Raw genomic sequence first — 72,089 nt, 5'->3', positions numbered from 1 at the left:
GTGAGAACAGGTAGTATTTAGTTTTCTGTTCCTGTGTTAATGTGCTTAGAATAATGTCCTGTAGCTGCATCCATGTTCCTACAAAGGACATGCTTGTTTTTCTTTTTTATATTCATGTAGTATTCCATGGTTTATATGTACCACGTTTTTTATGAAGTACACTGTTGATGGACCTCTAGGTGGATTTCTTGTCTTTGCTACTGTGAATGGTTCTTCCTTGTTTCTCTGTTTGCAGATTCCTTCTTTGAAAGCTTGTCCAAGACCCTATCTCCTATAAGACTAGAGATATGTGTTGCTCTCCAAAAAGTATTTATATCCTGGCTCTGAACTCAAACCTAGTAGCTGAGGTATTACTATCTGCATCAAGATATTTCCAGATATAACCTGCACTGGGACCTCTGCCTGTTGGTTCTCTTAAACTCTATGTTCTGGCTTGGATCATTTGTTAACCCTTTATGTTTTTCCACATGCTGAAAACTCACACTACCACTGGATCTGTGCGCTGCCTCTCCTCTTCCTTGATCTATGGATTTCTTGTTCTCAATCCCTGAGGATTGGTCCACTAATGGCCAGTGCCATCCTGGGTTATTAATTAATTTATTTCAGTTATTCAGTATAGTGAAACATCATGGACTTTGGAACAAACAGATGTGAGTTTGAATGGTAGGATGCTTTATGAATTAAGTGAACTTGGAATGTTTTTCCTCTATTTTGTCATCTGTCATTGATTATGTCCATATGTATTATTAAGTACATTGCTGGGTTCTACAGGTTCAATGTTGAAATATAAATAAACTTTCTGTTGAGTTCATGATCTTCTGTATGATACAGAGAGTGAACTTAAAAATATGAAGAAGGCTGTGATAGTAGAAGCATGGGACATCTGCAGATAGAGGTGGGCCACTGAACCCAGATTTGGGGTTGTCAGGAAAGAGTGAAGCCCAAGCTGAGACATAAAGGTAGAGAAGAAATTAGCTACCAAGGGGAGGACAGGAGCAGGGTGGGGACAGGATAGTTTAGGCAGATGAAGTAGCTTGGGCAAAGGTCTGGAGACAAAAGAAACATGGCATTTTTCTAAAACTTAGGGCTTGTGGAACCTATGTATAAAGGGAATGGTGATAAGCTATATCACCCAGAGCCTGATCATCAGCTTGAGGGGTTTAGGATTTATATTACAGAAAAATAAACCAAAAAAAAAAAAAAAAAACACAAAAAAACATAAAACCCAGGAAGCATTTGAAGGAATTTAAGGAAGCCATATTAGTCTGTTCCAGCACTGCCATAAAGAACTTCTGAGATTGGGTAATTTATAAAGAAAAGAGGTTTAATTGGCCCATGGTCCCACAGGCTGTATAGGAAGCATGATACAGGCATCTGCTCAGCTTCTGGGGACACCTCAGGAAACTTACAATCATGGCAGAAGGCAAAAGGGGAGCTGGTGCTTCACATGAATGGAGCAGGAGGAAAGTGAGGGAGGTGCTATACTTTTCTTTTTTTTTCTTTTTTTGAGTTGGAGCTTCCCTTGTCACTCAGGCTGGAGTGAAATAGTGCAATCTCTGCTCGCTGCAACCTTTGCCTCCTGGGTTCAAGCGATTCTGCAGCCTCAGCCTCCCGAGTAGCTGGGATTACAGGCACCCAGCTAATTTTTGTATTTCTAGTAGAGATGGGGTTTCACCATCTCTTGCTGGCCAGGCTGCTCTTGAATTCCTGACCTTAGGTGATCCACCCGCCTTGGCCTCCCAAAGTTCGGGATTACAGGCATGAGCCACTGTGTCTGGCTGGTGCTATACACTTTTAAGCAACCAGATCTCACGAGAACTCACTATCATGACAACAGCCCCAAGAGGAGTTGTGTTAAACCATGAGAAACAACCCCCACTAATATGGACATGAGATAGGGAAATGCTAGGTAGATGTAAGTGATTGAGATGTAAGCCTTTGCTTCCCAGCAAAGGCTCCACCCTCAAGCCTGGAGACCCATAAACTTGAGACTGGCATTTCTGTTTTTGTGCCCAAAAGTTGCCTTTTGGCCTGCTATGCCCCTCATCCTTTACCCACATAAACTCTGAGCCCCAGGCTTCAGAAGCAGGTGAGGAGACAAAAGACAAGCAGATGAACAGTGGAATGGCATGGCAGATAAATGGAGAAGAGAAGGAACGTCTGAACACTAAGAGGAGTTCAGCTGGGGTTGGGAAAGAGGAGTTTGGCCACTGGATGGCCAAAATTCCAGGGGAAGATCATCTTCCCAAGGCATACTCCTTCCAGCTCCCCATCCATCTCACTGAGAACCACCTCCACCATGCAATAAAACCCCGCATTTGCATGATGAACAATGAGAACACATGGACATAGGGAGGGGAGCACTACACACTGGCGTCTATTGGGGGGAATAGGGGAGGGACAGCAGTCGGGGGAGTTGCGGAGGGATAGCATGGGGAGAAATGCCAGATGTGGGTGAAGGGGAGGAAGGCAGCAAATCACACTGCCACGTGTGTACCTATGCAACTATCTTGCATGTTCTGCACTTGTACCCCCAAACCTAAAATGCAATAAAAAAAAGAAAAACAAAACAAAACAAAACAAGCCCCCGCCCCCGCATTCATCATTCAAGCTCATGTGTAACCCAATTCTTTTGGGATGCTAGGCAAAAGGTTGGGATAAAGAAAGCTGTCACACTGGCCTTCTTCCCTTGTGAAAAGGCAGAGGGTCCATTGAGCTGGTTAGGTTAACACTTAAGCTGTCTGCAGATGTCAAGGCTAAAGGGACATTGTAACATTGAGGTTGTAGGCACCCACCCCTAGACACTATTGCAGAGTCAGAGCCCCAAGCACTCGCCCCGGCTCCTGCACCTGCCATCTGCAAGCTCCCTCTCCCATCAGGGGTTTAAGCATTGGTGGCCAAACATATGAGCCACACCCCTGTTGCACATCCTGTGAGGGGGATCCGGGAAATCTCCTGTTTTACCACGATCCATCCATCTCCCACCAGTCCCCACCTCCAACATTGGGGATTACGATTTGACATGAGATTTGGGTGGGGACACAGAGCCAAATCATATCAGGAGCAAAGGGTAAGGTTTTCATCTCAGAAATATTTTTTTGAGTGCCATATAGAGCATGTTTTAGAGGGTAGAGGACTAGAAGTTGTGAGAAAATTTGGAGGTAGCTGTACTATGCTAGGATGGAAGCAGAATCTATAAGATGTAAGCAGAGAAAATAATATTTTCAATTGCAGAGATTTCATAGGTATATCTGGAAATATCGATCTAATAAGCCACACTTGTTGCCTATTGATTATTTACAGGCACTTCTGGAGGCATATATGCTTCAAGCCTAAATATAACTAGACAAAATAAACTGGAATTGTTAGAAGACTTTTATTTAGGTTGTTCAGTTCAGACTCAGCATAGATTTCAGAACTTTTATTGTAATTAGGTTGCTGTCAATAACTGCATGCACTACTGAGCATAAAATCAGAAATTGTGGCACATTTAAAAAATAAAGCTATATAAATCAATAACAAGCCTGCCCGAAAATGATCAGTGTAGAGCCGCTTTCAACGGAGATCATTTAGGATCAGCACATTGTGTAAGAAAATGGTTCTCACAATGTTCATCCCTTCTAATTAATTAACGTCCTTTAAATTAATTTGCATAAGAATCTCCCTTTGTTAAGTAGCAAACAGAATGAAGTTGCAGCCTTTATGTGCCCAACATGTGTGGGAATTACTTATCCAAAAATAATTACTATTATCTTTTAAAGGAAGATAATGGCCAACTACCCTGCCTTTAAAGGGGAAAGAAGATGAGAGATTTGCTCAAAACAATGTTGTGAAATACTTAGCTTAGACAATGAAGGACTTTTTGGAGGTTTTGGGAGTGGTTTTAGGGTTGTTGTCACATGACTGATATCACATGATCATGTAGATGAAGAAAGTAGATTATATTCTGCAGAAAATAGGACTGGTAACAATTTACGGAAGTTGAAGGGTCTGTGGTTTTCTATAGAGCACATGACAATCTCAGCAGCCTAAGGAGGATGTGACTTAGGAGTTTCCTTTTTTAATTGTTTAAACCAGGAGTGTCCAAGGGAGAAAAACAATCCGTTTTCTTAGTTTCTGTTTCCAGTTAGGTCAGTAAATTCCATTCTTCATCCCTCTTTTCCACTTATCACTAGAGACAGATACTAAAAACCATGGCTTCAAGCTGCTAAAAGCCTAAAACCAAACCAAACAGAACAACAACAAAACAAGGCGGGTTGGACAAGTTTGGTTTAAACAGTAAGTTATTCAACACATATGATTATTGTTTTTCAATTGTGTGGATTGTACTCTTTACAAGGGAGCTTGACCAAGAGGGGTTGCTCTATTGGCCAAACCTGGTATCCTGGCTGAGAACCACGGTTGCCGGTTACTGTTGTGAGTGCTTAGAATATATCAATGAGCAAAAGAGTCAAAAACCCTTGCTGTAGTATGAGATGATCCCCAAACACAACAGGTAAATTATATAGTATATTAGAAGATGATTGGTGCTATGAAATAAATTGAAGCATCAGTACAATATATTGTAATTGTGGGACCTTACAATTTTAAATACGATTGGTCTCACTGAGAAAGTGAATTCTGATGAGAAATTGTAAGGCAGCATGTGAATGAGCCTTAAAAGAATGTGAATACGACACCTGAGTCACTTGACAGACAGCTACAAGCTGCAGCGGTAACCTAGAAAGCTGTGACCTTTGTTCTTTGTTAGATTAGCCTTTTATTTACTTACAGTGTTTTTAAAATGCTGTAAAAGACTACAGGGTACAAAGGAAGACCCTTCCCTCTTCACTGTTAATATATTTATTATAGTTGAGCTTCCTTTTTACTTTTCTTACACAAAGGCTTTATCACATTGTTACAGAAAAAGGGTCTGATCCAGACCCCAAGAGAGTGTTCTTGGATCTCATACAGGAAAGAATTCAGGGTAAGTCCATAGATTAAAGTGAAAGCAAGTTTATTAAGAAAGTGAAGGAATAAAATAATGGCCACTCCCTAGGCAAAGCAGCCTGGAGGGCTGCTGGTTGCCCATTTTTATGGTTATTTCTTGATGATATTTTAAACAATGGGTGGATTATTCATGCCTCCCCTTTTTAGACCATATGGGGTAACTTCCTGACATTTGCATGGCATTTGTAAACTGACATGATGCTGATGGGAATGTAGCGGGCTGAGGACAACTGGAGGTCACTCCCCTTACCATCTTGGGTTTGGTGGGTTTTGGCCAGCTTCATTACTGCAACCTGGTTTATCAGCAAGGTCTTTATAACCCATATCTTGTGTTGACCTCTTATCTTATCCTGTGACTTAGAATGACTTAACCATCTGGGAGAGCAGCACAGTAGGTCTGTCTCACTTTACCCAGCACCTATTTAAGATAGAGTTGTTCTGGTTCTGTAACCTGAGCAGCTGCAGCCGGATTCCCTGGTTCCCACACAAGGAGTCGAACCAGGGCCATCTGAACTAGGAGTCCTAACTGCTAGACCACCACAGAAACAGAGTAGCTATAGCCAGAACTTAGGCTCTTGGCCTTCCTAACCCCAAAGAATGGGGAAGGTGGCCTTGGTTGCTGCGAGTTTTACAGCTCAAATAGAACTTGTGGACCCAAAGAGTGGGCAATAGTGCAATTTACTGGCAATGTGAAAGGACAGCTTCCATGCCTGTGGATGGGGACCCAGAGAGAGGGTGCTGTCCCCCACTGGGGCTAGAGTTTTTGCTGGAGTTATTACCTCCCATTCATGGTCTTGTCCAATGAGTGGGGTTCTTTCAAACTTCCTCTGGATTGATCCTTGAATCCTTTACCAGATGGGCTACGTTTTATGACCCTGAGTCCCAGAGCCCCCACCTCCAAGAGCCGGAGACGGGGAAAATGGAAACAAAGGCTCTACCTGGCCTGCCAGAGGGGAGAAAGTGGACACAAAGGGCCCTAGCAGGCCAGAGGCGGGAAAACTGGGGAAGGCCTGCACTCCAAACACAGGCCCTAGCGGACTCCAGGAAGTCCCTCTAACAGTTGGTCAGTTCCACGTCTCTGACAACATTGTTTAAAGTGGAATGTTAAATATACTTCTAAATTGTGAAAGGAGAAGGAAAACAGCTGTAACTAATCAAATTGTGGTAACTCGTAAACTAGCCTTGTATAAAAATATATTGTCATCCTGTTAAATTTGTTTTCCACCTATATAAACAAGACCTAACTTTTCAGTTGCAGAGCACTGTCCCCATTCTTTTGGAGTCTGTGTTATCTGAATGGTCACTCCCAACTTGGAGCTTGAATCAAACTCTTTAAAACTGGATTCTGGTACTTTTGATTATTTCAGCTTAATAACAGACTCCCAGCTCACTCCAGGAAGAATGGTCTAGGCAAAGAAATTAGCCAGTGCAAAGTCCCCAAGGCAGGAGAGAGCCTAGAATGTTCACAACAAGAAACATGAATGTCAGGGATGATAATCAATCAGAGGCTTTGGATTTATATCACCTGATTCAAAGCCTTACTGCACCTGTTACTAACTTTGAGTCTTGTTTAGCTAAGTCTATTCGTCTGTTTTCATGATGCTAATGAAGACATACCTAAGACTGGATAATTTATAAAGGAAAAAAGTTTAATTTTTTAAAAATTAAAAAATTGACTCACAGTTCCGTATGGCTGGGGAGGCCTCACAATCATGGCAGAAAGTGAATGAGGAGCAAAGTCACGTCTTAGATTGCGGCAGGCAAGAGAGCTTGTGCAGGGGAACTCTCATTTATAAAGCCCTCAGATATTTCGAGACTTATTCACCAACACGAGAACAGTATGGGGGAAATCACCTCAATGATTCAATTATCTCCACCTGTCCTCACCCTTGACTCCTGGGGATGATTACAATTCAAGGTGAGATTAGGGCGGGGACACAGCCAAACCATATCACTAAGTTACTTCACCTTTCTGTGCTTTAGCTGCTGCTTCTGTAAAACTGAGAAGAGAGGATGTTTTGTAGCACTGGCCTAGCAAGCATAGGTTCTTTCACATAATGGAATTATTATCATGTAGTGGATTGATTTTCTATGACAGCTAGAAATAGAACTTAAAACCAGTATGGGAGTTAAGAAGAGCTAGGGTTCCATTGGGAGGTAGTTTGACCCAAGGATCCTAGCAGTGTGGGGGTAATGGGGTGGTATAATGAGGAGTAACTGGGAAGCTGATAATATAACATTTAATTCTATATTATTTATTGAGTACCTACCACGTGCAAGACTGTCACTTATTTTACATAGTTACTCAGCTTCTTATTAATTCAGACACAAAAAAGTCAATTTAGTCTTTTCACCCTGCCTCTTTCTCCCCATATTGAGAAAATTTCCTACAGTAATTCAGTTCTCATCCTTCCTTTTGTAGATGGAGCACATCATTGCTGCTGCTTTACCTGGAGAGTGTCTTTGTAGCTGCTTAGTTAATTAAAGCAAAAAAATCCTCTTTATATTTGTCCTTAATTTTGTAAACTCCTCAGGGAAAACTGAACATTCATTTTTAATTTTAAGTCTCTATAATTCTTGGTACAGTAAATGTTTGAAAAGCTGTTTACTAACTGAAACTGAGTGGAGATCAAAAGAGAAGGGAACAGAGAAGTTTTTTTCTTCTCACCTGTGTGTACTATTTTAAATTAATGTGCTTGATTGAGGACCTGGGTACCAGAATAATTGGCAACATGGCCATAAATAGATATTTTCTGGGTTAGTGAAATGTCAGAGACATCATTTCACTGCATGTAAAATTCAGCTATTATGAAAATATATTTGTGCTCCACTTTGGGTGCATAGAAATGTGTTTGCTTCATTTCTTTCTATGGGGCAATATAATGGCCTGGGGTCTCCATATTCTGTTTAGAGCATTGGTCCATTAACTTGATGCCTTCGGAGACTTTAAAATTAAATCACACAAACTTATTGAAAAGCTGCATTATATATACTTAAGCCTGTTCATAGATATTCTATTTACTGTTTTTTGATTTGATTTTTCACTGTGATATGATCATAGAGATAACCCACATATCACCAAAAATTTATTTTAGCTTTAACATTTTCTGATATAGTGGGTGGAATAAAAATTCCTAATGAGTGAACATTCTTTCTTAGGGTTCAGAGAACAGTAAAATATACATAGCCAAAGGCCAGAAAAGCAGACACTCTGAGAAAGGCAGAGCATGTCTTACCTGGTTTCTCCCTTTTGTGCCACCATCTCATGGGACTGCTCTGTCCTCCCTCATTCCGCATACTTTCTGCAGGCTGTGTTCTCGGGTTGATTCGAGAAAGGGATAGAGATGCTTTATTACCAATGGCCTCTAGAAGTTGCTGGCTTCAAGTTAGTTCTTCATTCATTTATTTGTTTTCCAAGAAAGATATAGTTCTGCTTTCAGGAGAGGAAAGGACACTGCCCTGAAAAGAGGACTTTTTTTCTGCTCTCTGGAGTTCTCCTTGTTTTCATCCTTTTTAACTCCAAGTGACGATTATTCTCTTTTAAACATAATAAACATGAATCCTAAAAATTCCCATCCAACAGATTGCTTAGGGCATTCTACTCTAATTGAAAAAGTCCCTTGTGTTGTTCTATTTTATTGATCCAAATTGGAGAACAAAGAATCTAAGCTTCCTATGACATTTCTGCCAGTAGGTCCTAGACTGTCCTTGTGCTGATGAGCCAGAAAGTTACTGTGAAGTTCTTTCCAAGCTATTTTCAGTTAATTTAAGGAGAAAAAAGGCCAACATCTAAAGCAATAAACTTATGCTCACTGGGCTTCATAGCATAAGACCTTAAGTTGCTGAGCTATTTTCTCCTCACTGTATGTATACTGGATATGTCAGCTTTGCAAAACCCCATAGAGAGCTCTAATATACCGATTAATCAAACAAAACAGAAATTTTAATTGTCAATAAACAACAGAACCATTTGTTTATTCTCCACCGTCCATTTGATGTATTATTATTCTTAATAAATCTCTGGATGAAACAATTAGACTGTGTCATGAGAAATAAATCAAGTGTATAAGCAAACTCAAAGTAATTGTTCAAGTGTTGTTTAAAATGTGTAGTCAACAAAATGGATCTGTTAGAAAAATTACAAAAGAGAGGTATTTTGGCTTAGACTAAACAACAACTGACTGATGAATTTGAAAATAAATGTCACCATCATATCTTTCTTTTTTTTTTTCTTTGAGACGGAGTCTTACTCTGTTGCCAGGCTGGAGTGCAGTGGCACAATCTCATCTCACTGCAACCTCCGCCTGGGTTCAAGCGATTCTTCTGCCTCAGCCTCCGAGTAGCTGGGACTACAGGCACGTGCCACCATGCCCGGATAATTTTTGTATTTTTAGTAGAGATGGGGTTTCACCATGGCCAGGATGGTCTCGATCTCTTGACCTCATGATCCGCCTGCCTTGGCCTCCCAAAGTGCTGGGATTACAGGCGTGAGCCACCGTGCCCGGCTATGTCACCATCATTTCAAGGCATCTGATTCTGCACATCCACCATCATCACTTGTTCATATAAATGACTCCTTTGAAGAAGATCAATAGCTTCTTAAAAATATCAGATTGATATTTTCTTTGATACAATTCAGTTTTTCAAAGGACTTCCAAGTAGAGTAAAGCAGAAACAGGAAACTAAAGCATTCTTTGCCACTGTTGGGAAATAATTGTATTGATCTTCACTTGAATTTTACATCTAGCTCTTCAGAAGCACTGTTCATCCGTTCATCGTCAGTGAATATGTAGGTATTAGCCTGCTCAGGCTGCTATAACAAAATATCATAAGCTGGGTGGCTTAAATAACAAACATTTATTTGTCATAGTTCTAGAGGCTGGGAAGTCCAAGATCTTGGCATCTTGATGATGCCAGCCAGTTGGGTTCTGAGTGAGGGACTGCTTCCTGGCTTGTAGATGGCTGTCTTTGTTGTATCCCATATGGTGGGAGTGGGGGTAGTGGGGAGAAGGTGATAGCCCTGGTTCTTCTCATAAGGACATTAATTCCATCATGTAGACCCCACCTTCATGACCTCATCTAAACCTAATTACCTCCCAAAGTCCCTGCCTCCTAATACCATCACACTGGGGGTTAGGGCTTCAACATAAAATTTTGGAAGGATGTAAACATTCAGGCCATAACAATATACCTACTAAGCACTCGCTAGTGTTCTAGTGGGGCGCTGTTCTAGGACTGAGAGTGCTCAGGGATGACCAAGGCTCCCAAAGAGTTTAGTGCAAAAGACAAGAAATAACCAAAGGCATAGGACAGGTGAAGTGTAGGGAGTCACAAAAACATGCAGGAATGGGGTAGTACCTAATCTACTTCACAAGCTGTCTGTCATTTCAATCCTATTTTAGTTGTCAAAATAAATAATGATAGTGTCTAAATACTTTCTTCCATCTGTGTCTTTAGCCTTTTAAATTTATTTCCTGATCCCATCATGGCAGGTGGCTTCCTGTTCAAAAACTGTCACACTATATCCATATTTTGTGCCATGAATAATTGTAAACTTTGGGTTTTGAGATCCCTGAGGCATAGCCATGTAGGACTTCCTTTCTATATGGAAATATAATGTATCATTTTCCCAAACACCATAACTACCTTCTCTCTCTCTGTCTGCCTGTTCCTTCAGGGTTGCTAATAATCCTTGGATTATAATATGATAGTACTTTTTCTATGACTGTTCCAGGATTTCATGTGGGATCAAGTTTTGCATTCCATCTAAATGGAACATCCAGTCTTCCCTGCCTCTCTCACAAAATCTTGTCATTAATCTCACTAAGAATGAGAGTGACAGAATGTAGATGCTTGAAGTCTTCTTCACCCACCATTCCTGAAAGACAGCCTTTTGTTTATGATGGGAAAAGCCAAGAGGGACTCTGAGGATGGGCCTTGAGGGAAAGCAACATTCCTTGACTGTCTTGGGGAGGTTCTTGAGGGATGATCCTGCCCAGGGCTGATTCTGTTGGCACGTTGGCACAAGTGAGAAGATACATAGCTCCCCACACCCATCCCCAACCTGGTAATCTTATTCCTGATGAGTAATGTAGAAATATTTTTAACTTGAAGGATTGAAAATATTTACTATAGGGATTATGATGTTTGGCTATTGCTAGAGTAAAGTGAAAGAGACTATATACATGCTTGTCATGTTAAGAGACCAGCAATTGTGAATGTATCGGGCAATAAACACTGATAGAGCTTGCAAATTTTTGCTAAAATAAAACTGCAGTTATTGGTTCTTCCTCTTTATTTCAGGATCCATGGTATTCACTGATTGACTCTGGATGCAATCCAGATTCTCCAACATTATGTCTGTTTCTGAATACTGTGAGTTACCTTTGTCCTAAAGGCAGAAAAACCTTTGCTGTTTAGTGTCTCGACTGTTAGCAAAAGGACAGATGTGAAAGTTGATATAATGAGCAGAGGTATGGTTTCCAGAAGTGGGCTGGCTCTGTGTCCAGCCTGCCTGTCATTCAGATTCTAATTCCACATTTGGTGGCTGTGTAAATTGGCCCTTTACTTACAAGTAAAGCAATGATAGTACTTTCACAGGATCAGAATTGTTTCTCACCTTAAGAGGTTTTCAGGAGGACTAAATCATGTATGTGAAATATGTAGCACAGTGTCTAGCACATAATAAACATTCAATTAACATTAGCTGTTGTGTAAGAAGTTCTAGAGTCTCTATGAACCTTTACCAGGAAATTCAGCTGAGTCAGGTTTATTAGGGAGCCTTTGTCATCTTCATTTATTAATTTTAGAACATTAAAGACTTTTTCACACTACATTAAGCAACCTAGAATATTAATCTGAGGCTCCATCTAAATTCACAGGTCCTGTCCTAAGCCAGTATTCTGTATTAACCCATCCTTGCACTGCTATAAAGAATACCTAAGACTAGGTAATTTATAAAGAAAAGATGTTTAATTGGCTCACAGTTCTACAGGAAGAACTGTACAGGAAGCATAGTGACTTTTGCTTCTGGGGAAGCCTCAGGAAATTTACAATCATAGTGGAAGGCGAAGAGGAACCAGGCACATCTTACATGGCCAGAGCAGGAGTAAGAGAGGAGGGTGGGGGAAGTGCCATACATATTTAAATGACTAGATCTCACAAGAACTCAGTCACTCTCTATCAAGAGATCAGCACCAAGCAAGAAACCCACCCCCATGACCCAATCAGCTACCACTAGGCCTCACTGTCAACATTGGGGATTACAACGGGACATGAGATTTGGGCGGAGATTCAGTGCCAAACCATATAATATACTAAGCAGCAAATGTATCCAGAATGTCTTTAAGATTTTTTTTTTCCCCAGAAAAAGGCTTTGTTCATACAGTAACATTTGAGCAGACTTTAATCTGTGGGAGGATTATGCACTGTCAGTTTGGAACTATATAAACCATTGAGGTATATGTTTGGTGTTCCAGCAGCTTAGTGTTTTCAATCCCTATGTTTGAACATTTGGAACATCAGACCATGAGTGAATTTGGGAGCGATCATATTCAATCTTTGAAAGCATAGAGAAGTTACTATTCTGCCACCAGCAACACTTACAACAGTGAACCTAAGACTGGGCCGTGAGAAAGGAAAGATAAAAGATTAAAAGTTTATGATGAGAGATAGTATTGTTTGAAACTGTAGGTTGCTGCATAAATTGCAGTAAAAGGTATTATTTATGCCATTAAAATAGGGGAATTCACCTTCCTAAACAGGAGGGCTTTGAATTTCTAGGCACTCACTATCACTTGTAAGCCTAGTGGTTGAGGGACTTGCACTGCCCTCTGCTTCCCCTAGATTTATCAGCACAGAGTCTATGTTGGCAAGACACATAGTTGTTTTACTGCTGAGGCTGAAATGCTGGATGTTCTCAGGAGGACAATATTTGTGAAAAATAAGCTAGCAGCAAGTTCATATCTAGCTCCCTGGGGTCATTCCTCAAAGCCTACTGATGAGGCAAGTTTACAGGATCCACTCTCCCCAAGCCAGCATTTGACACCAACACCTTTGGCAGTGAGAAGTATGGCTGTAATTCCTAAGTGTGGGCCAAAAGGGTGGGTCAAGAAAGGCTCCATGTGATTTATCTCATAAGGGAAACAGAAGATAGTTAATGATCTCATCCTTAGCTTGAAGGCTTTGCGGTGCCTTGGCAGATAAGACACTGGCCTTGGGGCTTAGCTTGAAGAAAGCTCATGTCAACAGAGAGAAACACTGTGACCACCTGTGTACTTTGGCTGGAAGAATGTGTACATAACAAGTGCATACAGAGGGCTGGGAAAAACACAGGGAAACAGAAGTCAGGTAGGGAAGGCAGAATAGTCTGGCTCTTCTCCTAGAACCCAAGAGCACAGCTTAGCAACACAACTCATATGGCCTGGCTTACTTGCCCAGGTTCACTCTAAGATCTATGGTGAATCTAGAAGGAAGATGGCTGCCCATGAGCTCACACTACAGAGGGATCCTGAAGCCAGCATTGAGCTTGATGGGTGGTCTAGGGTAAGAAGTGAGAAAATAATCTGAAGTACAATGAAGGATAGGTTCCCAAGAGGGCTGAAGGTCAAGTTGGAGGTGAGACTGTAAATGGAAGATAAGCATTGAGCTTGGAAGCAAGGTCTCAGAGGCACTGATGGTTTCAGACCAATGCCGTAAAGGTAGAAGTTGCTTCTACTACCAGTCCCTTCTAATGCTGGGGATGCTTGTGTGACAAAGTGGGGATAGAGGACAGGAACAGAGACTTAAAGAATGTGTGCAGGCAACATCTACTCAGAAACCAAACTCTCTTACCGATCGCACTCAAAGTATTATTACAAATGACTTCACTTAAGGCAGAAACTTAAAAAATAATGCATGGACTTTAAACATAATTATTCCATTACCATTTAATTTGGCTATTTTTTGAAGAAGTGGGAAGGGAACCCTTCTCACTGATGTAAAAAAACAAACTTGTACAGCCATGATCACTCTAATCTTGTCTAGTTCTTTGTTTTGTACCTCTTGGCTTTAGACAGGTATATGGATTACATTACCTTTGGATAAACCAATATTAATAACACCATTCATTTGTAGAGTGCTTTACAAAGGATAAAGTGTTCTCACTTCCATGACCTCATTTCCTCCTAATAAATCTGTGAGCTATTATTATCACTCCAATTTGATAGCTAAGGCTTATTTTATGGATGAGGTCACAGGACTAATAAGGAAAAGATCCAGGACTAGAAACTATTATTACTTCATTTCTAGCACAACAAAGAAAATGTATTGTTTCTGAATTTTAGGTTGAAACAATCTCCATTACTAGATTTCAGCTTCTTCTATATTTTTACTTTAGTTTAATCATCCTTTTCCCCTTTTCTTATTGCACTTCAATAAAAAATGTTTATGTGAATACATGTGAAAGGAACCCAAATGATATGATTTTATACTGAGGACACACTATTAACACCCTCAGCCTGCACTTACCCAGGCCTGTTTCCTGTGGAATCGAAATCTTCTTAGGGTCAAGTGGCCATTTAGAGTTCATTCCTTTTGAAAACATTTTACTAATACTTAGTTCACTGGGAAAGGTATTGTCATGTACCGAGTGATTATCTGAGACTTTGAAAGAATGCTCACACTGGTTTACTTCCACAATTTGCTGATCGTGGTTTCTGTGCATTTAATATTATTTTTTACTCATGATGGTTTTACTTGATTATGTTTCTTGGAGTGGAACTCAGTTAAGGTGTGTGGCCAACCCTGACTCCTGAACGCTCAGTGAGCCTCTGGGCTCAGCTAAGATGTATATTCTGTATTCTTGGCAGTATAGGTAAGTGTGTGAGGTGCAGTGGTTGTAGGCCAGCAGAAAAGGCAATGACCCTACTGCACTTATCACAGTGGCATATCTGAGTGCTGAGAAAATAATTTGAACCATATCTCAAGCAATTTCATTTAAAAAATTAGACATACTAGAGAGGAGAGAACAGAGATGTTTCTGGGACTATAAGTGAAAAAAGTTGTTTTGAAATTTTATTACTTGGTGGCAATAGAGATGTGTCTTGGATTTAACTCATCTCATTAGGCATTCTTCATGCTGGAGGCAACAAGATTCAGAAGACTGATTTTGATCTGTATTTGTACTGAGGACATTTTGCAGATGGAAACATGGTCATGGGGAGCTGGGCCTATCTGAAGCATAATCCCAAAATGTAAAGTGCTCAGGCTTGCTGAACTGGCCTATAAGGCAAGGTGTAAATAAATCACTGAAGTTAGATTTGAGGAATAAACTCTAAAGATTCCTTGCCTTGGAAAAACACTTCTCTGCTTTCTTAAATCTTTGCATTTTTTTTTCTTCAGGATTTTGATAGAAAGGTCTGGATTTTTTATTTGTTTAAGGTGGAGCTTATTTGGAGAATGGTAGCCAGTTGACATTTTTTAAGATGTCAATTTACATTATTGTTTAACAGGCACCTAGTAGAAACTAAGGACCAAAAAGATTAAGGTATATCTTGGGAAATTTATTTTGTGCAAGTTTTGAAGTGGGTCACTATTTGGGATTAAGAGCAGAATGGGTTCTGAGAAAAAAGAAAATATCATAACACCAGACAATTATTGGGTTCGAGATGAGGGAGACTGGAGAATGGTGGAAGAAGGAATGCTGCAGATGAGAGTGAAAGTTGAGATAGATGACAGGGTTCTCTTGGGTATCTTGCTTGTGCTTTAGTTGAGGTGGGCTGCCAAGTTGTTTTTTATTTTTCATTTTATTTTTTTTCGTTTACTTAACTCCCAGTGATCTACAAAAGGATGTCAGATTGTGTTTGTTTCACTGGCAGCTAGAAACATGAGTCCTGAATTTTGGAGAGAGGGTTATGCTCACTGGGAGTCACAGGCACATAGGCAACAGCTCCAGTAAGGAAAGAAGCCCAGGCCGTTAAGGGAATTGATGTGCCATGAGAAGACCAAGGACAACTGTGAGTCACTGCAACACTTACAGGCTGAGCAAGGGAAGATATGTCAAAGCACTTCCATGGGTAGGAAGACCATCAGAAAGGTACAGAGGTTTAAAGAAGAGAAAGCAGTACACAATGATAACTGCTGTAGAGAACTTAATGTCTGAGGAGTATTACATATTTGAGTTTGGAAATTAGTGAGATCCTGATGTTTCTAGCAGAGAAGTTTCAGTAGAGTTTTGAGGGCAGAGTCACAATCTGATGGTGGAGGAGTAAGTGATAACTGGAGAAGTGGGGTAGACTGGGATGGTTTAGAGTGTAGATTCAACAACCAGGATGCCTAGGCTTGAATTCCTGCTTTGCCAGTTTAGTAGCTATGACTTTAGGCAAGTTAGTAACCACTTTGTACTTTAGGCTTTACAACTAGAAAATGGCAGTAATGACTGTGAGGATTAAATATGTTATTTTGTATGTAAAACACTTAGAATTGTAGGTGTCCTATGGTAAGTGATATCTATAAAATTGTTAGGAGTTATTATTATGCTTTAGAGACGCTACTCTGAGAAAAACAGTTGAGAGGCATGTGCATGAGTTTTCTATTGCTACATAAATATTACCATCCACTTTGAGGCTGAAATCAACAGCCATTTGTTGTGTCACTCTCCTGAAGGGCAGCAGCCTGGGCAGAGTTCATTTCTCACAAGTGTGAATCAAGATGTTGGCTGGGCTGTCTTCCTTTCTGGAGACTCTGGGACGGATTTGCTTCTGAATATACTCAGGTTGTTGTCAGAATTTGGTTCTTTGTGGCTGGAGGACTGAGGTCCTTCTTTGCTAGCTGGGCTCAGAGCAAGGCCACTCTCAGCTCCTGGAGGTTGCCCATATTCCTTGCCATGTGGTCCCCTCCATCTTCAGAGCCAGCAATAGGGACTGTTTCATGCATTAACTCTCTCTCACTTTGAACATATTTTTTCATCAAGGAAAAGCCCCATCCCTTTTAAGGGATTAGCTGTCTAGGTCAGGCCCACCAAGGACAATCTTCCTTTGTTATGGTCAACTGTAGCATATAGCATAAACTAACCACAGTAGTGGTATTCATTATATTCACAGGTTCCTCCCACACTCAGATGGGAGAAGATTATACAAAGCATGAGTCATTGGGGTTATCTCAAAATTCTGCCTATCACAGTGCAGAAGGTTAGGTTTTGTGTGTAATAAGAAGAGAAGGGGAGATTAAATGTATTAGAATTTTTTTTTCCTGGAGTAATATCTTGAAGTGGTTATACATGGGGCTAAAGACAGAACTGGGTGGGTAACATTGAGGAGGAGTAGCAACGTCTCTCAGACTGCAGGAAATGAGGTAAGAATATATAATATTGTAGTACTTGATGTTGAACAAGCAATCTCAAAACCTGTGGTATATAGAAATGACCGATTATTTCTCATGCATCTGCAGGGCTCAGCTGATTTTGGCTGTACTCCTAAATATACCTGTGGTTCAGCCAGCCCAATCACATGGCTACACTTTGGATCTGCTTCTTGGTTCTCCCATTCACCTCCCGGGATCATCAGGCAAAGCTCAGGCAAATAATTCTCATGGTGATGACAGAGGCACAGGATTTCTCGTAATCTATACACTGGTACATTGCCATCTCTGCCTTATTCCATCGCCCCAATTAGTCATATGTCTAGCTCAAAATCAGAATGCAAGGGTACCACAAAGATGTGATGAGCAGTGAAGAATTGAAGTTATTAATGCAATCTAATAGAATGATAGGCAAGTTTGGAAACAGAGATGTTAGATAGGATACAAATCATAAAAATGCCTAGTGGCATTTAAGTTTTTGATAATATGAGAAGACTATGGAATTTAAAATTTTAATTTGAAAATATGGAAAAAAGGCAAAAAGAAAAAATGTTTGAATATCCAGAGAGAATTCTAGTTTGGCTTGATTAAAGAAAGTGTAAAGGGGATTTGTGGTAAAGCAGAAAGGTCCTTTGAGCATAGATCAGGGAGTGATTTAATGTTAAGGAGATATGCTGGATGTCTTTCTTCCAGATCTATGTTCTACTCTTTTCTTTGTTATGCCCCAGGACACTGATCTGGAAGAAACATAGATCTGGAAGAAACCCTGTGTGGACTGTTCTTCCTTGGTCACTGGGTTTCAGTTGAGTTCAGCCATCAAGGAGCACTGGAAGTGATGGCATGTAGCTGGGGAGTGAGGTCTCAGTTTAATCTCTGGCCTTTTCCCTGCAGGTTGGTTGAGTCCCTCTACAATGCACCATAACTTCTGTCAAACAGCCCTCTGTTATCCCTTCTAGGTTCTGGCAAGTTCTGCTTTCTCTTGCCTCTTCAGAATCAGGAGTAGAAAGGTTCTCCACTATCATTAGCCTCCAGAACCTATATTACACTTGGTTTCCTTCCGCTCTGCCTATACTTAGTATGCTTTCACTAAACTCTCCTTAGTCATCCTGTTTGAGTCATCTGTTTCCTGCTGAGACTGACTCATGCATTAAGGACTTGGGACTTCAATTAGTAGGCAATGAGAAACAAAAGGTTAGGAGAAGGCTAGGAACTGGACAGAGAAGCCACATATAGAGTGCATTAGAGGAGATAGGAAACCATGTAGGAGTCTCACAACTGTCTGGGAGGAAGAGTGTGAGGGCCTAAATGGTAGATGGGGTTGTGCAAATGGAAAGGAGGAGTGGGGGCAATAGCTATTGTGGGTGCAAAAAGGATTCATACTGCGACATTTGGTAAGCATTTAGATGGTTGGAATGAAAAAGCATGATATTTCCAGAATTTTCAGGCTTGGGAACTAGGAAATTAGTAATGCCATTACTAATTTCTAGAAGAACTAATAATCACAAAAGAATAAGATGTTCTAGTTTTGACATTTGAAATTTTCCATGTAATGTTCAGTGTCCTGTATATGATTGGAAATGTTGAGCTTGGAAGAGAGATCAGGGCTGGGAGTAATTTGGACATCATCCACACATGCTCAACAATTAAAGTCATTGAAGTAGATAACATTGCTTAGAACTAGAATACAGAGAGAAGAGAGTAACAGAGAAAACAAACAAATAAGAAACCCAGAAAATAATGACATGGAGAAATAAGAAGACCAAGAGAAGCCAGAGATCAAAATTTAGATTCAGAGACAACAGTTTAGTGTGTGAGAAACTTTTAACAAGGAAGGTATTAATAATTTTTAAACACGGTGTCACTTTAGAAGGGTTGCGGTGGAAGTCTGAGCATGGTGGCTTGAAGGGCGAGGAGAGGGGAGGAAATAACAGTAAGTGTAGTCTCTTCTTTCAGGACATTTGATTCCATATGACCTGTAAGCATTTTGTGTAAAATATTTAGGCATTGCAGGCCATTATATCTTTGTTGTGATGATACAACTCTGTGACTGTTGTATGAACCCAGAGACAACATGTAAGCAGATGACCCTGGCTGTGTTCTGCAAAAACTTTATTTACAAAAACAGGTGGAGGAGGGATTTAGACTGCTGGTCATGGTTTGCTAAATGGAAGTAGGAAGACAGTTCAGAACACGTGAAAGGAAGTGCTGAAGTCATGAAGACAAGTCAGGGTTTAGGGAAGGGTTTTGTTATTATTGTTTTGTATATGAGAGACAGTAACCATGTGAAGAGCAGGGAAGAAGCTGATGGGAAGATGAGGTTGAGGAGATGGGGAATAATTAACACAGCTAGTCACACAAAGGCGGGGAAGAACAGGAACTGAGGGCATGAAATGCCTGGTCTAGGCTTGGTTTGGAAATAACAGTTTTTGAGACCGGAGGGAAGAAGTGAGGAAGAAAATAGGCACAGACGATTATTTCTTCAGCTTAATGTTTATTTCAGCCCTCCTTTTGTAAAATTGTTTTAAAATAAACTAAATCTTTAGGGATTAGGAGGGTGTTTATTTGTTATTTTTCCTTTGTTTTTGTTTTATTTTCAGGGCTAAGCATCCTGCCTTGGGTTTTGGATTGTCTCATGAAGACCATGGATCTGGTGTGCTACTTAAGAAAATTCTTATGTGCAATCTATTTTCTTATTTTGTTCTTAGGCTCTTTATCATTTCATTTATTTTCAACTGAAAGGTTTTTTTGGCCAAGATTGTGTGTGTGTGTGTGTGTGATGACACTTGGAGGCAAAAAACCCTGTAAATACACAAGAAAGCACCAGCCACCTGTGTCCTTGTGATTCATATTATCTCCTGGGTGTTGTTGCTGTTTATCTTGCTTTTTGGTCCATATTCTCCATGGATTTATATTATCTGCTCAATGACCTATATAAAAAGAACCTTGGTCAATGGAACTTTGTGTTTAAATCTCCTAGGAGGAATAGTTATTTGAAGATAAAGTCTTTAGAGAATCCATTTGTGAAGCAAATCAAGCCCTTTACTTTACCTGTTTTGGAAGTTTTTTCATCTATAGGCTTTTCTTAAGTGAAAGCATGCCTGTCGGTATGTTTTGTTTGTTCTACTTCTCTCTCTCACTGTCAGTTGCCTAGCCTGGGGTGGAGTCTAAGCGGAGAGGAAGAGAGAAATGATAAAATAAGGAATGAGCTCACACATAGTAAACCTTTTAGTTTTTCTTTAAGAATAATTTTTTCACCCTACCTTTCAGATAACTAAATACTTTTGGTGATCTTGGGATATTAGTTTGGAACTTTTATTCATCAAAGGTCACTAAGATCATCACCAAGTGCACTAGTTAGATTATCAAATCCAAGATTTGTTTTTTAACTCCAGTTCATCCTCATGGGACAAATATCCCAGCTTCCAAGGAAAGAAGAGTCCTGGAGAACTGTTGCTAATAGTTCCCTCACTTCCATGTCCAGCACACTGCCCACTTAGGGTCTCTGGGGCAGACAATTAACTTGACATAAAACAGATTAGTGAAAAAAGTGTATAGAATTACTCCTGTAATCCCAGTACTTTGGGAAGTCAAGGTAGAAGGAGGACTTGACACCAGGGTTTCAAGACCAGCCTAGGCAACAGTGAGACCCCCATCTCTAAAAATAAAAAATAAAAAAAATTAACTATGGTGGCCCATACTTATAGTCCTAGCTACTTTGGAGGCTGAGATGAAAAAGTCGTTTGAGCCCAGGAGTTTGAGGCTGCAATGAGCTATGATTGTGCCACTGCATTCCAGTCTGACCAACAGGGCAAGACCCTGTCTCTAAAAAGAAAAAAACATGCAGATTTTTACATGAATATGGGAGTAATCTTCATAGAAAAATAAAGACCCAAGGCAGCAGTTAGAGTCTAATAGAGTGCCTATGTATCAAGTTGGACAAAGCAATACATTGTGAAAATGTGACAAGCCAAAGGGGAATGGGCTAGGCGAGTTAGTCATGAAGAAATGACTAAGAAGATAGGGGTTAATTTAGCAAGATTTATACAGATTTTCCTCGGCCTGAGCTTCTCGTTTTTCTTGTCTTTGGTGATAAAAATTATACTTCCCTTCTGGTACAGGGAGGGCATCTTTCACATGGGTGTTTCATCTAGTGCTTTCAGGAAGGAAAAGGAAAGTCAGAGTGTCCTTTTTGCATCTGCTGTTTTTCAAGTGCTTTTAACTCAAAATAGTCAATATACCAAGTGGCATCCTTTGGGATGGCATGCTCTGAATTCCTTCAGCCACTAACAACACAAGTTTGAAATCCAGTTTTCCTTCCCCCTCTATAATGAAACGGCTTTCTTTTGTGGAGCACGTTCTCTTCAGAGTATCACTTAAGATACTTTGGTCAAAGTTTAAGCTCTGATTTATGATCATGATTCCCTTTGTCGGTTTGTGTTGTGTCTGTCAGTAGACTTGGCCTCCGCCTCCCGGATCACCTTCTCCTTACATGGAACGTGGAATTCAACTTAGGGTGGAAGCAAGAAGCATTAAACCATCTGTTGAAAATCTGAAACAATCTGGAAGTTAAAACAAACTAGGTAAGGCATTTTGGGCTGGAGTGCACATCCATTCCACATGTGAAATAATAGAGTGTGCTAGGTTGAGATTAATTCAGGCTTATGAGACTAGTTGGATTTGGCAAAGCCGGCTTTAAATATGGAATTAAAACTATATATTTCCAGATTTGAATATGTGTAGTAGATAATATATGGCTGGCTGGGTCAAAACTATTCTCAAATTTTAAAAATACAATTTCAAAAATGTAATTAGCTCTCTAATGAGAGGTGATTTAGAACAATGAGGAGCACTTTATTGTGAAATCTGCTTCATACTGGCTCTGGGATCTTGGGCAGGAGACACTTTGAGCCTTTATTTAACTGTCAATGGGATAAATAATATCTTCCCCGTAACTGTGATGTAGAAAGGACAAAATGTGATAAAGCATTAGATAAACTATAAAGTTTATATAGTCATTCACCCTTTAACATGTACAGAGAGTCTATTAAACACTGTGCTGTATTAGTAGGCTGAATATAAATAAAGATCAATGATATACTATTTTTCCTTTAAGAATTTATTATCTTATATAGGCAGTGTGTAGGAAAGTTATACATGTAAACAGTCAAATACAATCCATTACAAATGTATGGGAAAAGGATACAGTAGAGATTTTAAGTGGTCAGTTCAGTTGAAGAGTCAGGAAAGCAAATTCAGGGCCTTTTTTGGTGGGATGAGGAGCTGTCTGGAAAGCTGATTGTTAAACCTTTACTGGCATACCACTGGACCCATCTGATAGAGACCCCTGAATGCTAGATACTCAATGTAATTAAGTTCATAATATTGAGTTTCGATACATGTTTCACTCTTTTGAAGGAGACACTTTTAGAAAATAAATTGATAATTAATTAAATATAAGCAAAGGGTAAAGACACCAAAGTTGCTTGGAAACAGAAGCATTTTATTAGGTGAGATAAAAGTCATAAAAAGTATCTCCTATTGAATTAAACAGTTCTAAGATGGAAAGGAGGATACAATTAGGTTAAGACAGTAGAAGAATCTAATGAAATTTCTACTGAAGGTGATCTGAGTAGGTGTTTCAAGATGGGGAAATAAGGTAAGGTAAAGAGGGATTCTTTCAGGCAGAGGCCATTGATATCAAAGATGCATGTGCATGAAATAGCATGGCTCTTTAGAGCTGAGAAAATAAACATATAGGTTTTCTGTTCTCAACCAATTTGTATCAGATGCACTAACAGATATAGTGATGATATTAAGGCAAATACCAATAAAACCAAGGGGAGATGAATTATTTATGAGAGCCCAAAGAATATATGTCTTTTTATAGCTTTCTCTGAGTGTATTCTAAATGGAAACCAATAGCACAAAGATTGAAATTTGATATAGGTTTCATGATGTGATAAGACGTTATGAGTGGAGGGGAAGAGTCTTTTAAGATGAGTTCATGTGCTTTGTAGGGACATGGATGAATCTGGAAACCATCATTCTCAGCAAACTGACAAAAGAACAGAAAATCAACCACCACATGTTCTCACTCATAGGCGGGTGTTGAACAATGAGAACACATGGATGCAGGGAGGGAGGCATCACACACTGGAGTCTGTGGGGGTGGGGGACAGCTAGGAGAGGGACAGCAGAGTGGGTGGGGAGGTTGGGGAGGAATAAGATGGGGAGAAATGCCAGATACAGGTGACTGGGGGTGGAGGCAGCAAACCACCTTGTCATGTATGTACCTATGCAACAATCCTGCATGATCTGCACATGTATCCCAGAACCTAAAGTACAACAATAAAAAAAAAGAATGCTTAGTATATAAAAATCATCATTTATTATGTTTGTATAGGACAGAAAATGTATTCAGAAAGAATTTAAAGTGATTATTTGGACATGTATTTGTTACAAGTAGATATGTGAGAAAAAAATAAGAATTTTGAGTTTTTCTGAAAGAATACTCAAATCACTAAAAAGAAATTTGAACTTCAATGGTGAAGATTTTGCCTGGCTTGTGCTCATGGTGACGCCCATGAAATAGTTCAAATAGAATGTCTTTACTTGGTCTGTGAGAAATGGCCTAGGGAGTCTTGTTTGATTGCATCACATATTGAACAGGTGGCAGACATTTTTACTTAAAATCCCTTCCTGTGTTGACTATTGCATTTCCCATTCTAGCATATTTTTTTAAAGTCTTGAGGGATTCTATATATTAAGCCACAGTTTACTTCTCAAAGATGTAGAACCATATTGTCTACCATCTGTGTTTCTGATCGTTTTTTTTTCCAGAAAAAATATTCATTTAATCTGTCCCCTGAGTTTTGAAAATTCTCCAAGAAATCTCTATCCTCTCCTTATGACTGTATATCCGCCTTCATATTCTTTCATTCCATTACTGCTAGTCCTCTACCCTCAACCTTTCTTACTGTTTCCCATGGTTCTGTACTTGCTTGGGTCACTTTGCCATATGCCCAGTTTTTGTCTAACTTGGTCACTTGCAACTGAGTCACTGAGTTATTTCCTTTCCTTAAATATCAGACCGAAAAGAACAATCGCTAGAAAGATTAATTGAAACACTGAAACTTGGTCACTTGCAACTGAGTCACTGAGTTATTTCCTTTCCTTAAATATCATACCGAAAAGAACAATCGCTAGAAAGATTAATTGAAACAAGTGTGTTATTTTCTAAACCAGTAAGGTCAAGCTCTATCTTAGGATTTAAAGTCTTTTAAATTCAATTTTCATATTTTGTTAACCTTTTGGGAACAAAAATGGGGGGAGGTAAAACCTCAAAAATGAGTACTTTGTTACAATTACAATATTTTTATAAAGTTTAATTTCTACTCTATTTTATTAATGTTTCAAAATTAATTTTAAAACATAGTTTTGATACTATTTTTTTCTCAACATTTTATATTTTTAGAATGATTTGTCTAGGCTATATACTTCTCTAGCTAGTCACTGAACAACACAGTTTTAGTTTTATAAATTAGCAAAATGCTTATTATATTATTCAGAAATTATTTGGCTTAGATTACAGTTCTATTAATTCATGTAGTCATTTTCAAACTTTTAACTTATATTTGAAGGTTAAAATCAAATTTTATTTTTTTCATACTTCAGGCAGCTAAAGTTTTTTGCATGCTTTATTAAGATTAATTAATAAACAAATTGGAAAATATCTGCATTGTGTGTATTATGAACAAGACACATTTGTAAGTATTTTAAGACTTATGAAGATGAATTAGATGCAGATCCTACCCTTGAAGTGTACACAGGTCTCAGGTAAAATAAGACCTGCATAAATGAATTATTGTAAAGCAGATGTTGAAATGTGACATAAAAATGTTAGGTGATATCAGAGCAGAGAGGATTTCAGTTCACTTGGGAGCATTAAAAAAATGCCCATGAAAGATATCTCCTATAAACTCGTGTTCAAAGGGTGTTTAGGAGTTTGATGTGTGGCAATGAGGCAAGTGCTTTTCAGAGAGTAAGAAAATGAACAAAGGGGTGGGATTCCATGTTGAAAAATGAATAAATGGTTCTTTACACACAAAATGCATTAAAGAAAACATGCAACAATAAAGTGGGAAGTTTGATTCAGCCAATATATTGGTGTGCTAGAGTTGACTGGTATTGCCTTGTGAGTGCTAACTGTTAAATTTTCAGGAACCTTGTTAGAGAGTTGATATCATTTTGATTGCTTGAAATTAGCTATGGTAATGTATACCAGGAAAATAAGCAAATTGAGGGCCTTTTTGGATAGGGTGGAGAAGCTGTCTTGAAAGCTGGTTATTAAACATTTACCCAAACACTGTTAGATCCATCTGATGTAGAGCCTTAAATGCTAGATTTGAGTATTGATTTGTGGCCTACTGTTATTGTTATAAAAATGATTATTTTTTATTTACTTATTTTTTTTTTTTGATATGGAGTCTTGCTCTGCTACCCAGGCTGGAGTACGGTGGCACGATCTCCTGGGTTCAAGCGATTCTTCTGCCTCAACCTTCCCAATAGTGAGATTACAGGCATGTGCTGCTATGCTCAGCTGATTTTTTTTTTTTTTTTTTTTGGAGTCTTGCTCTGTCACCCAGGCTGGAGTGCAGTGGTGCAATTTCAGCTCACTGCAACCTCTGCCTCCCAGGTTCAAGCAATTCTCCTGCCTCAGCCTCCTGAGTAGCTGGGATTACAGGCACCTGCCATCATGCCCGGCTAATTTTTGTATTTTTGGTAGACCCTGAGTTGCACCATGTTGCTCAGGCTGGTCTTGAACTCCTGATCTCAGGTGATCCACCTGTCACAGCCTCAAAAAATGCTGGGTTTACAGACATGAGCCACGGCGCCTAGCTTGGTCTACAATTTTTGAGGAGATACTTTTAGAAAAGAAAATGATAATTAATTAGATATAAACAAGGGTTAAAGATGTCAAAGTTGCCTGAAAACAGAAGCGTTTTATTAGGTGAGATAAAAGCCATAAAAGTATCTTCTATTGAATTAAACAGTTCCAAGATGGAAAAGAGGATAAGATTCATTAACACAACAGAAGAATCTATTAAATAGCTAAACAACATCTATGCATATGATAAATTCCAACCATCTGCAAAGAGCCATAGGTATCGCAGTGAGTAAACAGCTGCCACAAAAGTATGTAAGACTGCCAACGTGTTTCCCATCACTGCTAGTCTGTGGAGAGACTAAGTGAGCTACTGTTCATTGTTTCTTTCTAGCAATGGCTGGAAGAACTACCTGCATGAAGGTATTAATCCCTGATGACTGGAGAAGGGGGGAGGGTAAGCTTCTGGATGATGAACTGCTCTCTCTGCTCACTGATTAGTGCTTTACTTACAGCAGAGCTCCGTTCACATCACAGAGCCTTGAAGGAATCCCTGAAAGCAAAGTGCCAAGTTCCATAGATCATTCCCTGTTCTTCCTATCTGATGAGAAGGAATGCTTTATTAATTGTTTTTATCAGGAATGACCTTGTTTACCAGAGAAGGAAGAATTCTATGAATAGCTTGGTTTGATTGACATTCTAATAATCATAAAATAAGCATGAAAAAATTCTTTTTTTAAACCTTAACAAATGGCTTCAGGCTTTCAGTTCTTTAGAAAACAAAGAGAACAGAACAAGAAATGCTACTGTCATTTTGGAATCCAGGGTAGACATTCTTAACCTGCATTCACAGCTGGACTTCATGGCATGTGTGGAAACAAAGACCAAGGTTTGTTGTGAGTGCTCGTGTATTTTTCTTAAAGGAGGATCGATAGGTTTTATTGGATTCTCAATGGGGTCTCTATGAATCCTTCTGCCCACCCAATCTGCCAATCTGCCATTCTTCCTACTACCACCTGAAAGATAAGAATTACTTGCTTGAAGCCCATTAAAAAGTGGGCAAAGGACATAACAGGCACTTCTCAAAAGAAGACATACATGCGGCCAAAAAACATGAAAAAAAGGTCAAAATCACTGATCATAATACCATCTCACGCCAGTCAGAATGGCTACTAATAAAAAGTCAAAAAACAACAGATGCTGGAAAGGCTGTGGAGAAATAGGAATGCTTTTACACCGATGGTGGGAATGTAAATTTGTTCAGCCACTGAAGACTGTGGTGATTACTTAACGACCTAGAGGCAGAAATACCATTTGACCCAGCAATCCCATTACTAGGTATATATACAAAGAAATTTAAGTCATCCTATTATAAAGATACATGCTTGCATATACAGCACTATTCACAATAGCAAAGACATAGAATCAACCTAAATACCCATCAATGATAGACTGGATAAAGAAAATATGGTACATATATGCCATGGAACACTAGGCAGCCATGAAAAGGAATGAGATCATGTCCTTTGCAGGGACATGGATAGAGTTGGAAGTCATTATCCTCCATAGACCAATGCAGAAAGAGAAAAACAAACACCACTTATTCTCACTTATAAGTGGGAGCTGAATGATAAGAACATGTGGACGCATGGCAGAAAATACACACTAAGGCCTGTTGGGAGCAGTCTGTGGAGGGAGAGCATCAGCAAAAACAGCTAATGGATGCTGAGCTTAATACCTAGGTGTTGGGATGATCTGTGCAGCAAACCACCATGGCACACGTTTAGCTGTGTAACAAACAAGTGCATCCTAAACATGTACCCCTAAACTTAAAATAAAAGTTGAAGGGAAAAAATATCATTGGTTTGGTTGTACTTAAATGTTTCTAGGCAATAGGAGGAATATTTATAAATATTATACATATAAAATAATATTGATATTCCTTTATCAAAAAGAGGATTTCCAGAAGTCTTTAAGCTTTTTCTAAAAAATTTTTGTCATGGGAACATAATTGTATATATTTATAGGGTAAATATGATATTTTGGTACAAGCATACAACATGTAATGATCAAATCAGGCTAATAGGAATATCCATCACTTTAAGTATTTATTATTTCTTTGTGTTAGGAACATTAGAATTCCATCCTTTTAGCTACTTTAGAATATACCATAAATTATTGTTAACTATAATTACCCTATTGTGCTACTAAGGATGAGTTCTTATTCATTCTATCTAACTGTACTTTCGTAACCAATAACCATCTTCACTTTATCTCCACCCTCCTTTTCCCCTTTCCAGCCTCTGGTTACCATCATTCTATTCTTTCTCCATGAGTTACAAGTTTTTTTTCAGCTCCCTCATACGAGTGAGGAAATATGATATTCGTCTTTCTGTGCCTGGCTTATTTCACTTAACATGTTTTTTTTTTTTTTAATGAGGACTAGACATGAGAAAATCTTTTAAATGTTTTGAGTTATATATATTGTCATATATTTTCTCTTTTGGTGATTAGAACAACCCTATGAGATAATTAAGTAAAGTATTATCATTCTTACTAACCTGCATTGAGAACTAGAGAAGTTAGGGCTCAGTGATTCTTAACCTGACTGTACATCACTTTGGAACTTTAAAAGAACTCTGATAGGCCCCATCTCTTGATTCTGATTCAATTCATTTGGAATGGAACCTGGTTATCTGCATGTTGTATAAAGTTCCAAAAATGATTCTAATGTGCAGCTTAGAGTTTGGAAACTCTAGTTGGGTTAATTGCCCTGAGAATGGAACTTGTGTTTGACACAGCTGGAATTTGAACCCCTGTCCTTAGTCATGAGATTATTACATCTTTATATCACTCTGCCAGTTAGACAACAAAGTAATGACAAGTTGTCCTACGAGGTTAGTAAGAAAGGCCATGTAATAAACAGAAGCAATTTTTTTTAAAAAGCTTCATTTAACTTGAGAGGTAAAGGGATATTCCAAACAAGAATTTCTGAACAAAAGTACTAGAGCAATGAATAATGTCATAGAGAAAAGAAGGGATGACAATTACTAATTAAGAACCATTACCAATTCCAGAAAAAATCAAGACATTAGACCAATTGTTTAAAAAGCCAGTATGAAACAAAATTTAATAGGGATAGTAATTGTCAAAAGAGCAACTTTATTCAAAACTTCAAAAATATGTGGTTTTTCTGTGATTTGAAAATCTGTTACTTCATTGCATCGGCTGTGGGAAATGCCTTACTGTTAAATCTGTATGACATGGTGCACTGCCTTGTTAAAACAAAGAAATAAAAAAACCTAGAAAATGAAAAGTAACTAACTGTGTTATGGTCTTTGTCTACTAATTCTAGCATTTGTGTTGGTTCTGGATTGGTTTAGATTGATTGATTTTTCTCATTACGGGTCATATTTTCTTTCTTCTTTGCATGCCTGACAATTTTTGGCTTTACTCTAGACATTGTGAATATTAGACTTTGGATGGTTGGATATTTGTTGTATTCTTATAAATATCTTGAGTTTGTTCTGAGATCTAGTTAAGCTACTGGAAACAACTTTGGCCCTTTTGAGTCTTGCTTTTAAGATTTGTTAACAAGGGCCAGAGCAGCATTTAACCTTGGGCTAACTTATCTACCAGGGAGGTGAGAATCTTTTGAATACTCTAGACAATGTTCCATGCAGTATGAATATTTTCCCCCATCCATCTAGAGGGACCAGAAACTATTCCCAGCCCTGCATCAACATCTCTGGGGCTCCCTCTAACCCTTTCAGGTAATTCCCTAGCCTTGGATACCTTCATCTCATGCATGTGTTCTTCAGTTCTCTGCTAAATACTCCAAGAGAACTCTGAGATGTCCAGGTTTTTTTCTCTGTGCAACTCTTTCCTCTCCAGTGATCAATTCTGTGAACTCTAGCCAGTTGGATTTCCCCAGAGGCTCAGCTCTGTGTTCTCAGCTCAGAGAGTCTGCTGGCTTTGCCTGGCTTCCCCTATGCTACATCTCAACCTGAAAACATCCTGAAGGGAGTAAGTCTGGCAATTATAGGGCTCATTTTGTTTGTTTCTGGTCTCTCGGGGATCAGGGATCACTAGCTTTCATTGTCTGGTATTTAGTGTCTTGAAAACCATTGTTTCATATGTTTTATTTGGTGTTTTTGATTGATTCTGATTGGAAGGTAAATCTGGCTCCTGTTACTTCCTCTTGGATGAAAATGGGAGTCTAGAAAACTGAAAATAAAAATTACTAAATCAGCACATATTTAAACACTTTAGTTATAACATTTTAAGTTATCTATGATGTACTTACAGGATATAAAATAGGAAGAATGAAGAATTAACCAAAAAAATAGGTAGGGGATTAGAGAAGAAACATTTACCAAGTGACTATTGTGTGATAAGTTCCTAATTTATATTGTTTTATTTAATTCTTAATAATTCTATGAAGTATAGGTGTGTGGTAGAGTGAGAGACCTGGGACATAGGTCTGACTGGCCCTAAGCCTGTGTTCTTTACAAACAATGTTCTTTGCTGCTTTACAGAAAGCCAGAATGGCATTTAGAAATCTATTTTTAAATACTTGTCATTTGATTATAGTACAAGATTTATAGGAATAAGGAGATTCATAAAGTCTTGAGAATTTTAATGCAGTGAGGTTGGCTAGGAACTCAGCCAATTTGTTTTCTTTTCTCAATTTCTTCCTACTTATTTGCATTTATACAAGCATCCTTACTTCAGAGGCCAAACCTCTTATTCTTAAATTCATAGTCCACTACCATTTGGCTGCAATCATTCAAGCTTTATCAAATTTATTATGTCTCAAAACACTCCAACTGGAATTGCTATTCCTGGAATCTGTTTTTGTTGTTCTCATTTTGGTGTCTTTGTTCATGTTATTCTATGTAAGACAGTGTGCCTGTAACATAAGGGTAGGCTGTGAGTGGCAGACATTTTCCTGTCTCCTACAGAGACTGCTTAACTCCCTCATTTGTACATGTCAAAATCACCCCACATTCCAAGGTCCAGTTCTTTAGGAAGTTTTCTTCAGTGTCTTTAATAGGAATAAATATTTCTCATTTTGCTTTCCCCATGGATCTTCTGGCATAATATTGACCAAACTTCATATTGAAGTATATTGATTAACGCTTTTGACAAATAGTTAATTCCTACTAAGTGTATAAAATCTTTCTTGTTTTTTCTCCACTAAATCATAGCATATTTTAGAATAAGATCTCAGTATTACTATTTTTTGTATTCCTTAGGCCAGAGCAAAATACCCAACACAGTAAACATTTAATTGATACTTGATTTGATGGTTAGCTGGCATTAGCTGACTGTAATCACTAATATCAGATTCTGACTGGCTTCATTAGAAGCATCATTAGTCACGTTTAAGTGAATAAATCTCATTATCTTCTCCCGTAGAAGCATACTTCACTGTCTAAGTGAAAAGCAGATTTTTCACAAGTCAATGCCTATATTGTAGAACTTCTGCTCTCGTAAATTTTAGTTTTTACACTGGAAATTGTCAAAGGCATTCAAACCAGAAAGACTCCATCTTGAATAGGGTCTGGATAAAATGAGACTGAGACCTACTGGGATGCATTCCCAGGAGATTAGACGTTCTTAGTCACAGGATGAGACAGGAGGTTAGCACAAGATACAGGTTACACAGACCCCACTGATAAAACAGGATGTGGTAAAGAATCTGGCCAAAACCTGCCAAAACCAAGATGGTGATGAAAGTGACCTTTGGTCATCCTCACTGCTCATTAGACGGCAATTATAATGTATTCACATGCTAAAAGATACTCCTGATAGCACCATGACAGTTTGCAAATGCCATGGAAAGTTATGAAAGTTACCCTATATGGTCTAAAAAGGGAAGGAACCCTCAGTTTCAGAAATTGCGTGCCCTTTCCTAGAAATCTCATGAATAATCCAGTCCTTGTTTATCATATGATAAAGAAATAACCGTAAAAATAGTCAACCAGCAGCAACTCTTTGCCTATGAGGTAGCCATTCTTGTGTTTGTTTTCTTTCTTTCTTTTTTTTTTTTTGAGATGGAGTTTTGCTCTGTTGCCCAGGCTGGAGTGCAGTGGCACAATCTCAGCTCACTGCAACCTTGGACTCCTGGGTTCAAACAATTCTCCTGCCTCAACCTCCTGAGTAGCCGGGATTACAGGTAAACACCACCATACCTGGCTAATTCTTGTATTATTATTATTATCTTTTTTTTTTTTTTTAGCAGAGACAGGGTTTCACCATGTTGGCCAGGCTGGTCTCGAACTCCTGACGTTGTGATCTGCGCCCCTCAGCTTCCCCGAAGTGCTGAGATTACAGGCCTAGCTACCGCACCTGGCGTTGTTTCTTTACTTCTTGAATTAACTTGCTTTTACTTTACTTTGTGACCTCACCCTGAATTCTTTCTGACATGAGATTAAAGAAGTGTCACTTAGGGTCTGGATCGGAACCGCTTTCTGGTAACATGATGACTGATTATTTTTTGTCCCTGTGTCTTAAGACCCATATTCTGTCATTTATGATTATCATTCACATGGGCCCTTGTTGTATCCTAATTTCATTTCTCTAGAAGACAGCTCTTCTTTTTGGGTTCCTCAGTCCCCTGCCTTCCTCCCCTCATCAAAGTTGCAGAGTCTGTGGTTTAGGATGCCATTACCTGCAGAGTATTTTTATATGAGGGGTAACTGATAGAATTTTAATACTAATTAGCTGTGATATAATACAGACACAGCAAATTCTGCTCAGGGAAGAACCTTGCAATCTGACTCAAAAGCTTCAGGGGCGAAGCAGGAGAGCATTTAACATCACCGCTCACTGATTTGATTCCTTAGAGCGTTTCACAATGAAGCATTGAAAAGTTTCCCATTCATTGTGGTCTTGTGACATTTAGAAGGGAATTGGAAATGAGCTTGTGAGTATCCTATTTAAGAGTTCCTCTCTAATTTTATAAGTTATGAGTTCCCTCAAAATTTTATAAGGAAATCTAGAGTAGTGTTAGTTGAGAAGAAAATACTTGGAAAGAAGACACTTGAAAATAATGACTGTGTTTTGGGGAGCCACGATGAGGAAATTAGCTGCAATATGACCTTGAAAGGAATTTTTAGCACTTTGTAAATAATCAAGTTATTTGTACTGAAAGAGTTCCAACAAAGAAAAGATTATTTTTGATAGTCAGATAATTCAAATGTGAATGAATCAGAAACCAGAAATAAAGAATTGGAAATGACAACAAAGGCAAATATAAACATGATCTTCTAATTCTTTATTTCTCTTTAAAAGACAATCAACTGTTTAAATAAATTGTAGTATCAATGTATTATAATATTTATAACATACGTAGAAGTAAAATGTGTGACAATAAAAGTACAGAGGCCAGCAAGGAAGAAATGAAAGAATACTATTATAAAGTTCTGATGTAATATGAAAAGTGATATAATTTCACTTGAAGGTAGATTGGAATAAGTTAAAAATTTATACAATAGTTCTCACTTATAAGTGGGACCTAAATGATGAGAACACATAGATACACAGAGGGGAATGATAGACACTGGGGCCTACCCAAGAATAGAGGGTGGAAGAAGGAAAAGATCAGGAAAAATAACCAGTGGGTACTAGGCTTAATAACTGGTGACAATCTGTGCAATAAACTCCTGTGACCCATATAACGAAACTGCAAATGGACTCTTGAACTTAAATAAAAGTTTTAAAAAAATTGTACTTTAAATCCTAAAGCAAGTATTAAAAAAACACAACAAAGAATGTAGCTAGCATGTAAAAAAAAAAAAGGAAAAAAAACCCCAGAGATAAAATGAAATAATAAAAACCCTCAATCCTAAGGAAGGCAAAAAAGGACAAATTGAACATTACCAATAGCCACGTGAAATGTAAATGACCTAAAAATCACAACTAAAAGGCAAAAAATTGAATGTTTGGAGAAAAAAGCAGGATCTAACTGTATACAGCCTATAAGAAATTCACCTTAAATATAATGACCCATATAGAGTAAAACTTAAAAAAAAAAAAGATTTGCTTGCTAACATTAATCAAAAGAAAGCTGGACTGGCTATATTAATATCAAAGAAAGTAGATTTCAGAACATAAAAATAATAGTAGCTATATGATAATTAATTCACAATAATAAAGGGAGTGAATACTTTATGGGAAAATACATTAAACATCTAAGCACTTAATAACAGAGCTTAAAAATACACATAACTGGCCAGGCATGGTGGCTCATGCTCATAATCACAGCACTTTGGGAGGCTGAGGTGGGCAGATCATCTGAGGTCAGGAGTTTAAGACTAGCCTGGCCAACATGGTGAAATCCCATCTCTACTAAAAATACAAAACTTAGCCAGGTGTGGTGGCAGGTGCCTGTAATCCCAGCTATTTGGGAAACTGCAGTAGGAGAATCACTTGAACCCAGGAGGTGGAGGTTGTAGTGAGCCAAGATCATGCTGGGGCGACAAGAGGGAAACTCCATCTAAAAAAGAAAAAATTACACAAAACCAGAACTGATGGAACAGAAAGGAGAAATAGGCAAGTCTACAATTTTATTCAGGGATTCAACTCTCTCTCTCTCTCTTTTTAACCATTAATAGTATAAGTGAAATACAAGTTTAGTCACTCACTGCTCATGGAGTCTAATTAATAAGAGCAAAGTCTGGTATAAAGAGACTATTCCAAAACCAGCTTAGCAGAATTACAACCTTCCTGCCTCAAGGGTACCACTTCACCTTTGGATCAGAAAGTGGGTGCTTTTAAAAGGGACCTATTATAAATGGCACACAAGGGAGAAAGCAAGCAGGTGTGGGAGAGGTCTACATGTTAGCTTGGTGCCCTATCAGGCAGTTGAATTGGCATCTTCATTAGCAGAAATATTAATATATTGTAAAGGGGGCTAAAAACTCTCCAGGTGGGAGAGAGTATTGTAGTGGGACTTTCGGTTGCAAATTGGCAGTTATTTCTTGAGGCAGTTTCCTGGTGGGTGAAAATTTTATAGCAGGCATAATTTGGGTTGCAAGTCAACTGTTATCTCTTGGGTCAACTTTTTGGTGGGTGACAGTTCTGCTCTAGCGCTTCTAAGCATATCATTAGATGAACTTGCCCTATGTGGAGTGTCTAGGGAAGAAGAGATAAAAGGTTATAATTGCATTTCTAAAGGGCTAAGTAGGAAGTAGGGAATGGGGGAAATGAAGAAAAGAGAAAAGAAGAGAAAATAATTTTAAAAATTGTAACTCTTTTTTTCCTTGACAAATGTGGGTACTCAGTTATGATAAGTTAAAGAAACAAAAACAATATTCATCTATAAGAATATTGAAGTGTTAATAACACTATCAACCAGGTTGACCTTATTGACCTTTAAAGAATACTGCATCCTAAAAAATCAGAATACACATGCTTTTCAATGTGTATTTTATGTATAGTTCAGACTGAATATTTACCAAGATGGATGATATTCTGAGTCAAAAGTTAAGCTTCAATTAATTGAAAAAGAATAAACTCATACAAAGTATGGTCAGACCACAACTAGAAATTATTAATAGAAAAAGTCTCCAAAAATTTAGAAATTATAAAGACATTTATAAGTAAAGTGTGTGTAAAACAAGAAAAGTGGAAAGCATTAGGAATTGAATATGCAGCATATCAAATTTTCTGGGATGAAGTTAAAACTTAGTGGGAAATTTATGGCACCAACTACTTGTATTAGAAAAGAAGAAAGGTCTCAAATCAATAATCTCAGCTTACATCTTAAGAAATAAGAATAAAACCAAATTAAATCCAAAGAAAGTACTTTTTAATGTTACAGAACATAATAAGAAAAACCAGAGCAGAAATCAGTGAATGAGAAAACAGAAAAGTAATAGAGAAATTAATGAAAACAAAAGAATTTTTAGGATCAATAAAATTAGTAGGCTTTTTGCCAGCCTGATGAGAAAAATAAGAGTAAAGATGCAAATTACCAGTGTCAGGAATAAGATATGTGACATCACTAAAGAGTATTGACATGAAGTAGACAATAACAAAATACTATCTTTTAAAATATATCAATAAATTTGACTGCTTACAAGAAAAGAACAAATACCGTGAAAGATAACAATTAACAAAGTTTACTGAGGAAGAAATGGATAACCTGAATAGTCCTATATTTAGTAAAATAATTGAATTGTAGCTAAAAACTTTTTACATAGGAAACTTTAGACCCAGTTGGCTTCACTAGGGAATTCTATCAAACATTTAAACAAGAAATTAAGCCAATGCTATGCAAGTTCTTCTAGAAAACTGTAAAAGAGAAAATATTTCTCAACCAATTATACAATGCCAGCATAGCTCTAACATTAAAACCAGACAAAGATATTACAAAGAATTGCATGCTAATATTGCATGCTAATATTCCTCATGAACATGATGCAAACACTTTTAACAAAATCTTAATCAATGTTAACAATATATAACAGTAATAATAAATCAAAACCTTGTGTGATTTATCCCAAGAATGCAAAGTAGGTTTAACATATAAAAATCAATCAATTTAATATGCCAGATTGTTAGACTAAAAAAAAAAAAAAGACAATCTCATGTAATTTATTAAAGACATTTAGCAAATCTAATACTTATTCCTAACCTAAAACTTGCAGCAAGCTAGTACTAAGAAGAAAATGCTTCAACCTACTATGAACATCAGTAAAAAAACCTACAGGCAACATAATAGTGAAAGACTAAATTCTTTCTCCTTAAGACAAGGAAAAAAGTAAGAATATTTAGTCTCATTATTTGTATTTAACATTATATTGGAAGTTCCAGCTAGTGCACTAAAACAAAAATAAATAAATAAATGAAAGGTGTTGATATTGAAAAGTAGTCGGCCTTTGGTAAATGTACGGCACCAACTACCTGTGATAGAAGAGAAGAAATGTCTCAAATCAATTATCTTGGCTTATATCTATTCTTTATTTGCAGACAACATAATAATCCAAAAAAAAATTCTATGGAATCTTCAAAAGATACTAGAATAATAGGTGAATTTAACAAGGTTGCAGGATGCAAGATTAATATACAAAATTTGCTTGTATTTGTATACTCTTAGAATCAATACTTTTAAATTGAGTTAAAATTCAATATCATATACAATAATATTCTTACATATGAAATATGAAATAGAGAATAATCTTCAAAAGGTATGCAAAACCTGGAAAATGCAAACTACAAAATATTACTGAAAGAAAATGTTTAAAACTTATAAAAAGGAAAGTTATGTTTATAGTTTGGAAGATTCAATATTGTTAATATGTCAAGTATCTAAATTATTCTATAAATTTCTCAGCAGTCATTTTCTTTTTAATAGAACATGACATGTTCATTCTAATATTTATGAAGAAATGCCAGCCACCTAGAATAGCCAAAAAAACTTTGAAAAAGAGAAACAACTTGGAAGACTTACAGCATCTGATTTCAAAAATCTTTATAAAACTACAGTAATCAAAGCAGTATGATATTGTATGAGGATAAAAAATGGTGAGTTCAGAAATATACTCACATATGTTGAGTTAATTGATTTTTTGACAAGGAACCAAAGGCAACTGAGTGGAGAACAGATAGTTTTTCAAATATGTTGCTGTAACAATTGAATATCAACAATTTGACTGAATATCAGCAATTCAACTGACTAACAATTGAATAACAAACACCCCACTGCCTACCTTACATTGTATACAAAAATGATTCAAAAGGGATTAAAGACAAAAAAGTATCTAGAAGAAAACATATGAGACATTGGATTAAGTAAAGACTGCTTAGATATAATACCAAAAACATAATTCACAAAATAAAACATCGAAAATTAAACATCAAAATGAAGAACAGCTCTTAGAAAGACACTACTAAGAGAGCGAAAGACAAGTGACGACTGGTAGAAACTATTTGCAAATAATATATCTGATAAAGGATTTATACTTTGAACATAAACACCTTTCAAAACTCCATAAAAATAATATTGGAAAAATATTTTAATAAACATTACATCAGAAAATATATATAATGGCAAATAAGCACATTAAAACACTAAACCTCAATTATTCATTAGGGAAATGGAAAGTAAAACACTGTGAAATACCATTGCACAGCTATTACAAACATCTTGCGTTGAAGCACTGACACCACCAAATGTTGGAGAGGATGAAGAGAAACAGGAACTGTCATATACTGCTGGTAGAAATATAAAAGAGTAAAACTATGTTTTGAAAGAGTTTGGCAATTTCTTAAAAAATTACATAAATTACATGCCATTTAATAGTTGACTTAAAAATGACCCTTCCCAAATGGCCACATGAACAGTATTTGTACACCTGTTTCAAGACCTCTGTTGACATCCACTGCTGCAATGTAAAAAACACATTTCTTTAATAATCTTGCTTAGAAAGTCTGTCATAAATAGTACATTTTATTTCTTTAGACAATGAAAATTATATAATACATATGTTTTTTCTTTTTTACTTTGTAAGGACTCTTGGAACAAAATGTAGTGTTTCATGATTATAAATCTCTTAAGCTGTGGTTTTCATTTATTTACCTGATCCCTCAGCTACATGGCTTCTCATATAAATTTCCGGAAATCCATCCATTCATCCATCCATCCATACACCTATCATGATTGATAGGACGTTCAACTGTTTGGAAATCCAGTAGAGGCAATTATGAAGCCGGTTTACTCTGTACTAGTGGCTTGCCTGACCTCGGTGCGATGGAACACTCAACAAAGTTACATGAACCAAATTTGTTACTTACACATAGAAGGCAAGGGACAACTAAAGCTGGAATTCAGGGCAAGCTCACCCCGCAAAGCTCAGGAAAGCTACCCAGGATGAACAAAGTCTTATCTTCAAGTAATTCACTTGCACCACAGGTGGAAAACAGCGTGTGCTGGGCTTTATACCCCAGTGGACACATGACACCTTGGGCAAAAGTGATGAAGGACACTCTGTTTCTAGGGCCAACTGAAATAGAGCCTGGACTGTTCCAGCCACCTCTTGTTTATCTCACAATGTTCCATTCCCAGCACATCCTACAGGTATTCTTGAGAATTACAAGTGAGAAAGTGGGGAGAATTGGGTTGGCCCACTTCCATTCAGATTTCCTGCAGAAATCTTTAGAGGTGTCTATTTTAGCATTACTCATATCATCACACATCAGTGTCCATAGCTCCACCATTTCTATCGAAGCTCACTCTGAGGTAAGACAGCCAGGATTTTAATAGAGAATGGACATACCTTAGCTTGGTTTGAGAGAATAACTGTAGTTGGGCAACTAAATAGTTTCCCCTGCTTGCCTTCTGCTTGGACAGAGGCCTTGCTCATTAGTAGGTAATTTATATACATGTAATCTGGAAAACCGTGATGCAGTTGAAGCATAAGTTATGATTTGACTAGCCATAAAAGAAAAGAGGAGTATTCTCCTAATCACCTTTACCTTTAGAAAGTCTGAAAAATGGGCGATTAGTCTAAATAACTGAACTACTTGTTTTACTTAAGTCTTTAAAAATCATTTTATGCTGTAAAAATATATTGCTTTTAATGCATATCATTTTTTTCTTCATGTGAGTTGGTAAAAGAAGCAGGAAAATAATCTAAGATGTATCTATTAAACAAAAATGTTTTTCTGCAATTCCTGAGAGATCCATGATCCAGAGTCAAAGCGGGGAGCTTTGGAGCAAGTGGAGAGCCAAGAAAAGGATCCAGAACTGGGGCGGAAGGTGGAAAGGGTCTTTGAGTGCAGCTGCACTGCGTGGGAAGACATACTTGATAACCAGCAAACAGCTGTTTGAATCAGTGAAACCTCACTAAAGGGAGACCATTGCTGATGGGAGAGGCCACGGCTACAGTATCTTGGGTAGAGGTTTAGTCATGAGGATTAAAATGCTTACACAGAAATCTCTGGGTTCAGGCTCAAAGAATTGGAGACTGGCAGCTACAAATATAGCAAGTGTGTTTCTTCTGGCTCTCAAAATACACTCTTAGCACTTTTGAAGTGACTGATAGTATATGAACATCATACAATATTGTATACAGTCACTAATCTGAATTTAGTATTCAAGAAGGATGAGGCATACAATGATGATCAATTATAATATTCTTGATATTCATGATTTTGAAATCAAAATAGCTATACAATTTGCAAGGAAAGAGCCCATGTGTTTCAGGCCAGTGACAGTGGCTATGCTTCTTTCATCTGTGAGAGGCACTAAACTGAGTGGGACGGAGCTAAACAGCCTAAGAGGCTTGATGGCAAGGATTCAATTTTTTTTTCCCACCAAGACGGAGTCTCGTTGTGTTGCTCAGGCTGTAGTGTGGTGGCATGATCTTGGCTCACTGCAACTTCCACCTCCTGAGTTCAAGCAATTCTCCCTGCCTCAGCCTCTGGAGTAGCCGGGATTACAGGTGCCTGCCACCACCCCGGCTAAATTTGTATTTTTTAGTAGAGATGGTGTTTCGCTATATTGGCCAGGCTGGTCTTAAACTCCGGACCTCAAGTGATCCACCTGTCTTGGCCTCCCAAAGTGCTGGGATTACAGGCGTGAGCCACTGCGCCTGCCCTGCAGGGATTCAATTTTTAAGCCATTATCAGGATTTGTTGATCTGGTTTTGAGGTTTTTTTTTTTTTTTTTTTTTTTTTTTTTTTTAATGTGACAATCAGATTTAATCAGAAGCTACTGCCCACAAATTAGGAATTTTAGAGATTTACATAAATTTAATTGAAGGAGACGGCAGTTTTAGATAATTTTCTGAATCTTTATCAGGGACTTCTTCCTGTAGTTTGGAAAATCCTAATAAATGATTTCAGATATTCCTCAAAGTAACACAGAGGATTCAAATAGTTGTTCAGATGATTTAAACGTTGTGATTTTACTCTGTTACCTAACATTTTAAATTATTTCTATTGTTTCTTCTCCTTTAACTTCGAAACAGTGGCAACAGTGACTTCTAAAAACTGAATATTGTTGACTCCTTTCTCTGATCCACCCACTGGGTTCAGTATTTAAAAAACACTAATTATATAGTCAGATAATCTTTGTTGGTCTTTAGTGTTTATTGAAATATTTATTAAAATATTTTCTCTATTTACTCTGATCTTTTTGTCTTTTTTTCTCTTCATTCAGAATCATTATCTTCTACCTGTTCTCTAAGACAGTAATTTGATTTTTGACAGTGGCTATCCCAACCCTTGCTTTTATAATTGATCTATTTGGACTGTAGTGGTGCTTTTAAATTCTCAATTTACTGTCTGTCTCATTCTTTAAAAAAAAAATCACATGTTTGGATTCTAGTTTTTCTTGAATTCATATGCTTATCAAATTCTTTTATAACTTGAACTCCTCAAAGGCAAGTTGTCTTCTAAACCCTGGGTAGTTTTTCTTTACATTGGTTTCCTCCTATATTTTCCTTTATTTGTATTTCTTTTTCTTTTTTCTATTCTGATTCCTATTTCTTTTATTCTCTTTCCTTTCCTTTCTTCTCAGTTTAAAATATATATAAACATATTTGCTATTCTTTTAATCTAGTATATTTTAAGAGTAGGAATTCTTCAGACCAGCTGTTAGCTCTGACATAGGGGGATGAATATTTTTGACACTGTTACCACTAGCGATGATACTGAAAAGACAATTTCATCTTTTTTTTTTTTACTAGACTGAATATAAGTTTCTGCCATCAGACAAAATATCCCTGAATCTACTTTTTAAGTTCCTCTTAAGAACTTTTCAAAATTCCTCTGTAGCTCAAAGCATCAAAGGAAGAACCAATTTTAATTTGACTTTGCTTTAGATGAATTACCCATCTTCCTAGTTTCTTACTTTCTATAACCAGTTGCTGTCTCTCCCACATTCCTCTTTAGAACAGCTGCTCTCTAGCCTACTTCACTGACAGCACCAGCAAAGTGAATAGGTCAGAGAACAGAGGTGAGGAAGCCAGCAGTGGGGGTTGTACCTCCCTATGGAGCCAATTAATGACACACAGGCTCAATCCACCATCCTCTACTTTTCTCTCCAAACTCAAATACTTTCTGAACTTCAGCTGTCATCATCCTACTAATTACACCTACTTTTACAACTGTAGCTATAATGTCATTATGAGAGTAGCTCATCTTCACATGTGAGCTCTTTTCATAGAATCAAAGATTATTGCAGGCAGAAGCTGAGTCCACTGTGCCTCATCCCCATCTTTGCATAGCAAGAGTGACCTTTACTCCACTTGCCAACAAGTTCCTCATCTCCATCTGTGACCACCTCAGCCTGGACTTCATTGTCCATATCACTGTCAGCATTTTGGTCAAAGCCGTTCAACAAATCTCTAGGAAGCTCCAAACCTTACCACATCTTCCTGTCTTCTGAGCCCTCCAAGTCTTTAGGAAGTTCCAAACTTTCCCACATTTTCCTGTCTTCTTCTGAGCCCTCCGAACTGTTCACCCCTCTGCCTGTTACCCAGTTCTAAAGTTGCTTCCACATTTTCAGATGCGCTCATGTCACTGAAGCTTACACAGTGTTGGGAAGAAAAGTACAAAATGAGACTGAACAAATACACAGGAAGATCAACTATTCAGGACTTAAAGATCATGTTAAAATATGTTTTTTAATTTTAAATTTTATTCTAAAATAAATACAAAGTCATATTTAAAAGGTCTTCTAGGACATTTTAAATGGCATATCTTTCAATGGAGTCAGGAACTAACATAAAACTTGTTTTTTCTCTCTAGGACTGTGGTCAACATAGTCTGAACACGCCAAGTAACCAAAGACTTGGGAAGGCTTGGGTGTATTCAGTATTACAAAGATGTGAAAAGAAACAAACTGGGTCTGTGATTCATTTCTTTTGGATCTCAGAATAGCATTCTTTGTATTAGGTCTTTATCCCAATTGCTGCACGGCTTGGTGATCTGTATATAAGGGATATTGAACATTGATTAGGCCAGTGAAAGATAAATCTTGTTAAAGGTTGTTAAGATGAACAAAGTTAAAAAGGTAAAATTTTTAATCATGAAATTAGAGAGGTACTTTTTCTTACCCATCTCAGAAGCAGTGGAGCCAAGCAGTTACATTCCCTATTACATTTGGCATCCTGGATGTAGTACCTTTCCAAGAGCTATTTACAGCATGACCAAAAAGAGCCAGCTTGTGACTAATTCACAATATTTTAAAGAGAACTAATATATATTTTAGTTTTAGCAAAAATAGAAAACATGGAAAATCTGGTCCAACTGATTTTCCATTTTTTTCCAGGAACAATTAACCGTAAACTGTTGTATAGCTTTTAGGGCAGTACCCAAGGGTCAAGTGATTCTCTTCAAATTGAAAGCATATCATTCTTTTCAACATCATTGGTACCACAGCCAAGTTTCTGGGCTTATGTCACTTAGCCTAAAGTTCCAAGAGGGGTTGATTTCACTTCAAGCATGTTCTTGATATTTCTTCTGGGCAACCAGTGTGGTATGATTAGATTGACTCTCTGTAAATACACTAGAGAATTATTGTGGAACCCAAGTCTGTTACTGAAATGAAGCATTTGCTTCTAATCAGGTTCTCACATCATTCAGTACACAACTAGCCCTTCCCCTAGTTGTTGTTTTTTAATACAGATTTGCAATGATTTCCTACCTGACATCCTGTGAGAGTAATTTTCCGGAGTTCGTATACTTGCCATGCCTTGAAAAGTGGTATTTTCCCATTGACAAAAATGCATGTAAATGCATTTGATTGACCTGTTGAAATTTCAAAGTTTAGAGTCATATTAATATGGCATTTTCCCTTAAATTTCCCAAGCATCATGGCACTTGTGCATTTATTTGCATTTGTTTATGTAGCACTTACATACTCTGAAGTGTGTTCTTTCTGATTATTCCTGCCTGTGGTGTAATTTTCTCACTCTGTCTCCAAAATAATTAGACCAGAAATGTGAAGGAAGGAGGAAATGTGATGCTCTTTTTTTTTTTTTTTTTTTTTTTTTTGCTTTAGCTGCGAAGGAGGTACGGAAGAAGATCATGGAAAGTTGGACAGAGCACAGACGAGTGCAGTAAAGAATGAAAACCTGTATTCACAAACCATATGGATCTAGGAGTAAAAATGGTATTGATGATTATTATTTTGGCTCTTGTAATCTGCTATTATGGAACCTGAATACCTTTCTTTGAGACAGGGTCTTGCTCTGTTGCCTAGGTTGGAGTTTCGTGTGATCATGGCTCACTGGAGCCTCACATTCCTGGGCTCCAGCCTGACTCAGCCTCCAAAATAGATGGGACTACAGGCATATATCACCACCATGCCTAGGTAACTTTTTTTAACTTTTATTTTGTAGAGACAGAGTCTTGCTATGTTGCCCAGGCTTGTCTTGAACTCCTGGCTTCAAGTGATCCTCCCACCTCAGCCTCTCAAAGTGCTGACATTACAGGCATGAGCCACAGCACCCAGCCATAAATATCTTTTATGAAGTGCACAAAATATTTGTAGAGCACACTGAGGTAAATCTGGAAAAGATTTGAAGGCATTTATGTAGTGTTTGGTGACATATAATTATAAAAACTAAAATGTAAAAGTTTAAATGTAGATTTTACCAAAATGTAGATTTTGAAGAAATTGAACTTGCTTCAATTTCTTCAAATTTCTATTTTATAGAGTTACACATAATTTCTATTTCAGTGATTATCTGTCCAAAATTCCAATAGATGCCATCATCAATAAACTGTTTACTCAAATAGTCAATAAAGAATATTTTTACAACCATTTAAAGACTTTGACAATTGAATTATATTTTATGTTTTATTATAATTTTCCCCCTTTCATTAACAAATGTAATATTAAAGACTCTTGCAATAATGTAAGTTGATTTTGGATTCCAATTTGCCTTTGTCACATCAAGAATTTCAAACTGATAAATTTTTGAACAATAATCTGTAATTATTATGCATACGTTATAAGAGCAATCACCCTACAGCAATCTTGGATGCCTTTAAATGGTAAATTAGCCAAAATGCAAAGATGAATATTTGGGAAAATCTTTTGCAACATTAATTACAGGAGGCCAGAAGAGGTTCCCATCTTTCCCTACCCTCCACACTAGCACTCTCTGGACATCTGAAACAGGACTTTCTCCAGCAGCTCCCTGACACCCTGTGTACAGTGGCAGCGCTGGGCAGCAGGTGTTGAAGTGGGTGCCCTGGCAGAACAGCACCTCCTTGGCTCACTCAGAGCAGAGAAGCAAGTGCTGGATTCTGCTCCCATTTTGCTGTCAGCAGTTATCACTAGAAACCACCTTTAAAGCCACTTCTCCTGGGGTGACCTCCTAGGGTCTTCTAAGTAGGCTCCTGGTAATAAAAAAATTTTGCCTCACTTCCTATACCCCTAGGTCCTGGCTTGGCCACTAAGGGCTGAGTGGAGCATTTCCTTGTAATTTATTTGCATGAGTGTGTGTGGTAAAGTTTAGGGATTGGGCCAGTTCCTTCTTGTAACTAGTAGTACCTTCTCTGTGGATGGAAGTAAGAGGGCTCCTAGGCAAGGTGCCTACAAAGTTATCCCAGTTCCTTTGAGAGTGTAGAGAATATTCTCAGAATAAACAATGGGAAATTGAAGTCAGATCAAGGACAAAAGTTACAGGAAAAAGTTTGAATTGCAGGGCTCTAAGCAACAAGATGCTTCATCTTCTATATCCCATGAATACTACCATTCTCTACAGTAATAGAAAAGAACTTGTCAGCTTCTGCACCCATCTCTTTCTGTATTTTTTGAGTTATTCAGTATTTCCATGTTTTGCTGAGGGTCAAGGTGAAAGTCATTTCACACCCAGACACCCCTGCATTCCAACTCTGCACGCTCCTCCATTCCCCAGTGCGCTGTTTACACTGCAGCGACTGATCTTTTACAAATACAGACCAGATCAAAACTTTGCAAATACAGACCAAATTAAAACAGCTGGCTGAAAACTTTTCATATCTCACTATTTTTCTTAGGAAAAAGATCGAAAATGCTTACTATGGCTTTAAAGTTTTTATGTTTTAGTTTCCACTTAATTCTCCAGCCTTAAAATATTCTACTTCTCTGGCTGTGCAGCCACGGTTGACCTCTGTCATGTCCTTGCACATGGCCTGTGCCCTTCTTTTCTGCCCAGTCTGCAACACACATTCACCTTTCAGAGCTCAGAACATATGCCATCTAGAAAAATCCTCAATCCAGTCAGGCTCTGCTGTTTTATATTTGCAAGACATCATATGCCTTTCCTCTGGGAAACATCACAGTTTGTAATCATACACTCATATGTGCCATGATTTGTTTAATCTCTCTTGCTCCCTACTGTAAGCTGCATGAGAGCAAAAAATTTGCCTCTTTTTGTTACTTATTCTAGATTGAGAACTGATGCTTAGTAAGCACCTGCCAATGGCTGATGAGTGTTGCTAAATATCTGAAAATATGGGTTCATAAAACTTTACCAAACCCAAATCATTATATGAATAATTTAGATACCATAGAAGTCTTCTGAGAAGACATAATGCAAGTAGAATAAAATATACTTAATGCCTATTGAAAAAACTTCAGGCAACAGCTTTCTGTTTTTGGTTTAAATTTTTTTAAGGGAAAATTAAAACTATTGCTTAAGTAATTCAGGTCACAGATTTTTTTAAAAAGTGCCAAATTCCACTTTTATGTGAGATTGATAATGACAGGTGGGAGTGAATGTGTTCTATATGACCTGAATAATTGTGTCTGTTATCCCTTTAGTGTGTGGTTGTCCATGTAATGGTCTGTTTGTGTGTTTGTTGTTTTACATGTGCCTGAATGTTTAGATAATCCTCCGGGATGTCTGAATGTAATTAAAGTATGACATAAGCATTTTTAAAATTAAAAATGAAACAATTCAATCTATGCTTTCTTAACAACCTGTTCCATGTTAACAAGATTACAATTAAGGATGTGAAGGATATGAAGAGTCCTTAAGTTGAGATCTATCAAGCTTAGTAGGCACGTAACCTGGCTGACAGGCTGGGTTGACTGCAGGCTTAAGTTGAACATGGGACAAGGATTGTGCTCTCTCCTTTTCCATAGTGTTTGGGCCTTTGGTGAGGACAGTGATCCCTGATACCGTCTGATTGCCTTGATCTGCTTTTTATCATTGTTAACACAGGCAAGAGGAAGGGAGAGTAACTCATATTTGAAAGACCAGTTCAAAATTAGAACAGATATCTATTACAAATGATTCGGCCTCAGGGGATTGGAGAAAGATGCAGAGATGAAGGAAACATAAAACCAAAGGAAACAAGGCATCTGGAGAACCAGGAACTCTCTGGACAAAAGTATGAAAGCAGAAACTAAACATTAGTTTAAGGGCTTGGATGGTCCAAAGCAATAAAACGTAACTACCTTGAGAAAAGAGAGAAAGAAAAAAATGTGATAATATCTAGGTCCAGGTTAAAATATCAGACTATGCTCATGTGGCTCAGATGAAAGTTGGAGATGAAAAATATTTTGTCAGAAGCTTATAGATGTGAAAGGCTGTGGTGGTGATGAGCTTCCTCTTTCAGCCTAGCTTTGTGTTCAGCTGATTCAGTAAAATCAGTGCTTGGGGCAAAGCCTTATTGGCAAACCAGAAAATGGGGCATTTTGAGGGCGACTTCTAATTGGTCTGCATCCCCACAGTTCAGGCCCCAAACTGCTTAGAAGGTATTTTTGAGTTTTGAGTGATGATCAAAAGATATCAACTGTATGAGAACTGAAGCTTACTTTCTAGGAGTTCAGTAGTGGGATGAAGAAGTTGCTTAATAGAGTTGCAGTTAGAGAAATATTAGAAGGCATAATTCAAGAGATGGCGAAATTGTATAAGTCTGACCTTTGGTGATGATTCCTCTCTGAAAATGGTTTCAATCAAGGACAGCAAAGACAACTGTGGTGGCCCAGGAAGCAGAGAATTGCTGGAAAAGAAAAAGAAAAGAGGCATCTTGTTTGATGTTATAGACGGGAGGGAGCTCCAGGTTTTCCAGTAGTCTGATAGGAGAGGGCATTTTATTTGAAAAAAATTGTGAAGGCGTTTTAAAGGAGAATCCCCCCCCAGTTCACCGTTATATTGAACGGGGACTTTTTGAGTTCCTCTATGTCAGCCTGTGTGTTGGTTGCTTTCACAGGGATTTCCTCATGAAACGAATTTACTGCTTAGCATACTCTTTCATTAAAACACCACATAAACATTTTTAACAAGTTAGAGATTTTGGCAAGCACCTTGTCTGATGACAGAGGCTTTATGCTGTTAGGTCATGGTAAACTGTTAAATATATTAAATGAACACGTTCATAGCAGTTTACTCATTCCTTCATTCCCTGACTCATCAAATATTTATTGAACCCAAACGTTAAGAGCCAGGAAGTATTTTTCACATTAGAAATTTCAAAGTGATTGAAACAAGCAGAGAGGGGGCCCTTAGGTTGGAGGAAATTATTTTCAGGATGGTTTTCTACAGTAGGTGATGCTGAGGGCGGGGAGTGTTGGAAGTGGTCTAGGAGAATGGAAGAATAAACAGAAGGTATGAAACGGCAAAAGGCCAGCCTTTTGCATTCCAGTATAGTGTTAGTCGTAGGCTGCAGGGCTCTCCTTGAAGGCATAGGTGTTTAACTTTCGGAGAGCTGACACCTGTAAGCTGAGGGCAAGTCTTTGGAGAAGGGGAGCTGCTGGAAACCTTTTGTAGCCAATGCTCATAGAAGCTGGGGATGGTGCATTGGCCCAGCACAGGGATCTGAGTGGTGCACCAAAACAGCAACGGCCAACCACAAGAGTGATTGGAAGATGAATAATAAAGATATCAATGGTGATTCCTCTTTCACAAAGCTTGAATAGGGATATTTCCCAGGCAACATCCTTAGCCCTGTGCTCACAATTGCTATTTCTCTTTAAGCAAAGTTCACTCTCCTCTGCTGCAACTCATCACTACCTTCTGATGTCCTCATGACTTCCTCAACCATGGATCCTGCCAGGCTTTCTCCAAATAAACATTTGTTTAAAGGATAAATGTACTAGGAATTCTCTGACTTAAGAAGGAAGAAAAATACATTACAGGCAGAGAAAAGAGTTGTTCTAAGGCATGTTTACAAACTAGGACAAGGAATTTATGTCATAGTGGAAGTTCAGGTCTGTTCAGGATGAAAAACAAGTGAAAATGTGCTGGTTTTATCTGATAATAATGCTAAACATATTTTTTTTCCTAAATCAAAACAGTTATCTTTGTTCAGCTCAAAACAGACTCCCAGGATTGCTCCCCTCTTTACCTATTGTTTCCAAGAGAGAAAATCTGATGTGTTTAATCGATGGACTGAAAATGACGTTTCCCTTTTCTTCCCCAGGTTGCTGCTCTTTCTGAATGTCAGGGCAAAAGACAAGTCAGGCTTGGAAGGGTGTCCTAACATTTGCAAATGTCCATTTTTCTGTCCAAGCACAGAGAAGGTAAAGAGCCAAGAGGAAATGGTTAGAACGGTAATCTTGGCAAGAATTTTACTCCAGAAAGAGGAAAGAATCTTCAGAAAAGGACAAAAGTGCAAAAAGGCTTTTCTGAAAAAAAAAAAAAAAAAGAAAAAGAAAAAGAAAATGGTAAAGGGCAATCCAGCTTAAAAATCTTTGATGATAAGGAATTCTCCAGGGATAGACAGCTAGAGAAAACATTCGACTGAGCTTCAGAAACAAGCCCTCTGGAAACTGAAGGACAAAACACTGGCTGAACATTCCTGGCAGTGAGCTACAGATGACATAACATAGCACCTACATCTCCTTAGCAATTTGTTCTATTTTGCGCTACATTAACAATTCACAATAAGAAGAGTGGAAAGTGTTAAGAAACTACCATGTTGTGCCTCTGACACCCCAGATACCATGCGAACTGTTTCCTATATCCTACTTCATTTGATCCTCAGACTGTCTTGCTATCTTCTTTATAAAAATGAGGAAACCAGGGCTCAGAATTCAATAATTTCCCCAATTTCATATATTTATTGAATGTCATGTGCTTCCATCTGTGCTTAAATGTAATTAAGTGTACCTAAAGGCGAATATCCTTCTCCATTTCTCACATATCCAGGATTTTAGGGATGATAGGATTTCTCCAAGTTATGGTTGGTGATAAAAAAGGGTAGTTTGAGGATAGAGCAAGTATCATGTAAGGTACACTGCTCAGAGTCTATGCCCACCTTATTCAGGGCACTCTAACAATAAACACAGGCCTTTTGGCCTGGTGGGCTAGGTAGTCCCCGTGACAGCCAGCCTCCTCATTTGGTTTTCTGTGGAGTAGGAGGGAAATTGAATATACATCTTTCTCTTTCTTCCAACAACAAATCTTAAGTGATTATTGCTAGTTATAGCAACAATGGTTTCTGGTAGAAGAATAAATGGAAAACAATGTTTGATTTATTTGAATAGTTAGTTCCATGTTTTTTTTTTTGAAAGTTTTGAGAGTTACTTGTTTTTTATTTCTTTTGACTTCAAATTGAGAGGCATATTTCTACTTCTTTTGACTTTTAAAGTTTAAAATTCTTCTACCTTTTGTGACATAGAGATTTAATATAATTACCTAATGATGTATTTACCTGTTTATGGTATTTCAACAGCTGTTGGTGTGATGGTTTCTGTGAATTGGTAGAAAGAATTTGAACCAGTAGTTGTAACTTCTCAAAAATTCTCTTAGCTTGGGCTGCTATAACAAAATGCTATAGACTGAGTAATCTATCAATGACAGAAATTTATTTCCTGTATTTTTGGAGGATGGGGAGTCCAAGGTCAAGGCACCAGCTGATTCAGCATCTGGTGAGGACTTGCTGTGCTTTAGAGATGGCACCTACTTGCTGCGTCTTCACATGGCAGAAGGTGGCAGATGCTGTGTCTTCACACGGTGAAAGGGACAAACGTGCTCCCTTCACCTCCTTTCATATTAGCATAAATCTCATTCATGAGGCCCTTGTGATTTAATAATTTCCCCAAGGTCCCACCTCTTAAAACTATTGCATTGTGGGTTCAGTTTCAACATATAAATTTGAAGGGACATGAACATTCAGACCATAGCACCCTCCTTATTTCACTTAGGAGTATATCAAGCGTATTCAGCAAGAGAAGCTGAAGAGGATTTTTCCCACTTGTTGCTTCATTGCAGGCGATCCATATGATCTGGGCATCCCTCTTCTTGAGTGGACTGTGGCTATTGGAGGATGCATTGATAGTGGCTTCTCCTGGACCATGGCATGACTGCACAGGTTTTGTCAAGACTCCTGCCTGGAAGATTCAGAGGAGCAAGTTTGGTCTCAGCAGGATGCATTATTATGGCCACCAGAGCCTCTGTTTGTAATCGAGGTTTATTCTCCTACAGTGCCCCTGAAGTTCCTGTTTTTTAGGGGAGAGTCTGCTTGGCCCGTGTCTCTCCCTGAGTGTTACACTTATCTCTCATTTGCCTGTTTATTTTCCAAATCTTCTTTGAGGTGCTGTTATCTTACCTAGGGATAAAAAACTTACTTAGGGAGAAAAATGTTATATTAATCCTGGAAATAAAAACATTTTCAACTTTAGGCTTAAAAGTTATAATTTGCTGCACATTTTAAAGTAAAACACATACAACATCTAATGTAAATTGATTTGGTATGACTTTAGTGTTAGCCTTCACCAATATTCTGTATGTAATTCTGAATGTTTAGGTTGTCAGTGCTATCCTTTCCTCATTTCCTTGGGTGAGATAATTATGGTGGGAACTGGAAGAAATAGTCCACCTGGCTTTCTCTGAAAGCAGAGAACTGATTATCTTGGCATAATCAGTTCTTCATGATTGGATCCCTGCCTCATTGTTTGTATAATAGTCTCTGTTTTATGATACAGCCAGTGACTCCCAGGCTCTGTCTCTGTTTTCTGGCTTATCTCACCACTTCTCACCTGTCCAGTCCAACCTTCAGGACTCAACTTTGATAATTCCTTTCCCACGACTGTATGACACATCTCACTCTTTTTTCTTTGTTTTTTTTTCGGACAGGGTCTCCCTTTGTCGCCCAGGCTGTAGTACAGCGGTGTGATCATGATTCATTGCAGCCTCGACCTCCCAAGCTCAAGCAATCTTACAACCTCTGTTTTCTGAGTAGCAGGGACCACAGCCATGTGCCACCACCCCTACCTAATGCTTTTTTTTTACAATTTTAAATTAATTCATTAATTAATTTTTGTAGAAACAAGATCTCTCCATATTACCCAGGATGGTCTTGATCTCGTGGGCTCCAGCGATCCTCCCACCTTAGCCTCCCAAAGTGCCGGGATTATAGGTGTGAGCCCTTTCCAGCACACATCCCACTCTGAATTCCTCATTAGGTTCATCTAGTGTGTGTTCCTCTCCATTGTGACACCCCTGGTGATAGTTCTTAGACATTATGACTTGTCAGGCACAAATAAGAAAAAGTCAGCACTCACTCTGGTACCAGATACTCACAAACTATTTTTGTTGTTGCTGTCGTTCTGGCTTATTTCCATTCCTTAATCACAAGGAATGGAATGCCATCTTACCTTGGTAAATGACAGCAGAGACTGATTTATAGCACTGTCATGTCACTTGCATGAGTTGTATTTGTAATGGGGTTTCCTGGTCTCAGTGTATTTCCAGTTCTGTTGCATCTGTTTAGGTATTTGTTTGCATGTGTACTGTTCATTGGGGCTGCACTCAGGGTTAATGCTGAGTATATTGAAGATAGTAACTAAGTTCTAGGCTTATATTGCTGATCATTCTGATAGATGTATTGGTATGCAATTGACTGGTTGTAAAGACGTTACACAGAGATGTAACTATGAGCCTTTGACTAATAGAAGAATGAAGAAACATGATGGAGATATAGTGCTCTGTAAACTTATGAATGGTTTGTACATTTCTAACTTGGTTAATGCAGTCTTTCATTAAATTATTCAATAATCACTGGGCACATTTGATGTACTGAGCCTCTTTTAAGAGGGAGGATGAAAGTCAAATTAATAGACAGTTTCTTTCCTCAAATATCTGGAGGTCTAATGGAAGAGGAAGATATTATTTCAGTTAGGTGGAGAGGCTTGATTCCCATTTTACTATGTATTCTAACACTTGTAGAAAGCATGCTTGCTCTTCAGATTTAGGCTTCTTGAAAGGTAGGGAGGGCATGCTATTGGAGAATTCAGGAACTAGCAATACTTAGAACAGGCATTCAGGAAAGGGCTTTCAGTTTGGGGTGGAGAAAGAGATTGAAAAGACTCGCCAATTCCCAGAATTAGAAAGATCAGATTACCGGTGTTATTAGCAAGCTATTAATTGAGGTGGAGAAAACAAGGCAGAAGTTTACATAGCACAACAGATGCACTAATAGTTGGGCCAAAGGCAGGAAAAACTTGTTGCTGACATCATGTAGTATTTGACAGTTTATAACCTGTCAACTGTATCTTTACTTATAAGCTGTCTTAATTTAGAACTTATGCAAAATAATTTCTTTTTAGAAAAATATTTTATTGCATTTTAGGTTTTGGGGTATATGTGAAGAACATGCAAGATTGTTGCATAGGTACCTACATGGCAATGTGGTTTGCTGCCTTCCTCCCCAAGCAAAATAATTTCTTAATACATTCTTAATATATTTTCACCTTAAAATTTTTATTTGAGTTTTACTACCATTTTCAAGTAGCAGAAGCAATTATTGTAATTATTTACTCAGTGCTTAATCTTGGGATGAGTCCCCTTGGGGACTTATATGGCTTAATATAGTCAAAGTTACACTTTTGCTGCCACGAGTGGGTACAGACCTTATCTTTAAGGAAGCAACGTCATGTAATCTGTTAATGCCCTGCTTTTATTCACTTTATATGACCACAATATACAATCAGAAAACATGTACCACTGCTTCACAGAAATTGCAAGACAGAAATGGACAACAAAATTTGAGGAGTTTATAGCTTTATGCTAGTCATGCTAGACTTACTGAGATTTTGGCAGGACAACTGATTGATTTATTGACCCACTCTTTCTTCAAATATTTATTGAATGTCAGATAGGGACATTGTGCCAGGAATATGGCCCATTTTTATTCAAAAGTAGGACAATGTTTATGCATTAATCTAGTTTTTATCTAATAATTCCATGAAGAACCACATAAGTTACCGTGAAAATGACTTAATAGGATTTTAGAGAAATTTGGGGGGTTGAGGGTGAATGGAAATATGAGAAAAAGGGAGAACAGCATACCAAAAGGATATTATGGTCTCATTTGACTGAATACTTAAAATAATTCCATAACCATAGAATTATGAAATATTTATGGGTACCTACTATGTGCAAATTACGAATCACTATATTAGGCACACAAAGCACATTAAATCTAGTGAGTTGCATTAAACATATACATAAATAAATATAACATAAGACAAAGTTTATCAAGTGTCTAGGAGTTATTTGTAAGAGTACATTTTTAGCTGTTCAGGTATTTGGAGGCCCAGTGGAGATGTCGTTTGTATTAGTCCTTAATTACTGGGTAGTTTTGGGATCCACAGATATAGAAAGAAAGAGAATTACAAGTGAAAGGAGCTGTAAGCAAAATCATGAAGACAATAAATAAAGGACACACATAGGACACAATTTGTTCTACTTGGCTAGAGTGGAGGAAATAAAGTTAGAAATTCAAACTGGGGTCATCTTTAATGTCAGACTGAAGAGTTTGACCTTTACTTAATAGGCAATGAAAAGTGTTGCCTATCAATGTCAACACGTAATTTGTGTCTGGATGACGCAGTAGGACTTTATCATTCTATGTCATCACGACCTCTGAAATCCAACCTTTGGTCAGGAGCATATGTTGATGTCTACAGACTTTAGGATTAACTTCCAAGGGAAATTTATATCAAAGCTTTAGATTTGATTCTTTTGAGAATTTTTATTTGAGGGAATATAAAATCTGATGTATTGTGTGTTGACTACAAATTTTAAAATAAATGGTGGAATGCTTTTGGTTTGCCAATGCTGAAAAGTAAAATAATGACACATTAAGTAATGGAAATGTGGGAATTAAAACTTTCACAGAAAGAGCAAACAAACTCATCATTTCTTTCCTTATCTCTGTTTCTGTGTCAGGCCCCCTTCCTGGCTCATGTCTTGTCCTCCAAGATGTCCTCAGTTGCCTCTATTTCAGAGCCTTTTGTTTCCATGAGGGGTGAGACACCATTTTGGAACTTAATAAGACATGCTTGGCCTCAGTGTCTGAAAATAATTGGAGTAATTTTATTTGGTTTCTTCTAGGAGGAGAATCTAGAAGGTTCAGAAGTTGACCTGTTCTTTTCTTACCTTTCTGTCGGCCTTACCTTATTCCAAGTCCGTCCTGCTGGGGTTATGACCTTTCATGTGTTTTTCACTGTGTGGTGCTCCAATAATCCACCAATTTTGCAAATTCTCATCCTTGAATTTAGGATGCTTTCACATTTTTCTCAGAAAAAAGTTTTACCAGCTAACAGTCTGACTTAACTGAGTTCCATATATAAATTTAAACAGGAAGGAGAGGGAGAAAAATATGCAGGAATGAAAACAAATATTTGAATGCAGTGGAATAGCTTGAAGCACAAATCCAAGATATGTCAAGTTATAGTGATTTCTAAAAAGATCTTCAAATTTCAGAATACTTTATGATATTTTCTGCCCAAAACTCCAGGTTTGCGTCAATGTCTTTCACCATTTTATGGCTTGTAGCGGTGTATTGTCGTCTATAAATTTAATATGTTGTCCATGTTACCAATCCTGTACCCCGAGATAAATTCCCAGACCACATTAGCACACTGATACCAGCACATTAAATGCCTCTCCCTGATTTTTCATGCCCTTCCAGCCATCATGTAAGCCAATACAAAATACCTTTTATGTTTTAAGCATACTAGATACTCAATGGCACCACTTTTCAGACTTCATTGTGATAAAAATAAACTGGAGATATATTATGATGCAGATTCTGAGGTTTGGGTTGGAACCTGAAGGTCTACATTTATAATAGGCTCACAGCTATGTTGGTAGAGGGACTACACTTGGGTAGCAAAGCTATTTGGGATTCTCTTTCATAAAGAACTACTAATATAATGGGGTCATTAAGCACATCATCAAATATAAGGCAATCTGAACACAGTCATACACCTATATCACTGAGAATAGAAAGGAAGAAGGGATTCATTTTGTGGAGAGCCAGAGAAATTCAAAAAGTTTCATAGAAGGGGAAACTTATTAAACTGGGCCTTGGAAGATGTGAAGATTTGAGCAGGCATGGAAGATTTTCCAGATGGAAGGACTACTTGTTAAAATCAATGGGCTCCATAGACCCAGATGGCTGGGACTTAGGGTGCACACTAAAGAGGTTGGAGATAGGACTGAAAAGAGAGTTGCCTTAATTAGTGTAGTTCTTCCAGGATACACTTAGAAACACATTCAGGAATTTTGTGAGAGATGGGAGATGAACATTAAATCACACACACACACACACACACACACGCGCACACACACACACACACACACGATCCTGGTCAAAGTTGCTATATTGCTTGCTCACAAATTAATTTTATTTTCAGAAAAAAGCAGTCAATTTTAACAGGGAATTTTTGTCTTTAAGCCATGTTTTAACTTTATAACTTGGAGTTTTTAAAGAAACTGTAAATAACACACTTTGAAGAACTTCCATGAGCATCACTCTGAAAAACATACATAAGCTTTTCGAGATTTTTCTAGCAAGCTGCTTCAAATCTGCTCTACTTTCCTCCCTCCTTAGAATGTAGTTGCTTTGTAAGTAGGGCCCCATGTTTACAGATAAGGTCTGCATTTTTGGATATGGAATGAACAATCCTTTATGATTTGGCTCCAACTTATCTTTCTAGCATATTGCTGACTGTATTTCCCTTCAACACTCTCCTTTGCCAACTAAGTGGAATATTTATCTTTTATTAATTGAAAAATAAATGCATGGAATACTTTCTATGTGCTAGAATATGTGTTTGACTCTAGGGATGTAGTTTTGAACTCAGCAGATATGGAACCTGGTTTAAAGGAGCTCATATTCTCATGGCACTGATAGATACTTACAAGTAAATGCAATACATTGTGATGAGTATAGAAAAGAAGAAAAAGTTACAGGGATCTTACTTACAGTGGGAGTCAGTGTACACATTCCTGAAGAATGATGTTTGAACTTCTGAAAAAACAAAGGGAGTTTTTCAGAGGTTGGGTAATGGGTGTTGGGGAGGGATAAAGAGAAAGCAGCACATACAAAGTGAAGTAACCTAGAGTACTGAGAAAGTGTGGAGCCCTCAAATCTTCAAATGAGTGTGAGAAAGTCAGTATTATTTGACCTAAAAGAATAAGAGGGAGACTGGTGAGAAATGAGAGCTAGAAGGGGCCAGTTGCAGAATGCTTTGTACACTGTGTAATGAACATAAACATGCTGAGGGTAATGAAACGCAGTGAAGAGTTTTAAGCAGGGAGCTTACGTAAACAACTTTACATTTTGATATTATCATCAGGCTGCAGGATGGAGGATGACTTGAAGGGGATGAAACGAGGTGAGAGATTAGCTCTTGCAATTGCTCAGGTGAAATATGCTGATGTTTTGAACAACAGTGATGGCAATAGAAATGGAGAGAAGTAGATAATTTTACATATGAGGATTATGGGGAGTAGTGTGAATATAGGAGACAAAAAAGTCAGAGTTGGTATTATTATTACATTTTTTGAGACAGAGTTTCACTCTTGTTGCCCAGGCTGGAGTGCAATGGCTTGATGTCGGCTCACTGCAATCTCTGCCTCCTGGGTTCAAGCAATTCTCTTGCCTCAGCTTCCTGAGTAGCTTGTATTACAGGCATGCACCCCATGCCTGGCTAATTTTATGTTTGTATTAGAGATGGGGTTTCTCCATGTTGATCAGGCTGGTCCCTACCTCATGTGGTTCACCCACCTCGCTCTCCCAAAATGCTGGGATTACAGATGTGAGCCACTGCACCAGGCTCAGTATTATTTATTAAGATAGGGAGCACTGAGAAGCACTGTTTCTGAGGGGAAGAAGATAACTTCACATTCAGATGTATGCTTGAGGGTCTTTTGGAATACCTAAGTAAAGATGTAGAGTGAGAGTGAGGGATGTATGTTCAGAATTAAGTGGAGAAATATGACCTGAAGTTATTAATCTGGGCACCATCAGGATATGGATGAAATTGAAAGCCATGGAAATAGATGTGATTGTTTTGGGGGGAGTATGTAGAGTGAGAAGGTTGAAAAGGCTGAGGATGAGTCCTGGAGAACATGAACATTAGGTCATAAGAAAAAACAAAAAACTAAAAACAAAAAAAAACCAAACAAACAAAAAACAAAGACTATAATGTGGCTTGGGAATGAGCTACCAATAGCAAGAGGAAAACAAGGAGAGACTGATTTCTTAGAAAACAAAGGAAGAGAGTATTTAAGGAAGAAAAAGTACTTCTATGGGTAAATAGGTTTGAGTAGCCTTGAGATTGGCATCTGAAAATTGCCTGTTCTCTTGAGGGCTTGATCTGTCATGGGTGACCTTGGTCAGTATTAAAACTCTTTCTTTCTCCTGCCTTTCAGCCCATGTTTATATTTTCAATTCTTCTGCAGAATTCCATTCATATTTTAAGATTCCGTTAAAGTTGAATCTGCTTTATAAAAATCTTTTTGATTCTCCATTGAGAGACACTTTCTGACTTTTATGTTCATCTGCCATTTTATATACCGTATGTGGTCTTTGTAACAGGCTACCTTTCCTTTCATTATTTGGGCATACATATCCCAATAATCCAGAAAGTTCCTTGGGTACAGAAAGTCTGCCTTGAATGGGAAGATAATAGCTCAAATTATGAAGATCACACAATTTGTCATGTAGAGTTATTATTTGTCTTTGCAGAATTTTAAGACACCCAACCTATTAATGTAGTCTAGGGCTCTGGGGAGACAGGAATTGTGTTTCATTTCTGTAAATTGCTTTATCCTCAATGTTTAGCTCATGATATATAAGAAACTCCTGCTAAAAATATTGTTGCATATTTTCTTTCACATGTTATTTTTTCCTCTGTTGAAAAAGTGATTTCAATTATGTTCCTATGGGAAATTTTAGTATTTTTGACAAATTCTAGGTTGTGTTACGGCATTGTTATTTCATTATCTTCACAACTTTCCATAAACATGCATTTTTTATCAAGGTCCCCAGTAAGCAATAAAAGAACTGATGTGGACATTTGTATCCATTGAACTAGTCTGCAAGTGCCATGACATTGTTACATGCTAGTATTCCCTTTTTCCAGTAACACTTTGAATGGGAATCATTTGAGCCAAGGTGGTACTTATGTGGGTTTTTCTTGTTACAGTCCCATCATGATTTCAGATGTCACTGACAGCTCCTTTAATGCCTTTAGCTTAGTAATGTTTGATCACTTAGGTTCTATCTTACTTTCATTTCTTTCATCCACCGTTTGAAAACCAAGAACAATTAAATTAATTATTCCCTTCTGAACATGTAGCTTCTCTCAATGTGGGGATAAGGGTAGACACTGAGGCTGGATGCAATGGCTCTTGCCTGTAATCCCAGCACTTTGGGAGGCCAAGGTGGTCAGATCATGAGGTTAGGAGATCAAGATCATCCTGGCCAACATGGAGAAACCCTGTCTCTACTAAAAAAAAGATACAAAAATTAGCTGGGCATGGTGGTGCATGCTTGTAGCCCCAGCTACTCGGGAGGCTGAGGCAGGAGAATCGCTTGAACTCAAGAAGCGGAGGTTGCAGTGAACCGAGATTGCGTCCAGTCTCAAAACAAAACAAAGCAAAACAAAACAAAAAACAAGGGTAAACACTGGTCGTCTCCCTGACCTTCCTTCTAAGTTCTGAATGCAGAACTTTCTGGAGGAGGTTGTACTGTACCTCAAACATGCACTCACTTGCTCTTCATGTTCTTAAAAGGACACAGGTACAAATTAGGGGAAAAAAATGCCAGCTGAGTTTTCCTTCCTTTGTACCCCATCCAGGGAAAGAGATCTGACAGTATCCCAGAAAATCTTTCTATAAACACCCTCCTTTTTAATCCAGCCATAAAGAGTTACATCCAGAAAAATAACCACTTGAAACCCTTTGCCCTATCTTCAGATTGCTGCCAAAACTTTTGCCTTAGCTTGCTTCGACAAGAATAAACTCTGCAAAAGCTCTGGAGTTCTCAGGCAATGTGACTGCCTGCCCTGCTTGTTTAAGGTCATTAAAATCCTGGCCTTTGCCAAAAGACTTAGAGCACAGCCATCCTGTTCTTGGAGTGAACTGTAATTTTGCTTAGGTCATAGACGTTTTAGTGGCCAACAGTATTGAGAAGGGTACTTATAATGGTGTTAAGTATAAATGAGATGCAAAGGGTGAGTATGATAATTATAAAATTGTGTTTTTCAGGAGGATAGTCTGTGTAAGAAATTGCTAGTACATTTACACTTATGAATTATTGAAAATGAAACAGCCTTCCTATTATTCTGTCAGATGAAAGAACTTTATATTCCTAATGCCAATTTCTTAGAGATTTTATTTTCTTTATTGGGTCCTAAAAGCTCTTCATATTTATCCTGGGTGCTTTTGTGCCCATGTCTGTATAGGCAAAATGATGTGATGAGTTGTTTCATTATCTGGTGAATTCAAGCCTGTCAGGACAAGCTGTTAAAGCAATAAAAGCAAAACTACTCTCAAGGCATCATTGCTTGATTATGCTGAATTGAAATGTCCAGTAGCTCTTCCATTTGCTTTGGTTAAGGAAAAAAGAAGCTCATTTTTATCTTCTTATATGAATTATATTCTCTATAATGAACTACAAAAATGGCATTCATGTATTTGCTTCTTCAATATTACATGTATTATTAGTATGACTGATTGAAAAAATAGACTAGATTGTGGTCTTTTTTTAGTATTATGCTTAATTAAAAAGGTTGAGAAACATTTAATTTTTTTTTTTTTGGTAAACAAAAGACAAGTTGATGTAATACATTTGTTTTTGAGTAATTCTGCATCAATATACATGAACCTATTTACCCTCATCCCTTCCAAACAGATTGTAATAGAAAAATAAGATACTTGTAGGTTATATCCAACTGTTTAAAGTATGTTTTATTATTATTACTATTTTAATTTTTATTATTATACTTTAAGTTCTGAGATACATATGCAGAACATGTAGGTTTGTTACATGGGTATACACGTGCCATAGAGGTTTGCTGCACCCACCAACCTGTCATCTACATTAGGTATTTTTGCTATGCTGTCCCTCCCCCAGCAACCCACCCCCAACAGGCCTCGGTGTGTGATGTCCTTCTCCCTGTGTCCATGTGTTCTCATTGTTCAACTTCCACTTATGAGTGAGAACCTCTGGTGTTTGGTTTTCTGTTCTTGTGTTAGTTTGCTGAGAATGATGGTTTCCAGCTTCATCCATGTTCCTGCACAGGACATGAACTCATCCCTTTTTATGGCTGCATAGTATTCCATGGTATATATTTTCAAGTCAAAAGTACATTAATAATGTTTAGAGGGTAGACACAGACATGTTTTGTGTATGTTCAATGGTGGGATACATTGTCTCAGCTTGAGGAGATGCCTAGGCCCAGAAGGCATTGAGTGGTGCTGGTGAGGCCGTACAGGGGCAGAAAAGGTAGCAGTGGTGTGGTGGTGGCATTGGTGACTGGTGGTGTAGTATATGCTTAGAACCTTTCAAATGATCTATTAATGTTACATTACTTAATCTTCCCATTTATATGGGAGGTTTTATAATCTTCATTTTAAATATGAAGGCCCTGAAGGTCATCAAACTTGCTCAGGATTGCAAATTGGTAAGTTGCTGTTGGAATTCAAATGCTATTTTTTTAAATTCCAAAGTTCAAATGTATTCTGCTAGGTTTAGATCACAGTGAGGTTTCGAAGGATTGGGATACTTCAAGAAGATGGAATTATGCCAAAGTCATTTTTAAGTCCCGAAGAACTTTAGGACGATCATGGGAAACTTGCTTTATATGTGTAATTAATCTACTGGGACATATGCTAACTCTTGGGCATTTCATGGAACAAATTGTTTATTGAGTACTGAGTGCCAGGCATTATTGTAGATGCTGGAAAAAAAAAAACAGTGAAGCAAACAGCTACTTCCCAACAACTCTGATGAGGATATTCTCAGCAGTACTGATTTAAGAAGTTAGTATTTCTGAGATTACTGTTAATGATTTTAAGATTGCAGTAAAATTTAAAGACATGTCAGTTACATTTTATAGATTCATAATTGTTGGGAAATTGCAATTAAATACATGCATCAGTCTTTAGAAGGCAACACCACCAAGAAGTAGTTACTATGTCTTTCAAGCTTATTTCTGAATCCAGTTCATTTAACTAGATGACCATGGACTTATTACAAGTGCATACCCTGTGTGTGTTCCATAGTGTATCTCCAAAATCATACAGGTTGAGCAACCTGATGCTCACATCAAATAGCATGGCTCCCATTATTGTGTGTCCAGTACAGGTAGCATTTGTTTCTCAAATTCTAATTGTGCTTTTCATTTACAGCTACCAGAACTGGATAGTTTCATCAGACATGGTTTTGAATAGAAATCGTTTTGAATATACCTTGCCAGATTCCCATGGATAGCAGGTCACATTCACCTTCCTTCTGCACTTTCATTCCTGCCAACAATTGGCAAAATTATATTCCTGTGAGTTACCTTACGCTTTTCCAGATATAAACATATATCTGCTGTCTCCTTGGGAGCATTCAAAGCTTTTGTCAGAGCAGTGCTTGGGCAAAAAGAATCCACAGGTAGGAATCTCCAATAATCTGCCCACTCCCAACCCAACTGCCTTCTAAAGGTGAATTATTCTTGTATATTCAGTAATGGTTCTTACTGCCAGCTCTACCCTGAACAACTGATCCGGAATTCCATAATTTTTTTCTTATGCATGGTAGTAAATGTGGTTTCTTGGACTTTTTCACATGTATCTAGCAATTTGAACCTCAGTAGAATTAAAAAATATTCTTTCAAGACCTAAAAATTTGAAAGAATTAACAACTCCAGGAAGCAGAGTAAAAAAAGGATTGATAAGGGAATATATGAATTTGTTTTTGCTGGTGTTTCTGGAAGTCTAGAGGTGTATTTTTGCTCTCATGATTTTAACCTTTCAGCCCTTTCTTTAAGTTTGTTAAAATGACTGTAATCCCAAAATGTTTTCTTCTCTAGTAAAGAAAGAAATATAAATCATTCTAAGCATCACGGTTTATTTAATACAATTCCAGTAACTCTAATATAAGCTGAGATAATGAGATAATGCAATCTAGAAGAAAAATAAAAAAATATAAGAAGCAATTTTTTTAAACTTTAGCGCTAAGTAGCGAAGTTTCCCTTGTATAGACAGCTCTTGTAAATTCCTACCCTTTCCTAATGCTACCAAGCAACAGATAACACAGTTTAGTAAACTGACATTCACCACTCTGTTATCATTTAAATGGCCTCTTTTAGTTAACAACAACAAAAAGTAAGAGAGAAGCCCTTTTAAATCCTTTCTATAAGGAAAACACTTTCATTAGAACCAATTTTTATCACAGAACTAAATCATTTTGGGATTGCTTGTTGTTAAGGATCTTTCTTACTTTTGTATCCTTGGTGCTTAACATCTCCTAAAATGCAATTCTCAGGGCCGGGCGCGGTGGCTCAAGCCTGTAATCCCAGCACTTTGGGAGGCAAAGGCAGGTGGACATGAGGTCAAGAGATCAAGACCATCCTGGCCAACATGGTGAAACCCCGTCTCTACTAAAAGTACAAAAAACATTAGCTGGGCGTGCGCCTGTGGTCCCACATGGGAAGAGCTGCCCAAGACTATAGAACCTTGCTCTTGTGTCAGTGTGACCTAGATGTGAGACATGGAATCAAAGGAGATCATCTTGGAGCTTAAAATTTGACTACCCCACTGGATTTTGGACTTGCATAGGCCCTGTAACCCCTTTGTTTTGACCAATCTTTCCCATTTGGAATGGCTGTATTTACCCAATACCTATACCACCTTTGTATTTAGAAAGGAACTAGCTTGCTTTTGATTTTACAGGCTAGGCAGAAGGGACTTGCCTTGTCTCAGATGAGATTTTGGACTGTGGACTTTTGGGTTAATGCTGAAATGAATTAAATTTTTGAAATGTGAGGACATGAGATTTGAAGGGGCCAGAAGTGGAATGATATAGTTTCATTGTGTCCCCACCCAAATCTCAACTTGAATTGTATCTCCCAGAATTCTCCTGTGTTTAGAAGTGACCCAAGATTAGGTAATAGAATCATGGGAGTAGGTCTTTCCTGTACTGTTCTTGTGATAGTGAATAAATCTCATGAGATCTGATGGGTTTATCAAGGGTTTCCTCTTTTGCTTCTTGCTCATTTTCTCTTGCCACCACCACGTAAGAAGTACCTTTCACCTTCTGCCATAATTCTGAGGCCTCCCCAGCCATGTGGACCTGTAAGTTCAATTAAACCTTTTTTTCTTCCCAGTCTTGGGTATGTCTTTATCAGCAGTGTGAAAATGAACTAATACAAGGGCGATGTGATAGAGTTAGACCAGGAGATCGTCTTTGATCCTGTTTAACAGGATATGCTGGAGAGGCAGGGTGACTGTACCGCAGAGGACTGCCCACTTCTGAGCTGAGGGAGAAGATATAAGCAAATGATGGAAAGATACATTTACCGGAGTCAAAGAAACTATTTGGTAGCTTTTCAGGGGCTGGAGAAGGGCTCTTTAGGGACAGTCAAAAAGGGAGTCAGCACTAAACACCGGATAATCCTAGAGAAAACTAGTGCCAGCTGAAGACAGAAACAATAAAGTAACATTTTCCTTCCCCCGTCCCTGGGGGCACAGAACAGAATAAGTAGGGGAAGAGGCATGTGTGCCTTGGTGTTCATCTATAGGGTACTGCAAGGATGCAAGTCTGCAAATTCTGTCCAAACACTGCAGCCTACAGGGAGAGTGCCCATTACCCAGGTACTGGTTACCCTTTCTATGCTGCTTCTTCTCATCTGCTTTCCCCCTAGCCACAGCTGGAAGTGATAGGCAGGAAGGAGCTGTTAGAGTGATGATAACAGAATCCAAACACCCTCTTCCTCCAGTTGCCAGATTCCCACTGCAGCAGCACCAGTCTGGGGAGTGGGGGTGGGGAGGAGAAAGTCATTTGTAAATGAAGCTTAGAATTTTGTTTATTACAATAGACCACTTCTTCATTCCTGTGATAACTTTTCAATGACCCTTCATTCCTCCCACAATAAAAGCCAACATTGTTTTTTATGGTCTGCAAGCCTGCTACTCAGAGTGGTCCATGGACTGGGCAGCAGCATCAGCACTGCCCAGGAGTTTATTAGAAATGCCAAATCTCCGGACCCATCCTAGACCCACTGTTTTTATCCATTTTCACACTGCTGATAAAGACAAACCCAAGACTTAGCAATTGACAAAAGAAAGAAGTTTTTATTTTTATTTTATTTTACTTCAGGTGTACACCATATCCAGCATTTCTCTCCATATTATCTCTCCCCACCCTCCCCTAACCCCTGCAACTGCATATACACCATGGAATACTACACAGCCATAAAAAACGATGAATTAATGTCCTTTGCAGGGACTTGGATGAATCTTGAAGTCATCATTCTCAGCAAACTTACACAAGAACAGAAAACCAAACACCGCATGTTCTCACTCATAGGTGGGTACTGAACAATGAGAACTCGCAGACTCAGGGAGGGGAGCATCAGACACTGGGGACAGTTGGGGGCGGTTAAAAGAAAGAGGTTTAATGGGCTTACAGCTCCATATGGCTGGGGAGGCCTCCTGATCATGGTGGAAAGTGAAAGGCACCATCTCACATGGCGGCCGACAAAAGAGAGTTTGTGCAGGAAAATTTCCCTTTATAAAACTGTCAGATCTTGTGAGACTTACTCACTATCATGAAAAAGCACAGGAAAGACCAGCCCCAGTGATTCAATTATTTCCCACTGGGTCCCCTCCCACAGTATGTGGGAATTGCGGGAGTTACAACTCAAGGGAGATTTGGGTGCAGATTCTGAATCAGAATCTGCGTTTTCACAAGATCCCCAGGTGATTCACATGTTCATTAAAGTTTGAGAAACTCCATGACCTATGAATCTCTATCCCTGGTTCTCCTTTTTGGCTCACACAGTCATTCTCTCAATTTTCCTTCTCCAGCCATGTTATTTCCTGAACATACTAGGTGCATTCTTGCCTGAGAGCCTTAGCTCTGGCTATTCCCTCATTTTTGAGTACCCTTTCCCAAATACCTATATACTCACTCCCTTTCATCTTTCTCTTTATTCCTTTCAGTGAGACCAATGTGCAATGAAGCTTGCATTTAGAATTGTCCTCTCCATCTGACAGCATGCCCTGACTTTTTTCATTAACATATAGCACCTTTTTAATGTACCGTAGCACTTGCTTTTTATTATGTTTATTGTCTATTTTCCTGAGAAGGTAAGCTGCACAAGGACGGGGATTGTTGTCTTGTTGTCTGCTTTGCCTGCTGATGTTTTTCTGTCTTTTTTTTTTCTTTTTCTTTTTTTTTGAGATGCAGTCTTTCTCTGTCACCCAGATTGTAGTGCAATGGCATGATCTTGGCTCACTGCAACCTCCATCTCCCAGGTTCAAGCAATTATCCTGCCACAGCCTCCTGAGTAGCTGGGATTACAGGCATCCACCACCATGCCCAGCTAATTTTTGTATTTTTAGTAGAGATGACATTTCACCATGTTGGCCAGGCTGGTCTTGAACTTCTGACCTTCAGTGATCTACACACCTCAGTTTCCCAAAGTGCTGGGATTGCAAGTGTGAGCCACCATTCCTGGCTGTTCCTTGAGTTTATAGAATAATGCCTGACACATAGTAGGTGCTCAATAAATATATCATGATATTTTTCAAATGATCAATTTCTCTAAACACTAAATGTGATTGAAGGGAAACAGATTCTCTGTAAAGCATCTTATTTTATTGGCATACATGTTTGCACCATGAAGGCCACTGGGCAAAATATGCAAGTTATTCTAACTGGAGAATATGGGCTTTTACTCATCTTCATGATTCTGGTGAAGGAAGTTTTATTTAAAATAATTTAATAAATCCTTTCATACTTACCCAAATGAACTTCTCTCCTGAGAGACTGAGAAAGCACAGGAGATTTATCTAACACAATTTTATCAGCAGTGTCTAAAAATTATGTGCACCATTTTTTCCCCAAAGAAATTAAAACTAACATGAACTTTTATTTTCTGTTTCTACCCAAATTTGAATGTTTTGTTGTACAATCTCACTTGTTCTTGGCCAATGAACCTGTTTCTAAGAAAGGCTAAATATGCTCATAAAGAAGACTCAAAGGGCTTCTTGGACAACAAATAGTTTTTACCAAACAGTATTTCAATGAGTTAAGCGTAAGCAAATCAGAAACAGATGGATTACATAGTTGTTGAGACTCACAAGTTTGAGAAACAAGTGAAAATTTCTTATGTTTTATATTCTCAAATATAAAAATAACATGTATAGTTGAAACAAAACTTTTCCAGTTTCTACCATGTTTTGACTCTAAGGCCATGTTTCCTATGTGCTTATTTTTTATTTTAGAAATGGAGTCTTGTTTTGTTTCCAAAGCTGGAGCGCAATGACATAATTACAGCTCAGTGCAGCCTCGAACTCCTGGGCTCAAGTGATTCTCTCATCTCAGCCTCCCAATCAGCTAGGAATATAGACACATACCACTACACCTGGCTAACCTTTAAAAAGAATTCTTTGTAGAGATGTGATGATCTTGCTATATTGCCCAGGCTGGTCTCAAACTCCTGGCTTCAAGTGATCCTGCCACTTTGACCTCCCAAAGTGGTGGGACTACAGGTGTGAGCATCAATTGATGTCCACCTATGTGCTCTTCTGATAGGAAATGTTTTCTATTTATAAACTTCCTTTTTATAGCACTTAAAGGTAATTGAATTGTTCTACTTTCTCAATTTTGAACCAAGCTAAATATATTATTAATGTACTTAGGACAGTCTAAAGTTATTTATATTTTCTTCTATTTTAATATGAAGATTAGCACAGCTTTTGTTTTTTGTTTTGTTTTAGTTAGTGGTTTTTTTTTGGTCTCAAGAAGTAGAAATATGCATAGATTAGTTAAAGAAGTGGTTATTTTACAAAGATACAAAGACACAAAGAAATCCATGCACCTGAGCATAGTTATATACATGAGCATCTGCACAGCAGAGAATCATGGCAGATGGAATTGGGAAGCCACTAGAAATGGCTAATGGCTGATTTTTCTCATGACGTTTTGCTTGTGGCTCTTCTCCACTCACCTAAACCATTTTTCCTCATTTTGCTGATTCCTGTTCTTATAAATTCAGCTTCAAATGACCCATAGTGGCACTGGTCTGAGTTGACTTTATAATTTGTCAACTCAGCTGCCATAGCACTATGACTTAGACTCTTTTCAAATTCCAGAAAGAGGACTTTGCTTGGCCAAGCTCATTTTTTTGAGCTAGATCACTGACCACTCAAACCTATGACTAGGCTAACTGGTGCATTCATCTGTGGTTGAGGCAGCCAGGTTTCTTCACAAGAGGGAAGTGTGTAAACAGGTGGGAATTTTGATGGTTCAGGTTTCATTGTGCTAAACACAGACTCCAGGATTCACCAGTCGAAAGAAAATTTCCAGTAAAATACTTTTGCCAGTATGTTCCTTGGAAAATAAAATATTACTTGTTTCTCTTTTCAAGAATTGAAATGTTTTAGATTTTAATTTAGGATGCCAAGATTGGAAAGGGTGTAGAGGACTTTCAAAGTTCAAAATTTTGTCTAATCTGCCTGGATTTTGAGAAAACAACAGCTTATTAATTCCATGAACGTTTGGGGGATCTGCCTTTGGAGATAGTTTATTTTACTATTTTAAATACAGTTATGCTCTTTATCTTCCTAAGGGCCCTGAAATATTCCTTGAAAAAGTAATCTTTGGTTTCATACATGCTGATCTTATAAAAGGATTTACATTAAGAAAAAATATCAGACTTGGGAAACTTGGAGGAGTTCCAATGAAAACCTGATAACAATTGGAATAGGCTTTATTTTGCCTGGAGAAGACAGAGGAGAGAATAAATAATAACTTTAAATAATACATATCTGATGTAGGATTTAGACAAAAATCTTCTCTGTCAGCAACTGGAGTTTAGAAAACCCTTAAAAGGGAGGTAATAACTAGCACTGGGAGAAAGCAAGCGAAACAAGACCTGACTTCCAGCCTTGGTTTTGCCAGTTACTACCCGGGCTACTTTGGTTACTTGGTGACATGATAAAACTTGGACTACATGCCAGCTTGTAACATTAAAGATAAATCTAAGAAAGAGACATCCAAGGCCACTGGGCATGGCTGTCGAAGAGTTTCGTCACACATTTCTGAGGAGTGACATTCTGAGGATTCTCATTTTTATGTGGAATTCTATAAAGAATAATGGTTTCTTCCGCATGTTGTATCATGTTTGACTCAGAATTTAAAGCTCAATCACCCATGCAATGGCTTTAAAACAAATCAAGAAAAAGCATGGGGAAGTTGGATTCAAGTCACAAAGTTTGAGCTTGTGATTGAGAAATGGAGCTAGGTATATTTTTATGTCCCCCTGAAAGAAAAATAGACTCAAAACATTCCTATGTTGTATGGAAACTATTATCATTCAAAAAGAGATGCAAATTACTATGTCTGATTAATTGCTAATTATTGAAAAATATTATACTTAGACTTGAGACTAATTGTAAGAAAAAAAATTGGCAAATTTACCTGTGACAAAAATACAGGTTTATCGGTCATAGCACTAAATGGATATAGCTCTAAAATACACAGGTTAAAAATTTTACATGGTTATTACAATTCATTTCAAGAAAAACAGGTATTTTCTCACAGCAAATCAAGCATTATGAGATAGTATCACGGTTTTGAAACAAGAATTCCCTGAAAGCAGAGAGCTTAGAATCTAGATTATAATATCAAAGGCTTTTCAGCAGCTCAAAAGTTGACTTGAGTAGTCATTTTCTTGCCCACAATAATGTCAACCACGGGCATCAGTTCACTTTTGTAAATATATTCATTGAATATTTGCATATTTATATATTCCAAGGACATTGTAAAATCTCAGCCTCTAGAAGAGTGAATCTCTAGCAGTCAGCCTTTTGCATAAGAAGTAGTGATCTAATGAGAACACGTGGACACAGGGAGGGGAACATCACACACCGGGGCCTGTTTGGGGGTAGGGGGCAAGGGGAGGGAGAGCATTAGGACAAATACCGAGTATATGTAGGGCTGAAAACCTAGATGACAGGTTGATAGGTGCAGCAAACTACCATGGCACATGAATGCCTATGTAACAAACCTGCACGTTTAGCACATGTGTCCCAGAATTTAAAGTAAAATAAAAGAAAAAAAATTGTGTTCTGTAAGGTATAATTTGAGGGCCTAAGAAAGGCCAAACTATTTTCCCTGTCCAAAGATAATTGCTATTTAAGTTAAGAATTTTTCTGTTTCCACTTATAGGGTGGAAAACACCTTAACATCTTAGTAAGAATGGGGTTATTACAACAGTTTTCTTTAATGATAGGAGGGGCTTATGTGGGCACTTTTAGATCCTAAGCAGTTGGTGTAAAAATGAGAAGGCACTGAAAATACATTATTCTCCTAGAAATGACTTGTTTGTGTGTGTGTGTGAGGTGTAATTTTATAATTTCATATATTACATAGTATTTTAAAAATCAGATCCTTTTTAAAGATTTATGATAATATCATACTTTTATTATGCTTATTCACAATGTGATAACCAAGGTTACATAGTGACACAAGATTGCATCTTATTTTAATCTTGAATTAATAAATAAACTATAAAATAAGATAATCTATGTTTGTTGATGATAAAATCCAGAAGTCCGTTATTGTTACTTATTTGTAGAAGTATTGGTAATATGAAGCACCAATATGATGAAAACTTTCTTAGAAAAAGTGAAGGTGAACAGAAGATGTAAATTACACCATCTTATCTTGCCCAGGGGAAAAAAGAGCATCATGCCACAGCTAGAGTCAGGACAAAGTTTATCGGGTTTACACTGGATAATAATTCTCTGACTTTGATTCTTTGATACACATGCCAGGGAGATTAAAAGGAGATCTGTGACTTGTTTAAGAACACAGTGTTTTGAATTGTTTGCTGTAGTTTTTACCTGTCCCAAATTTGTAAGTCTTGGATACGAAAAGTAAAACAGAATTCATAGTTGCTGTTAGAGAATATGGCTGAGCCACGTTGCAAGTGTGGATCAGCTTGAGATAGTTAGTGTAGCAATGGAGAGAAAAGACAAGTCACTTGCAGGTCTGTTTTCCCTGACTTTGAAAACTATTTGTTCAAAAGTAAATCCCACACTGCTCATTTATAAACACTGCTAGTGGAGCTTCTTCATTCTCATGAATTAAATCATTTCAGTTTTGCAAAACTTGCAGATCTCGGAAGACCAAGAATAATCTAGTGAACTTGATCCTATCAAATGCATTCAAATTTTCTTTGAAAATTTGGAGAAGCATATAAAAAATGTAAGTAGCATTTACCTCTGGTGTTCATATTGGAAACTGAGTGTTCACTAGTTTGGATGCACTCACTGCACTTACTTCTCTTTGAGCCAGGACTCAAGTAAGAGGAATTAAACCTCAGGGATCTCTTTAACACTCAAGAAAAATTTATTTCCTCTTCTATATTCCACCGTGAAAAGTTGGCTAACTATATTGG

The 72,089-nt window shown here is 37.9% G+C and overlaps 2 long non-coding RNA genes across 2 annotated transcripts; one reads left to right on the top strand and one right to left on the bottom strand.

The window, feature by feature from the left end:
- The first annotated feature begins 21,044 nt into the window (after positions 1 to 21,044).
- Positions 21,045 to 44,826, top strand: LOC128929876 (uncharacterized). Its single transcript, XR_008477101.2, has 3 exons — positions 21,045 to 21,905; positions 44,229 to 44,339; positions 44,430 to 44,826. It is a non-coding gene; the product is annotated as an uncharacterized LOC128929876 (long non-coding RNA).
- LOC118148493 (uncharacterized) lies at positions 42,517 to 52,560 on the bottom strand. Its single transcript, XR_004735319.3, has 4 exons — positions 52,458 to 52,560; positions 48,088 to 48,169; positions 43,872 to 43,975; positions 42,517 to 43,153 (listed from the first exon to the last, which is right to left on the bottom strand). It is a non-coding gene; the product is annotated as an uncharacterized LOC118148493 (long non-coding RNA).
- Between the last annotated feature and the right edge of the window lie 19,529 nt (positions 52,561 to 72,089).

This window comes from Callithrix jacchus, chromosome 16, assembly GCF_049354715.1.
Source record: "Callithrix jacchus isolate 240 chromosome 16, calJac240_pri, whole genome shotgun sequence".
Classification (NCBI taxonomy): Eukaryota; Metazoa; Chordata; class Mammalia; order Primates; family Cebidae; genus Callithrix; species Callithrix jacchus.
This window is presented reverse-complemented; position numbering and strand designations above follow the sequence as displayed.